Genomic DNA, 72,089 nt, shown 5'->3' on the forward strand with positions numbered 1-72,089 from the left:
CGCGAACTATTACTCTCATCAAACTCAACTGTTACTGTGATAGAAATTAAGTACCATGTTAATTTACTTCCGATACACATTTCTTCGCTTATTGTTGTTTGCAGTTTATAAACGCTTATACATTACCTGGAGAATTTCCACAACACCACGAGGTCGCTGCTACACAGTACACGAAGGGTGACAGTACGGCAGAACCAGCACATTCGATCAAAACCAGCGTGAATCTTGTCGCTCGTGTGGCCAACAGCAGAATTATACGTCTTCTTCAGTGAGTGCTACGAGATATGTAATTAATAGTTTTTATGTATTTTCTATAGTATTTGCGTGTATTAGCGCGAAATAGACTTGATAAATTGAAAGATTCACTTTTTATTTGCGTCTGAATAGGAAAAGCGAAGGACAGCTTCGCGTGTACGCAAACGTTTATTTACATTTTTAAATTACATTGTTAAATGCGCGGGATCATCAATTAAGTAGTGCAGAATACTCAGTATTTACGCTTATTACTGTCATTTAGACTCGATACATTGAAGATAGCAGTTTTTATACATTTCATTAGGTCATTTTTCGCGTGTATGTGAACGTTTTTTTACATTATAAATACGAGGGTTAATCAGTTTAAGTTAGTGTTGGATGCTCAGTATTCACGCTTATTAGTGTCATTTAGGCTCGTTACATTGAAGGTAGCAGTTTTTATACGTTTCATTAGGAAAAGTGATACTTACGGTGAACTCTAATGCCACTTGCATACGTTTGTCTAGCGCAACCTGCGAGCGTTAACAGTCAAGTAGACGTAAAATACGTGGTAAATTAGTGTTACACTAAAATGTCTGAGTAAATCAATGTTACAATAAAACTTCTGAGCCCTTCTTACATACGGTTTAGTTAGCAGAAAGCTAATACTCTCCTCGCCGTCTGCTTATTTTCCTTAACTTGTTGTGGGCATTAGTGATCGTGTACTGTGAGCCTATGGGTTCCTATAAAGTAGAGTTCGTATTTGTGCTTTTCATTCTGAACTCTTATTGTTAGCTAAAGGTTTTGTTTTGTGCCTGCATCTGTCAGTGTACAATACTCAGTATTTACGTTTATTTCTATCATTTCGACTCGATACATCGAAGGTAGTCGTTTTTATAGTTTTATTAGGTCATTTTCGCGTGTACGTAAACGTTTGTTTACACTGTAAATGCGAGGGATAACTAGTAGGTGTAGTTTACCGCTGGTTACTGTTTAACATTTATAAATAACATTCACTATATAATTCTACCATTAAATTCTTCTTGTTTTTCATTGTTGAGTCCCCTTTCTGCCACCTAGAGTATAGTTGTTAACCTTGTGTGGCAGTAGGTTTCCTTAAGTTTCTAGTAAATCACATATTAGCTAGATGGATGGGGACTGTGTCTGTTGTGTGCGGATGCAGGAGGAGTTAGCCACAGTCCAAATGCAGCTGGAAGCTTTGGTGGCCACAGTCAGCTGGCTCCAGAGTGCCACCTTGAGGTACAGTGGGGATGGGGTGCCTGGGGCAGCCTTTGCTGTACTAGATGTGTGGGGAGGGTGTGGGGGAGAGGTGTCACAGCTCTCTGTGACTGAGCTGACCTACACCAGTTACATAAAACTGTTTATTTGCTGCCATTAATCATCAATGAGAAAAAAGTCAACAAACCTAACTCAAAAACTTCATAAAAAGACTGAAAGCATTACAAAAACACACACATGGAAAAATATCCTAAATGTAAAACCATAATGAACTCCCAACACTGAAAAGATAGTCAACAAAAATGTAATAAAGGAGAAATTTGTAAAAAGAAAATCTGAAAGTAAATATAATGTGTCAATTCTTATTAATGTGCTCTATTTGTATGTATACAGTCAATTGAATAAACTTGAAAAAAGGTTCAAGTCATGGTTGTGATAAAAATTTTAATTAATTTCTTCAGCATCTATCATTATTAAATATAAAGCTGGGACTCATACACATCAAGGAAACTTCAAAACCATCAGTTCATGAAATGAAAGAAAATGATCTGTTTTATGCCCAATTGTGCAATAAAATTGGTTTCAGTGAGTTAAGTATTAAGTTTGTGTTGTGTTTATATTGTTGTGGTGTCATTTGCTGTTTGTCGAGTGGTAAGTCATTTAATTTAATTTTTGCCTTCTTTTGTTTGGTATGGATATGTCTTTTAAGTTTAATTGGGTTAAGGTTGAGTGAGGGGTGGGGGGGGGGCTGGTTTGTTTTGGATGTGTTTTTGTTTGTTTGTTTGGCAGAGGTGAGGGGATTGGGGTTGCTGACCTAGTATGTAGTGCTGGAACTTTTTTGTGGTAAGTAGCCATTTTTTGGATCTATTGTTTGCATGTTATGATGATTGGTCACTGTATGGTGGGGTATTTGTGTGTTGTTGGGTCAGTGTTATTTACGGCATGTGTTGGTGGTTGGTGTTTTGTTATCAGCACTTGTAGTTGATTTATGTATGTTAGGGGAAGTACTTTATTTCAATTTTTTTGGTATCATCAGTTGTATTTGAGTTATATAGGTCAAGGGAAGTGTCCGATTCCAATGACTCGTCATAGCTACGTGTTTTGGTATTGTGAGCTGCTGTTGACCTATATAGGTCAAGTGAAGTGTCCGATTCTCATTTTTGATGGTATGTGTAGTCACAGTGTTGCAATTTTTCTAGATGTTAATTTTTCTTTTGTGGTATCGGAAATTGTGGTTGAGCTATGTAGATGAAGGAAAGTAACAGATTCCTGTGAATATTGTGAATGTAGTGGAATTGGGGAAATTTTGAGTGGTTCTATGTTGTTGTCATCGTGTGTTTGTGTTTGTCCCCACCCAAAAACCCGCAATTTCCCGCGCTGGTCCCGGTAGTTTGATTATATTTATGGATTTTGTAATTGTGTTTACATAATGACCTCATAAGCACCATATTGGAGACGTTGTGAATGGTCGTGTACGCCATATTGGTGAAGTCATTGGTCAAAGCATATGGGTGGAATCGGACATTTCCGTAATCCCAAACATTTTTATTCTAATCTTGATGAACAGTAAGATGAAGTAAAATTGAATGCAGTGAAATAATATCGTAGTAGACACAGTACTACTACAAACTTAGTAGCCAGAACTGTGAGAAACTGCTAAAAATAGGGTCAAAGCTGTACTGTGCACTTAAATTCATGAACAGTACACAGCTGCCTGCGAAGTTGCACATTTATACTTGTCATTAGTGGTCAGAGGGCAGCAGGATGGCTTAAATTAACTCATCAATAGCGCTCAAGGAAAACCCACAAGCTGTGCTTAAACTCGTCAAAAGTACCTGGAGACCGGCAGAACATGAAGACAGTACTCAACAACAACAGTTAAAGGACTAAGGACAGATGAGACAGTGGTTGGCCGAGAAATTTATTTGGAGGGTAGGCCCTGAAATTGTCATTTTGTATATAGCTCAGTTGGTCAGATTCATACTGTGCCACTCCCAAAAACAAGTGCGTCCATTGTAGTGAATCATATTTAAAAAAAAACTGTGTTAATAAAAACCAAGTTAAGGAAAAACTGTAGTGTCCTACGATTTCGAACCGAGCATCACAAGAAGTGAACCAAGTATGGCTTATCCCTGGACAATAAGAATAACAATAAAGATGATGATGATGTAGTATTCCACATTAATATTAAAGGAAATAATTTTCAACATACAAAACGTCTTGCTGTGTTAACTGAAGCATGTGTCATTCAAAGGAATTAATTAATTCATTGTACATGTGCTATGCCAATCAACGATATCAATTCATTTTGAAATGTGAATTGACCACCTAGTATCTGTTGATGAGCAACTTTGGTGGCAACCACTGAACAATGCAACTAGCTGATAGTAATAATTTGAATGTAAGCTTGCTTGCTAAAGAGACTTGATTTTGTAACCACAAATACAGACTCACATAAGTGCCAAGAGTGGAAATTATCTACAAATATTGACTGCAATATTAGACAGTTCTGTGTTGCCTCGCTTTCACGTAGTGAAGAATTCTGCCTGGGCATAGAAGAAGGACATTACAATTTCGCTGATCTTGGAAGTGATAGTAGGTAGCAGTAGGAAGTTTGACAGCCAGAAACCACACTTTTGAGAGTAGTTGTTCGCTGATGAGACTTGTGTTCTGGAATAAGTTCATCACTCTGTTTCTGTTTGATCTTGCAATTTCTCATATTTTGTGTAGTGCTGATTGCCAGTTTTTGGCTGTCATTTTCACTGATATTTGTGTGTCTCAAGTACCACGGGCTCCCTTTGTTAAGTTTGTGGTTTTCGATAAATACGAGTGGAGTTTTGTGTGGATTTATTTTGGGCCTTGCCACTTTTCAACATTTTGGAGGGCTCTTGTATTCTTGGAAAGTCTGTCTTGTCTTTATGAAGGATCCTATGTTGTGAGTGTAAGCTTTACTTTTCATTGTAGTGCCGGGCAACTTGATTCCGTTGATGGTGTTGGTTTTCCGCTGCAGGGGATCCAGGGCCATTGCAAATAATGCCACTGAGAGTGGGCAGCCTTGTCTCACCAACCTCTGAACTTCCATCAGTTTTGTGTTACGGCTGTTTATTTATGGCCTGGAGGTGGTGCTCTTAAGTATATTCATTATTATTCAGATGGAAGAGTATCCAGGCATAGTTTTTCTAGAATCTTGTAAAGATAGCTGTGGCTCACTCTAGTGAAGGCCTTATCAAAGTCCATTGGCACAATCGCAGTGTCGAATTTGTTTACTGCTGTAATGCCTATGACTTCTCTATATTCGGCTAAAGCTTCATAGGTGGCCCTTCTGGGCATGGCACATGTCTTGTGAGGGTGTATCATTTTCTTCATAAGCACTTTTAATTTGTCTGCCATGCATTGTGCTGCTATATTGTAGTCAGTGTGATAGGTCTGTAATCCTCTATTTTTCACAATGCTGCTTTTTGCAGCATTAAGATAGTGTGTTACTTTTTGAAATCTTCTGGTATTTTCTGACCACCAATCACATCATTTATGACTGGTGAAAATCTCCCTGATGATATCCCAGTACATATGATAGAATTCAATGGGAATCCCATGTGTCCTGGCAATTTTCAAGCTGTGCTGGATTTAACGGTGGTGTGGACATCATCTTTTTCCATACTTCTTTCCAGGTTCAATTTGTCTTTGTCCGTCAGAAGGACATGCAAGATCTATAGGAGAACAGTTAGCTGAGGTATTTATGTATCTGCTCCAGGATTTCTGGTGTTGCTGTTGTGTTGTGTGCACCAGAAAGTACTTCTGTTGAAGAGTTTCAATCTAAGATAAAACTTGCTGTACCCTGTTTACATAGGAAACATCAACCCAGTCATATATGTTGTTTGATACCCATATCACCATACTTTTGATAATAAACATTGGTGCAGTATTAAGTCGAATTGTTTTTATAAATCAGGAAATATTCCATCTACCTTATTCCCTCAATCTTTGTTTTTGTGGATGGTATGTGGAGTAAAACAAATAAATAAATACAAAAAAAGTGTAGGGGGGTGTTGTGTGATGGAGGTTTTCAGAATTCGTGCTTGTTGGTTTGGAGGAGGTCATTCTGCTTGAAATAACTGTAAATATTTGTATAGGTGTTATACCTCAACAGCATCTGAGTGTTGGTCCATAGGTTCAAGCGATTGCCACAGTATATCTCTTTTTTATTTTTAAAACCCGTTTTAATACAATATTTGAGTTTCCTTTAATACCTGTAGTATTTTTAATTTTCTTATTTGCTACAAAGGCTACACTTGTATTTACTCCCACTCCTTTCATCTGTAATAAAACATACGGCCTGATTTTAATTCCATTTGGTCTGGATTTTTTCAACGATTCTGATAAACTTTTTACATATTATTTGGTCTTAATTAACTCCTCTTGCAACTCCACTAACCTAGATCGTGATCCCAGAGCTCTGCAGTTTATTGTCACTGTTTAAGAAGTTGTAGAAACATTTGTGTTTCTAAGGCCCAAGTGATCAAATGCAGAAGTAGCTGTATGTGTCCTGTGGTCTGAGGCTATAGCCCGAGTTTCCTCAGTACAATTTTATATATTCAGCATTACCCATTCTGTATGAGAGTATAACTCTTGACTCTTTAGATACTTTGGAAATTTGAGGCGAAATTGACGTAAGATAGCACTTATACCGTGCATGCTTTTCGTGATGACATAGCATCACGCTCAAATCTTAACGACTTTTTTTCCATTTATGGACTTCTTTTTTACTTTTTGCTCTGTTGTGGTTAATATACAATTAGTACCAGATCTAAAATTTTGACAGAGTTAAGTCTCTTCTTGGAAAGTTTTGTGTTGAAATTTCAAAGCAAGTGGGAAAAAGTTTATTTTCTACCAGTTATAAATTTTCTCTAGATTATTTATTAATGTACCTTAGACCTTGTTATAATGTTGTATTTTTTATCTTATCTTGTGTCCCATCTTATATTTGTAACTTATTTTACATATATACTCCTCTACTTCATTGTGTGCAGTAGTCTGTTACAATATCTTACATATTGATAGTAGTATTTCCTTTTGCCCTATTACTAATTGTTTCACCTCTCCATTCATTTGTTATTTCAAAATAACTTCTTTCTTTTATAATCCCATGTTAAGGGTTTCAGAGTCTTACATGCTTACAGATTTGTTTTGTTACATTACTGATTAGCAGAAAATTACTTCTGAAATGTTCACTTTCTATACAGAATGATTCATATTTTGTGTACATGGTTTGAGTTACACTAAAACAAACAGAGTAGTGTCAGAAATTTGACCCCATGTTACTTCTACAGTAATTGAAAACAAGGTAGATGAAATCTCATGTATAAAATTTACTCTGTGAGCTATTGATTGACACTGTTTTTGGAGATAGCAATATTATGTAGATCAAAATACGGAGTGACATATGTACCAGGCACATCAATGCTGCCCCTAATGCATTGTGTGCGTGCTGTGGTGCCAGTGATGAAAATGAAGTAGCGAGGCATGTCATTATTGACAAACAGCATCTCATATGAAATGTCAGTCAATTAGATACATTATCATGATGGTTTTTGAGTCTAGTAGGCAACCTGATAAGAAAACTGAATAATTATGCTGCAAAAATCAAAATGGTTATTATACAGGGTGTTACAAAAAGGTACGGCCAAACTTTCAGGAAATATTCCTCATACACAAAGGAAGAAAATATGTTATGTGGACATGTGTCTGGAAACACTTAATTACCATGTTAGAACTCTTTTTATTACTTATCTTCAAATCACATTAATCATGGAATGGAAACACACAGCAACAGAACGTACCAGCGTGACTTCAAACACTTTGTTACAGGAAATGTTCAAAATGTCCTCCATTAGCGAGGATACGTGCATCTACACTCCACTGCATGGAATTGCTGATGCAGCCCTGGAGAATGGCGTATTCTATCACAGCCATCCACAATACGAGCATGATGAGTCTCTGCATTTGGTACCGGGATTTCGTAGACAAGAGCTTTCAAATGCTCCCATAAATGAAAGTCAAGAGGGTTGAGGTCAGGAGAGCGTGGAGGCCATGGAATTGGTCCGCCTCTACCAATCCATCGGTCACCAAATCTTTTGTTGAGAAGCGTACGAACACTTCTACTGAAATGTGCAAGAGCTCCATCTTGCATGAACCACATGTTGTGTCGTACTTGTAAAGGCACATGTTCTGGCAGCACAGGTAGAGTATCCCATATGAAATCATGGCGGTGAATTGAGGACGTACAGTACATACTGACAAAACTAAAATGAGCTCTAACATGGAAATTAAGCGTTTCTGGACAGATGTCCACATAACATCTTTTCTTTATTTGTGTGTGAGGAATGTTTCCTGAAAGTTTGACCGTACCTTTTTGCAACACCCTGTATAACCTGCTCTCCTATTATAAGGCCTTAATGTCATGATTATGGTGACAATTTTCTGCTTCATACAAAAGGTGAAAAGGAAAGGATTAAAAGGAAAAAAAGATAAAAACGAGTCATTCCATGTCAGATAAACACAGAAGAGTACAATTTTCAACCTGACCTATTTCAATATTCATGAAATTTGGTGTGTTCACTGCTCATGACAAGAGAATGAAAAATAACAAATTACAGAATTTTAGCACTAGTAAGACAGGAGTAAGGGCCACTTGAAGCTCTAAAAATGTGCTGATAATTCGGTAAGTACTGCTGACAAAAACAGCTGAAATTTACATTCTAATAAAGACACAAGAGTGAACCAGGTTATTTTGGAAAGGTTTTGAAACAAGCTTTTTAATGATATGTGAGATTGCCATAGTTGAAGAATGTACACAATTATCATCACAGACCTTGACCTTTGACCTTGAATATTGAAAAACATGCCACCTATGAAACTGATGAAATAATATATTTTCTTCTCCATGCTACACTATACAAGAGTAAAAAGTCAAGTTGGGTTGATAATGGAATTATGAGGTATACATACGGGAATGTGTTCTACATGCAAAATAAATTGTGTTCAGAGTCTCACAATATGACACAAAGCACTGAAAAACATGTTTATTGTTAAAATGTTGGTGGTCTAACAATGCACTGAAAGGTAACAATGTAGGTGGGCCATTAACAACCTAACAAATATTGGATGGTAGCGTGCCTGCAACGTGTACACAGATAGTTGCGGCAATAGATCTTGTGTGTTGAAATTATACAAATCCACCTGGAGATGAAGTTTGAGATCATCATGTATTGCTGTAACCCGTCCAGGAAAGATGGACACAGCAGATGTAAGAAAAATCTATGTAAAGTGCAAATGCGGATGATTAGTGGCATAATGACAGATTACAAAATATGTGGTAAATGTAGAAAAAAATTAGCTCAGGGACAAGGGTGGGTGGCTGACCCAGCTACATTGAAACACGTGGAAACCATGAACCTGTATTGCTCCTCAGATGAGTCACATATCTGCAGCCCCAAAAGTTGCTTTAGATGCATTAAATGATAGTTTGTTATCTCTTGGCAAATCCCCAGTGATAAAGAACAGACTGTAAAAGAAAACATATGCGCAGAAAAACATTGAGCAAATTCTGAGTTATTGCAAAGTAAATACATACCTAGTGTGGAAAAAAATGCAGATTATGAAACAAATGTTGAATCTTAAATGGTAAAGCAATTCAAAGAGAAATTCAGTACCAGCACCGCAGACAGTGAGAAGATGCAGATGCTGACACCTTCTGAAAAGTTGGAGCTTTCAAAGGATTGAAAATGAATTTGGATCCTCTAACTATTTAGTGAGGAAAGCAAAACAAATGTGGTATCTTAGAGAATACCAAGCCAAGACCTACATGTGTCTTAAGTGAACAATTGTGAATGGTATCATATTCTGCAACAGAGACATAATAAGCCACTATTTGCCTGGGAAGAAGGATTTTGTTTCTGTTAATGAGCAGGGTTTCAGGGTTCATACACAAAAATGACTAGTGTTGGGAAACCTGCATTAACTGTATCAGGCATTCAAAGATGAAAACCCAGGACTGAAGATAGAACTATTGAAATTCTGCCAGTTGTGACCCAAGAACTGTGTTTTGGCTGATGCCGGCAGAGTACCATAGCTGATAGATGCGCAGACAATGGGGCAAGTGTGGGGAGATCAGTGGTTGTGGGGATCTGGGCAGGCACTGTAGGGTAAATACTGAGTGCAGGACGGCAAGTGCTATTCTAAACTGAAGCCTACACTCACATATTTTGTAAATATTAAGAAAGGCCCCTCATGCCCACATTTGCATGGTTCCTATTCAAAAAGATTTGTCACCTCTTCTGTGGTTAGTATCCAAAAAGAATTCCACAGAAAATACGACGATTAATTTTCTTCTTGTTTGTTAACCATTTGTAACTTTCAGAGAAGTGTCACGCATGGAGAATTTTGAGGAAAACCTACATATTTCTCTTGTTGCCATGTTAAAATGTGCTTCTTTTGCCAAAACTCATCAGAGTTTACACAGTCTAACCTCACTAACATGTTGTGCAGATGCAGTTGTGAGAGAATCCTTACACAGTGGTTCATTAAATTTATCAAGAGAGGAATTGGGGAAAACTAAGGTGAGCATTTTATGAAAAAGCACACCCACGGTATGAAATAAACATGTAATGAGTTTATTTATGTTGTTCCAAAGCCCATACCATTGCTTGCTTCACCAGCTGTAGATGGCTCTTAAAAATAACATTCCTTCACTAGAAGTGTATGTATTTTGTGGAACAATATGGTAGATAATGAAGAATTACATAATAACCGCATGGAAAAATACACTCCTGTTTGTGTGCTGTTATTTGTCAAACTCTCATTTTGATATCTCAAACCATTTATGAAGTATGAGGAATGTTTTGGATATATCACCTTAGCTTTATTGCTGGCACTGTGTGACCACAAATGAGTATGCTACGTCAGATCAATTTTCTCGAGATTGGTGACAATTACAGATCTCCACCAAGTTTTAAGAAAAATTCAATATGTTAGCTACATTTCAATACACAGCAACATATTATGTAACATGCACTGATCGCAAAGTCATAGCGACACCAATTTTTCATTGCAAACTTTTTCGAATTTCGTGCTGTGTCTTACTTCCACGTAAATATCACAACAATTGTGACCAGTAATGAAATGTTGGGCACCTCATGATGAACCTGACATATAAAGCTGCAAGTAAAGTAAAAATGATTTTTTGTAGCATATAGTTTCTGTAAAATCATTTAAAAAATTGCAGGGCATGTGCCTTGATTATGTCATCACCGACCGGCTGAAAGATTGATGTAGATTGAAAGTTCTTCCAGTAACTGACTGCTAAGAGCTTGACCTAAGGCTTGTATAAATACTGAAACAAATATATTTATCCCAAATGGTAATACCTTAAACTGAAATTTTATTCCATCATATAAAAATACTGAGTATGGTTTTGAATTGTCATTTAATCTCATCTGCCAATTGCCAAATCCATCAAACTAAAGTACCTTGCTTCCTCAAAATGTACTAATATTTCATTGATATACACTGATATATCTCCCTCAGTCTCTATATGTCTATGGAAAGTACATGCATGTAGCATGAGGTGAACCCTGTCTGTAACCTTTCGTGCTATCAGTAAAGGATTGTTGAAGGCACTTATGCTACATTCTATATCATTACCTGTCATCTTATTAATATCTTCTTGTGCTTAAGGTTTTAAACGTATCAGTACTGGTTAGGATTTGCAGAAAAATAGTCCTTTATTCTTAAATTTAAAATTACATGTATGATTGTTTATGACCCCTAGTTTGTTGGAAACATTTTCTCATTGGTACATAAAACATGGTACAATGCTTCCTTTTACATATTAGTTAATCAATCAGATTCGTATACAATTTTTATGAATGTAAGTGACGTCTATTGTAGCTGATTAACATTTTCTTTCTCCACTACTTTTGTACTATTTACTAAATGGATGTGACTTAGCCTCACATATTTAGTACAAAGGAAAGAAAAGAAAAATTTGGAATAGGTATTAAAATCCATGGAGAAGAAATAAAAACTCTGAGGTTTGCCGATGACATTGTAATTCTGTCAGAGACAGCAAAGGACTTGGAAGAGCAGTTGAATGGAATGGATAGTGTCTTGAAAGGAGGATATAAGATGAACATCAACAAAAGCAAAACGAGGATAATGGAATGTAGTCGAATTAAGTCGGGTGATGCTGAGGGAATTAGATTAGGAAATGAGACACTTAAGGTAGTACAGGAGTTTTGCTATTTTGGGAGCAAAATAACTGATGATGGTCGAAGTAGAGAGGATATAAAACGTAGACGCAATAGCAAGGAAAGCGTTTCTGAAGAAGAGAAATTTGTTAACATCGAGTATAGATTTAAGTGTCAGGAAGTCATTTCTGAAAGTATTTGTATGGAGTGTAGCCATATATGGAAGTGAAACATGGCAATAAATAGTTTGGACAAGAAGAAAACAGAAGCTTTCAAAATGTGGTGCTAGAGAAGAATGCTGAAGATTAGATGGGTAGATCACATAACTAATGAGGAAGTATTGAGTAGGATTGGGGAGAAGAGAAGTTTGTGGCACAACTTGACCAGAAGAAGGGATCGGTTGGTAGGACATGTTCTGAGGCATCAAAGGATCACCAATTTGGTATTGGAGCGCAGCGTGGAGGGTAAAAATCGTAGAGGGAGACCAAGAGATTAATGCACTAAGCAGATTCAGGAGGATGTAGGTTGCAGTAGGTACTGGGAGATGAAGAAGCTTGCACAGGATAGAGTAGCATGGAGAGCTGCATCAAACCAGTCTCAGGACTGAACACGGCAACAACAACAACAACAACAATTTAGTACTTGCTAAGGTGGTGATGTAAATTGTATTCTGTCATGGTGATTGTCCACATTGAACTTCATTGATGATGCACGGAAATCTAAAATCACTTTGTACTTCTTCAACCAATCTGCTCCATATAACACCGGAATATTTATATTAAGTCCACTAATAAAATTCATGGAAATGTAAATAGTCCAACTTTGATAGTTGCTCTTGTTTCCCTTTTAATTAATTTACTCTTTGTACCTTTCGCTCAGATAATATATACTCCAGTTAATGGTAGTATTGGGAAAAAAATCTTTCTGTACTTAAAGATATTAATTCTTGGGTCAGTCCATATCAAGTGGTCCAGTGTTGGTAGCTTGACCATCTCAGAAGAAACTGATATTCAGTTGGTGAATTCCCTCATGTTTGGTGGACTCTAATTTTTAAAAAAATTTGTTATCATGTAGAAAAAGCATTCTTTTTGTTTCGGGCTGCAACCATTCTTTTGCATTTAGAAGCATCATGTTGTTTTTTTTTTAATTTAATTTAATTTAATTGCCCCAGACCTTTCAAATAAGCATGTAATTCAACATACACTGGATTATAAATTAAAACCATGATCATCTAACTAAATGTATTTCTTAATATATTTTTAATGGGTCAGATTTATTGGTTGCAAATTAAAAAAAACTAAATTTTTGAACAGTATTTCTCCAAGGAAGAAGTAATTTGTTGGTCTTAATATTTTTGGTGCTATAGTACACAGTGTAGTTACTTTTTATGGAGAGTCAGTTGTGAGAAACTTACACTTAAAAAAGTTCAATATCTAAAATTAAAAAAAAATTATTTGTTCATTCTCCGGACAGCAGTATTTTTGTTGGGGGACCCTTTAAAAATCTGAAAATTACACACTTAATAGACCTTTATGATGTCGAACTTCAGTATAAATTTCAACTTTGGGACTCAATGGAAAGCTACTAAAAAAATTATCAGTATGAGTTGGAAAGACTTTTCTTATTGTTGGCAGTATCTGGATTAGTAGATAAAGTATATCAGTTACATAATTTAAGCATATCTATGATCACTTAAAAAAAATGAGCCAACTAATTACATTGATCTTGTTCTCACCTTATTTGTTTTTACTACGTTGTTCATTGAAAAACAGATAAGTTTCCTCACTCAGTTTGGGCATTAGGTTAAAAGTTCGGCCAGTTGCAGTTGTAAATTCCAGGGGAGACATGTTCTTCAGTACATTTTAAACAGGTGTCCAGACAAGATCCTTTTCAACTTTATTAAACAAGATCCTTTGTCCTGGCAGGTGTAAAATGAAACATGCACATATTGGTTTTTACAATCAGTAATAACAACTTCACCAATCCATCATTGTTCACCATAAAACTAAGCCACTATGTTCTTATTTTTAAGTGTCAGTGGTACATCTTTTCCACACTGGGGAAATTCACTATCAGGGAATGTTGATGTGATCTTACACTTCAGCAAGTTGTTTGACTGAAGTATGAGACAATGAGAAGATCAGGTGCCTTGAATCTTCTGACAAGTTTTGAATCTTTCCTCCAAGATATTGGTGTGGAGTTCTTGTATTTCCTCACATTTTAAAAACATTGGTAAATCTTTTACCTCTGCTTTACATAATTTAAAAATTTCTTGAGGTGTCAATATTTGGTTCTCTTAGATCTACTGAAGTCTAGATTTTGTGACAGCTTGTTTTGTTGCACCCCCCGACTCAATCACATGCATTTTTCCTGAAGCATAATGCAAAAATGTGCCGTTCTGCATCAAATCCATGTCATTCTCCTGCAAAGGAGATGTTAATAATTCTTTTGTTTTGTTTTTATATTGACTTGCAGCACCGCCAGAGAAGTAGATCAGTTTGTTTATGGAGGTGCTGTCCTGTTTTATCTAGTTTGTTAATTGCAGTTGAAAAGCATGCACTGCTGTAGCAATGTGCTCAGGGTAGTCACTTATGACACAAAACTGTGATTTTATTTTGATCCTTATAACAGAACATAAATGGATGAATTGTGGGTTCTTTGTTTATCCAGTTGTACTCTTGTACTTCACCTTGAACAATAAAGGAATTGTTTTCTGAAAAATCGGCAAGAACTAAGCACTCAACTGCCAAGGTTTGCTTTTTGTCTTTCAGAAATTTGTCCTGAATTTTTGGCAATAAAATGGTGTAATTCAGGTTTTCAAGGTTTGCTGGTTAACACTCCAAAAAACTCTTTGTGTGGTTTTGTAATTGTCACCATTTCCATTCTGTCTTTATCACCCACTGTTTGTATTGTATATTTTCAGGCATCAAATCATCTTCTGATGCTTCACACACGTCAAGGAAAGCTTGTTTTGCCTGGACAGTCTTGACATTTTCCCATGATCATACAATTGTAACAGTAAATATTGCAAACGAGAACTTCCAAAAAGCCTTTATAGTCAACTCTTTAAGATTAGCACCATCTATTACGAACTTTGCATTCTGATTATACAAACAAATTCAAACATTATGGGTATTAGGTATTGACTCTAATTAGTCCTCTGTGAGATTATAAAGTTGACCTTTTAATCAAATACACAATACACCATATTGCCAGGAACACACATTTTTAGAGACCATTCATTCAACATTGTACATAACTAAGATCAAGGAGAAAACATAAACTGCCATACATATAACACGTCAAAGAGTAAAATATCAATGTTCGCAACAATGGGTGCCAGATGCCCCTCCAACAATACATCATTTTGATCTCAACTCAATATTTTGACCTTCCAATTTTAATTTCAGGATGTTCTTTTTTGAGTTCAGTGAATAGTTAATTTAAATTACACAATATCAACCCTTTTTTATATCTGAACCTTAGTACCATTTTCTTTCACAGAAACAACCTTTTTTGCCATCCATCAAACAGTTGTTGTTGCTTCATTCATAAAATGTAATAGCGTTTTCAGTCGTGCATTTTTATTTTGTAATGCAGGTAAAATTTTGTGTGCTTTTATAAACTGCCATGTTAATTTAACCAACTGTTGAGTGACACATTAAATTCATTACTAACTTTTGCTCGGCTCCAAGAATTTTGTAGTGAACTGATAATCTTAACTTTATCCTCTTTGTCTGAAATACAATTCTTAGTTTGTAGTATTTCTGTCAAATCATCAGATCAGAGAATTCTTAGGACTTCAATCTGGTTTAGTGCAACTTTTCTTTTGAAATCAAACTCCCAAATTCTTTGTGACAGTAATTGCCACATTCTCAGTTTTTACATTCAAAATGAAAGGTCTTTTTTCTAATTTTACTAGCAAGCAATACATATAAGATTTCACAATCTCGATCCTTTTTTTATAGTCTCTGATAAGTAACAAAATTCTTTATCTAGACCATCACCATCCCTTTCTTTGTTAATAACAAATATCTTAGAATAACATGTTGGACATAATGACTTCCCTGGTATTATATTGATAAAACAGATTTTTTTTAAAAAATATTTATCAGATGTTATTTCTCTCAGACCTTTAGTTATGATTCTTAAAAGCAGGAGTGGTCAAAAAGGTGACTTATGTAAGTATTTAATTTTGTGGTACTTGCAGGTTGAGTTAACCTCTGACCCAATTCGTAAGTAAAGCTACACTTTTTCTTCATCACTATAATCTTTAATTAATGTAATGTCTTTAGGAAACAAACCATACACACCTTTATGCCAAGCTTCATTAATAAGAACACCAATATAACACTGAGACTCCACTGGTAAATGCCACACTTCAACAGCTCATTGTTAACTAAGTTGAGTAAACAGATGATGGTTGAAGGGGAAGACAATGCACAGACTTGTACAGGCTCATCTGTGAGCTTGTACAGACTTTCAGATGCTGTCACCTAGCCTGGTGAAACTGTCTGCAGAGGATTGGTGAAACTGTCTGCAGAGGATTGATTCAACAAGTAATCATTTATTTTAATTTTATGTGTTATTCTTGTTTGTAAATTATTTAATTGATCTATTTTATTCCATTAGTTCTAATATTGCAGATCTTAAGAAACATATTTTTGACTCTTCATGTTGAATTTTTTTCCCCATTCCGTAAGTTTCCATTCAATCTCAAAGTACTGAAGTTTGATATCATGAAGATCTATCAAGTGTGTAATTTACAGATTTTTATCTGGTCCCGTTACAAAGATATTGCTGAGCAAAGAAGGAAAAATTTCAAAATCCTTTTTTTAATAGTGTTTGTTTTATGTGTAAGCTTCTCACCATTGATAACCTATAAAAAGTAACAGTAATGTGTAATGTAATAGCAAAAAAATATTAAAGCTGAGAAATTCCTCCTTTAGAGGAATACTGTTAAAAAAATTGAGGTTTTTCTTTTGTGACCAGTAGTACATTATGCTAGGTGATCACAGTTTTAATTTATAGTCCAGTGTGTGCTCAATTAAATGCTTCTTGTTTGAAAGGTCTGGAGCAACTCATTACAAAATAATTTAAAAATCCTATAACACATTTTAATGCAAAAAGCCACTTACAGTATGAAACAAAAATGGCCACTGTTTCCAATTGATAAAAAATAAAAAGAAATTAAATTTTTTTTGAGCCGACTGAACATTAGGGAACTCACACAGTAAATATCAAATTTTTGAGATGGTCGAGCAACTATTAATTTTTTTCCTAGACCGCTTGGTATGGAATGACCCCGTAAGGTGCCATTCAGCAAACCTTTTTGTTCATGCCCCAAGAATTGTTGTATTGTTTTGGGTCTAATAATTTTAGTATCAGTTTCTCTTGAGAGCTTGGAGACGAGTAATTAGATTTAATACTCTACTGAAAATCATTCCACGATTTAGTCCTCTGAATGGGTGTTACCCCTTCTGCTGAATTTCCCACTAAGTAATCTAGTGTGAAGTCTACCTTTTTCAAGTCATCCCCTTAATAGGTAGTGAACATCAGAATACACCTAAGAAATACATTAGTTGAACAAACCCCCCTCCTCCAACCATCACCCCCAGCTTGCGGTTTAAATTTGGGAAATATGTTTTCACAAATTCATACTATTTCCTAGCTGTAAATCTTCAAGAAATTCTTTCAGTACTGCCAGACTTTCTAGAAATTTTCTAATTTCTAGAGCTCATTTAGTTTCCTCTAACACATCCCAAATCTTTTCAGATTCATTTTTGTGATCAGTACTGCTTTCCACAAAAATGGTTTTGCTCTAGTGGATTACACCCCACATTCAACGAACATTTGCAAGCTTTCCTCTAAGCCAGTTAAGGTAGACTGAGGACTCGACTGTTTCATGTTGCAAGACTCTACGTGCTCTTTCATATTTGAAATATCAGTTTGTACTGTATGAAAATGTGTATTTCCATCTGTGAAATAATGACAAAACTCATTACAAGCAATATTGTGTACTCATGATGGTAAGTTCTCCTCTAGTATGTTAACTTTATATTCTAAGTAATCATTCTGTTATTTTGTTTTGACAATTTAGACACAAAATTCCTCCTGTGATCTCAGTCACAGATGTGTAATCATGTGCAACACAACAAATAGGAGAAGTAATTGGTCACTTCTCACAGGAATAATGTGAGAAGTTATGTTGTGTGAGATGTGTTGGCCATTGCTAGCAACCACGGTGCCAATATCTGCTTGGTGGCTACGGGTGCAATGAATATTGTACTGGGCATGTTCGACATGTAGTCTCATAGTCGACGGATGTGCTGAGATGGTAGATGTTTTGTCCATCAGCAGTAAATAAGTCAGGCTGTCCTCTCTGTCACACTCACCAAATTTTCTTCTAAATCATAGTTGTGTTATATCTCTGTGGCATATCTGTAATGCATTGGTGGTGCTGCTGTTATTCGTGGTTGTCAGTTTTCTACCCTCTATTGAAGTATTTTGTTCACGAATGAAGTTATTGTGAACTTTTCAATAATAATTCCTCAGTATCCTTCATCAATTGTCAAAATATTTAGCCAGTGTAATGCGTCAAGTAATGTAACTTTGTTAATTCTCAGTTGCCACAGGCAACAAATGTTATCTTCTCAATATTTCTTGAAAATTGGTATACTTTCTTGCGAAACTTGGAATCTTTTCAGCATAACAGTTTCATCTCCCATCATGGTTACCAAGTAAAGTGTAAAATCTGAGAAATGGCTGTGGTAAAAGCTGTGGGTATGCATTACATAGCTTGAGTATTCCTTGAACACCATTTTAGATTGTTGTCTGTTACCTCATACATCTCTTCTTGATGAATTATTGTCTTGCTAATTTATTCTATCGGTCTGGATTCTTCAGGCCATGGCCATGCTCAAACATCCAATTCTTTTAGACTTTGTTCCATCTTGCAGGGAACACTAAGTGGAAGATAGCAATCTCTGCTCTGAACCACAAAATGACTTAAAATGAACTCTCATTTCAACTCTTCTATTGTTTAAAGTGCATTACTTCCTATTAAAAGCCACTCAAATAGCCGATGTGGTAACAGACATCACTCATTAGAACACTTCAGACTTAAAAAGGCTGTACAGACAATTAGAGGTACAGTAAAAACTAATTAATTTGGTATAATGATGAAACTTGTGTTTTCGGTAAGGCGTGTGATCCAGGTAGTCTGTGACAACTTCAACTGGAGGCATCATAACATGTGTGCCCAGCTGATAGGTGCTGTGTGTTCACTGCCAATGTCTGTGCCAAAACAGAGTAGCGCAGAGAGTCTGTAATTTCGCATTACACATTATTTGTGCCTATTTCATCTATTGTGATAATCTTTTGCACGGCTGATTTTTCATGGTCATCCAGGATACTTGCTAAAACATTCTGATACACTACAAATTGTAGCTGGGAATGTTAGTGTTAAACATAAAAATGTTCATGTACTTCAGACTTCATTTGCTGCTCATGTACCTGTCTATGCTTCTGTCTTGAAACTGAATGTCAGAGTGCCGTGGCACATTTACCTTCATCTACGAGTAGCATTTAATAGATTTGAACATCCCGTCTATCTAGATGTGGAATTGAATTTGCATGGGTTATTTATACATCTCTGAGAAATCTTATCTTTCATACTGGACCATCCATGTCCAGCTGATTTTTTTTTGGAATGATGTAGCAGACTAACACAGAGTTCAATGATTTGACGGTCCTTCAATACAACATGACATATTGACTTATATTGTAAGTGTTTTGAAAATGTGAACAACAACTCCTGCATCAATATATTTTTGAGTCCCACATACAATTTTTCCTCTTGACAACACCTCCCAGCGTACATTAGTAGGATTATGCTCAGCCACGTGTGACAAGGAATGCAGAAAACCTCTTTGAATAATGTCATATACACTGTGTACTTGACTGCACTTTCACATGACATGTTAACTGGAAAATGTGTCCTGGATATGTTTTGGTTAGCAACTTGTTTGTCATGCATACTTGACTGAACACTGTAAACTATTTGTAGACTCTCATAAAAACTGTATGGAGAGAGAGTCCCCATAATATGTCCAGTGTCTCCTTGACTGTGTTCTGCACCACTTGTACACTCCTGGAAATTGAAAAATGAACACCGTGAATTCATTGTCTCAGGAAGGAGAAACTTTATTGACACATTCCTGGGGTCAGATACATCACATGATCACACTGACAGAACCACAGGCACATAGTCACAGGCAACAGAGCATGCACAATTTCGGCACTAGTACAGTGTATATCCACCTTTCGCAGTCATGCAGGCTGCTATTCTCCCATGGAGACGATCATAGAGATGCTGGATGTAGTCCTGTGGAACGGCTTGCCATGCCATTTCCACCTGGCGCCTCAGTTGGATCAGCGTTCGTGCTGGACGTGCAGGCCGCGTGAGACGACACTTCATCCTGTCCCAAACATGCTCAATGGGGGACAGATCCGGAGATCTTGCTGGCCAGGGTAGTTGACTTACACCTTCTAGAGCACGTTGGGCGGCACGGGATACATGCGGATGTGCATTGTCCTGTTGGAACAGCAAGTTCCCTTGCCGGTCTAGGAATGGTAGAACGATGGGTTCGATGACGGTTTGGATGTACCGTGCACTATTCAGTGTCCCCTCGACGATCACCAGAGGTGTACGGCCAGTGTAGGAGATCGCTCCCCACACCATGATGCCGGGTGTTGGCCCTGTGTGCCTCGGTCGTATGCAGTCCTGATTGTGGCGCTCACCTGCACGGCGCCAAACACGCATACGACCATCATTGGCATCAAGGCAGAAGCGACTCTCATCGCTGAAGACGGCACGTCTCCATTCGTCCCTCCATTCACGCCTGTCGTGACACCACTGGAGGCGGACTGCACGATGTTGGGGCATGAGCGGAAGACGGCCTAACGGTGTGCGGGACCGTAGCCCAGCTTCATGGAGACGGTTGCGAATGGTCCTCGCCGATACCCGAGGAGCAACAGTGTCCCTAATTTGCTGGGAAGTGGCGGTGCGGTCCCCTACGGCACTGCGTAGGATCCTACGGTCTTGGCGTGCATCCGTGCGTCGCTGCGGTCCGGTCCCAGGTCGACAGGCACGTGCACCTTCCGCCGACCACTGGCGACAACATCGATGTACTGTGGAGACCTCACGCCCCACATGTTGAGCAATTCGGCGGTACGTCCACCCGGCCTCCCGCATGCCCACTATACGCCCTCGCTCAAAGTCCGTCAACTGCACATACGGTTCACGTCCACGCTGTCGCGGCATGCTACCAGTGTTAAAGACTGCGATGGAGCTCCGTATGCCACAGCAAACTGGCTGACACTGATGGCGGCGGTGCACAAATGCTGCGCAGCTAGCGCCATTCGACGACCAACACCGCGGTTCCTGGTGTGTCCGCTGTGCCATGCGTGTGATCATTGCTTGTACAGCCCTCTCGCAGTGTCCAGCGCAAGTATTGTGGGTCTGACACACCGGTGTCAATGTGTTCTTTTTTCCATTTCCAGGAATGTATTTTCTGATTTCATTGTGCAGGGTCTTTACAATCCTCAAAGCCAAAGATAATATTGAGTGCTGTAATTGTAATCATTTGTGTATAGTAGTGTACATAATTAGTGGTAGAAAATGCAAGCACATGTGAGTCTCTTGGGGGTGCAATGATTGCACATGATTTATGTGCAACAGTTCTTTAATTAAGTAGTGAATCTTAAGGTAACAAATCTTGTTTAGTACATTTTCTATGTATCCATAAAATTAGTTTATTAATCGTATCAGTTCTGAATTATCCCTATTTTTGTAGTAGATATTTCTTAAAACCTTTATTGAAATTTTCACTTTTTTGTGGTTTTTTATTTTGAGATAAATTCTGCTCTGATGTTCTGAGACTTGTGCACTGCAAGAGAATGCATGTTAACAAATTGAGTACTACTTTGATTCTGATTAATGATGATGATTGGTTTGTTGGGCGTTCAACTGCGCGGTCATCAGTGCCCGTACAAAGTCCCAATTTTCACACAGTCCAGTTTTTTACACAATCCATCGTAGCCACTGTCACAAATGATGATGATGATACCGATACCACAAACACCCAGTCGCTGGGAAGAGAAAAATCCCCAACCCCATTAGGAATCAAACCCGGGATCCTGTGTAAAACATTAATGAAAATGAGCCGGTAAAACGTGTAAGCTTCACTTTTGCTCAGGGCATTGTTTTGTGATAAATTATATTTTCAGCATTAGAAAGGAATGCTGGTATGTTATTTATTACAATTTATTTAATACTGGCTGTGTAATTGGAAGTAAATCTTGTATCACACAATGCACTGTATGCTTATTCATTCATTTCAGTACTTGCTCCTGATGAACAATTGCCACCTTGAAAAAGCCATAATGGTTTCCACTAAGGTTAGCCCACAAGGTACACACTACAATGCAATACTCAAGTCTTCTGTAGCATTTGCTTCCCCATCAACATCACTTTGTTCACAACAGTCTAAATGCAGTAGCTATAACTATGCTGCAAGTTTCTACAAAAGTGTTATAAGTAACGGTACTTTATACAATGACTCAAGAGGTCTGCATGGCTCTTCTGAATTACACAGTGGCTTGAGTATTTAAATACTGCCATTGAGGTAAGTGCTTTTGTATATAGCTTTATTTTGTGATTTAGAAAAAATAATTTATGTATTTCGGCATAGTGGCCAGACATTAATGTCACTAGCATTGCTCAGAAGAGAAGGTTGTTACATATTTTGCTACTACACCTTCTTTATTTGTGAATTATTTTCTATATTCTACAAGTACTGCTAGGACATTTATGCATGTGGTATTGAACAATGATGTAGTTGTTAATCCTTGTAAAGTTTGGCACTATTATTCGTCCTTGGTGCATAGTAAACTACATTGCAAGATCTGATTTGGGTGTGCAGCTTATAATTAAAAGGGTAACATGAAACTTTTTTCAAACAAGTGAAAACATTGGTCTGGACTAGGAGTTCATTCCAGGTACCTGTCTGGTATGGACAGATCTTCTCCAATTGTACCGTATAAGTAGGGCCTTAGGATTGATTCAAAATGTCAGCTTACTACAAAGACCTATCCATTCATTTCCAACAAATACCTGAATTAGAAATGCACTGTTTACAAAACGTGATTCTGGTTCAGGTCTGCACTCTTTAGTAACTTGTTGCAAATATTTGTATAAGTATACACTTAGCATCAAATGCTGTCTCTAGACTATCTGCTTAGGTCATTATCAAGTACTCTAACATTTTACTAGAGTTTAACATAAACTGTGTATGTTGGCCTCTTTGCTCATGGACCACTGAACCCAGTAAAAGAAAAATATAAAGATCTTCTTAATCCAAGATTTTTTATTTGCCTTGTGCATCGTATTGCAGGTTTATCATATTGTTAATGGGTGTGATGTAAAGTCATGCACCAATTTTATTTCATTTTGAGGTTGTATAAGTGCTATTATGTACTATAAAAAATACATGGAAGTCCCAGGTTGTGAGCTGACTACTTTCTGTAACTGTCCATTACAATTTATACATCATTCTTAATCAAGATTTGAATTAACATGTCATACATAGGTGTGGAGTCATCTATCTTATCCGTAAAACAATTTATATGACTGGATGCTAGCTTTTACAAGGATGGTCAGTAATCACTTACTTAGTAGTAAACACACTGTGAAATGTTCTACTGAAAAGTATGAACATTATAACTCAAGCCCTGCCCTAGGTACACAAAGATCTTAACAACTGGCCGGTTCTGAGCGCGAGTACTTGCGTCTGCTCAGGCGCATGCTCGCGAGCAGGTGCAAGGTCGTGGAGCAGGGAGGGAGGGGAAATGCGCGCGCATGTTTGAATAGGACCACAGCGTGTCTATTTAATTTGCGCCGACTGTGTAACATTTAAAGTACTACAATCAGCTCTAACAGTCATTTCGCTGGTTAAGAATCATGTCAAGTCGCCGTTGTGTATCCCCAACCATGCTTTCGCAGTTCAATCACTGTTGGGAGAGATTGTATCTGTTTACAGAAAAAGATGGTGTTGCAAAATGTTTGGTATGTCACAAAACGCTGAATTCTTTTAGAAAATTTAATTTGCAGCGACATTATATGTCGTATCACGCAAGACTACGGAAGTGGAAAATGTGATAGACCAGATTGCGCACAGCAAGTTATTAAATTTAGAGGAAGCTATCCGAAGAAGATCTGGACGACGAAGAAAAATCAACTGAGGCACCCCTCAGAGTGAGTTACAAAATTGCTTTGCTTTTAGCAAAATCCCTGTACCCCTTCACTGATGGCGATTTAATAAAAGAATGTTTGGAAGTTGCAGCGGAACATTTGCATCCATCTCAAGTTGAACAGTTTTGGATTGTGCCATTATCTAACATGACAATTATGTGTCGCATACAGGACATGGCAGACGACGTCCAGAGCCAGGTTGCAAATATCTGTAAAGATTTAATGGCGTATTCTCTAGCTCTGGACGAAAGTGTTGATATCACTGGAACAGCGCAGCTTGCCATGTTTATTAGAGGTGCTAATAGAGATCTTCAGGTGAGGGAGGGGCTCATCGATGTAGTAGCCATGAAGAACACTACAACCGGAGGTGATAGTTTAAGTAGTGTTGAAGAAAGTGTTGAAAATATAGGATTGTCATGGAATTTTTTAGTTTCAGAGTCTACAGATGGTGCACCAAACAATGACGGAAAAATCAAGTTTCGTTGCGCTGCTGAAGGAGAAAATACAAAAACTGACCGTGCCGAATGAAATAAGGGGCATTCACTGTGTGATCCACCAGGAAAACTTATGGGCAAAGAGTATCACTCTAAAAAATGTGATTAGTGTTGTTGTTCGTACAACCAATTATGTAAGGAGGCATGGGCTATAACACAAGCAATTTAAAAGCTTTCTTGAGGATGTAGAAAGTCAGTATGGTAGCCTGCCTTATTACAGCGAGGTTCACTGGCTTAGTCATGGCGAATTATTAAATCGATTTATTTTTTGCCTATTAGATGAGATAAATATGTTCATGGAAATAAATAACATGTGTGTTCCTGAATTGAAAGAGCCTTCATGGAAATGTGATCTCGTGTTCTTAGAAGATTTAACTGGCCATCTGAATGCTTCGAACATTTAACTACAAGGTAAAATTTGCTAATTACTCATTTCATAGATCGAATATGAGCTTTTAAAATGAAATTGGCTCTTTGGGTGAGTCATCTGGAAACAGGAAATCTATTCATTTTCCTAAATTATCATCCATGCAAGATGTTCACAAAGACTGTGGATGTTAATCACATAGTTTAGTTGCACTTAAGGAAAAATTTGATCAATGCTTTCCAGATCTGACAGTGATTTGGATCTGTTCTCCTCTCCATAGTCAGCGAATATTGAAGAGATTTGTCCTGAGCTGCAACTAGAAATTATTGACCTGCAGTGTGACAGAGAATACAGAGACAAATTTCAGAACAAGAAAAACGTTTTGGAATTCTACAGACACTTCTCTCAGGATAAATTTCCTCGTTTGCACAAACTGGCGGCTACAATAATATCAATGCTCGGTTCCACTTATGTTTGTGAACAACTGTTCTCTGCAATGAAGTGTAACAAGACGCGCCTGAGAAACGCATTGTCTGATCGAAATTTAAACTGCATGCTGCACCTTCAATGCACAAGAACAATTACTCCGAACATAGACACAATTGTAAACGGCAAAAAGTACAAGATAACCGAGAATCTCACACTTCAGTAACACCTTTTATTGTGTAACATTTCACAAATTAATACGTATGTAGAGGCATACACTATGCTAATAAAATTATGTGGCATGTGTACATTCTCCTTTATTTGTTTCATTTGTCGCAGTAATAATTCGTGAGTGATATCCCCGCAGGTGGCCGCGGATTTACATTGACTGGCGGTAGCTGTTTTGTGCCCCACATGACTCTCCCCACTCTCCGCTCTGGTCCGGTAGTGGGGGTAGCATGCTCGCGCTGCTCCGTGCTCGCTCCTTGCTGCTCCCAGCTTGCTACGCGAGCACGTATGTTGTGAAGCCCTGACCTAGGGGATAAAACATGGTGGTACTGGCAAGCACAAAGAGTTCTTCTCGTGTGTAATCATAAAATTTTTCATTTTGTTGTACTTTGAAGCAAAATATTTGTGAAATGTAATGAATAATAAAAAAACAAAAATACAAAATATGTGTAGTGGTTCCTCATCCTTGTTGCATGCCTTTTCAGAGCGAAATTTAAGATTCAACAATAACATTATTTAACTAGAAAAAACTCATTGCAAATTATCTTAAAATAAAGTACTTATTAAACATTCCAAAATTTTCAAAATCAGTTGCCAGAGACTGCAGAGAGAAAGAGAAAGAGAGAGAGAGACAGAGAGGAAGAGTGTGTGTGTGTGTGTGTGTGTGTGTGTGTGTGTGTGTGTGTGTGTGTGTGTGTGTGTAAAGGCCATGTTGGCCGAAAGCTTATTTGTGACAGTCTGTCTGTTGTGCCTATCCACGGCACCATATGGCGAGTAGGAACATTCCTTTTCATGATATTGTTACATTCCATCCTGAATTTTCCATTGTTTGATAAATGTTTGAAAAATTATGTATTGATAGAGACAGGAAAATTGCGTGTCAACAATGAAACAAAAACATAACATGAAATCTTTGATTTTTTAGTAACATAATGCAAAATGACTCAACTAACATAAGTATAAAAAGACAAATGGGAAACCTAATGCTTCTGTGACCTAATGAACAAATAATAAATCATTTACAATAAACAACAAAGGGTGATCCCCATGATTGTATGACGACAACAGCAAGGTCGCCCTAACCGCCGTGTGCTTCACGTCTGCTGTGCAGCGAGCTACCTTAATTTAAGTATTATCTGTATTTTTCTTACTTGTCACTTCTTCTGTGTGTTTTTGCTTTTAGGAAGCTTTAATAGTCGAGTGCTATTAAGTGTTCCATAGATCTCGTGTTTGTTTTGAATACAGTCAGAGAGAGTCCCTTTAGTCAGCCATAGTGCCAGTAGTGTCAGTGTTGCCCTAACAGCCGTGTGCTTCACGTCTGCTGTGCAGCGAGATACCTTAATTTAAGTATTATCTGTATTTTTCTTACTTGTCACTTCTTCTTCTCAGTGTTTTTGCTTTTAGGAAGCTTTAATAGTCGAGTGCTATTAAGTGTTCCATAGATCTCGTGTTTGTTTTGAATACAGTCAGAGAGAGTCCCTTTAGTCAGCCATAGTGCTAGTAGTGCTAGTGTTTGTTTTGAATACAGTCCAGAGACAGGTAGTGCTATTTTCCTTGTTTTCTACAAGAAGTGGTTAGCAATCACAGTTTAGTCAATAATCAACCGCCTTTAGTGAATTAGCAGTCTAGTTAAAAGTTGATTAACACTCTATAGTAAATTGATTTCTTAGGATGGATAGGATGTGTGGCTGCTGTGTACGGATGCAGGAGGAGCTGGCCACTCTTCGCAAGACGGTCAGCCGTCTTCAGGCTGCTGCCTCAGAGTGTAGCAGCAGTGGGGAGTCTGGTGCGTCGCATGGTGCACCCCAGGTGTTAGATGCTTCACCCACTGTCCCTGCTGTCGAGACATCTTCGCGGGTACCGGGCGCGGTTGTCCACCCTCTCCCCAAGGGTAGTGGCGGGTTCAGCGGCGTTCGCGGCGCACGAGGCGGAGGGTCAATGTGGAGGCTGGCCGTGTGGCATCACCCGCTCTGCCTGTGAGTGGACATGTGGCCGCTCCTTCAGCAAGGTCCGAGCAGGCACACGGGGGGAGGGGTTTATTAGTTATTGGGAGCTCCAACGTTAGGCGGGTGATGGAGCCCCTTAGGGAAATAGCGGAAAGGTCGGGGAAGAAGGCCAGTGTTCACTCTGTCTGCTTGCCGGGGGGTCTCATCCGAGATGTGGAGGAGGCCCTACCGGCGGCGATAGAGAGCACTGGGTGCACCCGACTGCAAATTGTTGCTCATGTCGGCACCAATGACTCCTGCCGTCTGGGTTCAGAGGTCATCCTCAGTTCGTACAGGCGGTTGGCGGAGTTGGTGAAGGCGGAAAGCCTCGCTCGTGGGGTGGAATCAGAGCTAACTATTTGTAGTATCGTTCCCAGAACCGATCGCGGTCCTCTGGTTTGGAGCCGAGTGGAAGGCTTAAAGCAGAGGCTCAGACGATTCTACGGAGAGCTGGGGTGCAAATTTCTCGACCTCCGCTATCGGGTGGAGAAATGTAGGTTCCCCCTGAATAGGTCAGGCGTGCACTACACGCCGGAAGCGGCTACGAGGGTAGCGGAGTACGTGTGGAGTGCACATGGGGTTTTTTTAGGTTAGAGAATTCCCTCCCTAGGCCCGACAAGACGCCTCCTGAGACGCGGCAAGGCAGGAGTAGGCAAAATGCAACAAGGAATAACAATATTAATGTGCTAATAGTAAACTGCAGGAGCGTCTATAGAAAGGTCCCAGAACTGCTCTCATTAATAAACGGTCACAACGCCCATATAGTACTAGGAACAGAAAGTTGGCTGAAACCAGACGTAAACAGTAATGAAATACTAAACTCTGATTGGAATGTATACCGCAGAGATAGGCTGGACAGTGGAGGGGGAGTCGTGTTTATAGTGATAAGAAGTGCAATAGTATCGAAGGAAATTGACGGAGATTCGAATTGTGAAATGATTTGGGTGAAGGTCACGGTTAAAGCAGGCTTAGACATGGTAATTGGATGTCTCTATAGGCCCCCGGGCTCAGCAGCTGTTGTGGCTCAGCACCTGAAGAATAATTTGGAAAATATTTCGAGTAGATTTCCCCACCATGTTATAGTTCTGGGTGGAGATTTTAATTTGCCGGATATAGACTGGGAGACTCAGACGTTCATAACGGGTGGCAGGGACAAAGAATCTAGTGAAATATTTTTAAGTGCTTTATCTGAAAACTACCTTGAGCAGTTAAACAGAAAACCGACTCGTGGCGATAACATATTAGACCTTCTGGTGACAAACAGACCCGAACTATTTGAATCAGTTAATGCAGAACAGGGAATCAGCGATCATAAAGCGGTTACTGCATCGATGATTTCAGCCGTAAATAGAAATATTAAAAAAGGTAGGAAGATTTTTCTGTTTAGCAAAAGTGACAAAAAGCAGATGACAGAGTACCTGACGGCTCAACACACAAGTTTTGTCTCAAGTGCAGATAGTGTTGAGGATCAGTGGACAAAGTTCAAAACCATGGTACAATATGCGTTAGATGAGTATGTGCCAAGCAAGATCATAAGAGATGGGAAAGAGCCACCGTGGTACAACAACCGAGTTAGAAAACTGCTGCGGAAGCAAAGGGAACTTCACAGCAAACATAAACATAGGCAAAGCCTTGCAGACAAACAAAAATTACGCGAAGCGAAATGTAGTGTGAGGAGGGCTATGCGAGAGGCTTTCAATGAATTCGAAAGTAAAGTTCTATGTACTGACTTGGCAGAAAATCCTAAGAAATTTTGGTCCTATGTCAAAGCGGTAGGTGGATCAAAACAAAATGTCCAGACACTCTGTGACCAAAATGGTACTGAAACAGAGGATGACAGACTAAAGGCCGAAATACTAAATGTCTTCTTCCAAAGCTGTTTCACAGAGGAAGACTGCACTGTGCTTCCTTCTCTAGATTGTTGCACAGTTGACAAAATGGTAGATATCGAAGTAGACGACAGAGGGATAGAGAAACAATTAAAATCGCTCAAAAGAGGAAAGGCCGCTGGTCCTGATGGGATACCAGTTCGATTTTACACAGAGTACGCGAAGGAACTTGCCCCCCTTCTTGCAGCGGTGTACCGTAGATCTCTAGAAGAGCGAAGCGTTCCAAAGGATTGGAAAAGAGCACAGGTCATCCCCGTATTCAAGAAGGGACGTCAAACAGATGTGCAGATTTATAGACCTATATCTCTAACGTCGATCAGTTGTAGAATTTTGGAACACGTATTATGTTCGAGTATAATGTCTTTTCTGGAGACTAGAAATCTACTCCGTAGGAATCAGCATGGGTTTCGAAAAAGACGGTTGTGTGAAACCCAGCTCGCGCTATTCGTCCACGAGACTCAGAGGGCCTTAGACACGGGTTCACAGGTAGATGCCGTGTTTCTTGACTTCTGCAAGGCGTTTGACACAGTTCCCCACAGTCGTTTAATGAACAAAGTAGGAGCATACGGACTATCAGATCAATTGTGTGATTGGATTGAGGAGTTCCTAGATAACAGAACGCAGCATGTCATTCTCAATGGAGAGAAGTCTTCCGAAGTAAGAGTGATTTCCGGTGTGCCGCAGGGGAGTGTCATAGGACCGTTGCTATTCACAATATACATAAATGACCTGGTGGATGACATCGGAAGTTCACTGAGGCTTTTTGCTGATGATGCTGTGGTGTATCGAGAGGTTGCAACAATGGAAAATTGTACTGAAATGCAGGAGGATCTGCAGCAAATTGACGCATGGTGCACGGAATGGCAATTGAATCTCAATGTAGCGAAGTGTAATGTGATGCGAATACATAGAAAGATAGGTCCCTTATCATTTAGCTACAAAATAGCAGGTCAGCAACTGGAAGCAGTTAATTCCATAAATTATCTGGGAGTACGCATTAGGAGTGATTTAAAATGGAATGATCATATAAAGTAAAGCAGATGCCAGACTGAGATTCATTGGAAGAATCCTAAGGAAATGCAATCTGACAACAAAGGAAGTAGGTTACAGTACGCTTGTTCGCCCAATGCTTGAATACTGCTCAGCAGTGTGGGATCCGCACCAGGTAGGGTTGATAGAAGAGATAGAGAAGATCCAACGGAGAGCAGCGCGCTTCGTTACAGGATCATTTAGTAATTGCGAAAGCATTACGGAGATGATAGATAAACTCCAGTGGAAGACTCTGCAGGAGAGACGCTCAGTAGCTCGGTACGGGCTTTTGTTAAAGTTTCGAGAACATACCTTCACCGAAGAGTCAAGCAGTATATTGCTCCCTCCTACGTATATCTCGCGAAGAGACCATGTGGATAAAATCAGAGAGATTAGAGCCCACACAGAAGCATATCGACAATCCTTTCCACGTACAATACGAGACTGGAATAGAAGGGAGAACCGATAGAGGTACTCAGGGTACCCTCCGCCACACACCGTCAGGTGGCTTGCGGAGTACGGATGTAGATGTAGATGTAATCAAATTCAGTTAAATTTAATGAACAAATTGTAAAAATAGCTTAAAACAATATCAAATGAACAAATAAGCACAGTAATAAGAGACTGTTGTTTGAAACAGTAACACAAGTAAACAGTTTACAAGACAGATACCAAATAATAATACAGGGTGTACATAAAGTCTGGGAACACTTTCAATTATGAAAGTTTTCTTTTTACAAACATTTGACCCGGCAGAAGTCAATATGGTAATCAAATTCTTGCCATACCTGTCCCAGCATGACATCATCGACTGTGGGAGTCGCTTCTCGTATTCTCTCCCGGTGCTTTGCTACTTCACATGGTAAAGGCGGTACATAAACCAGATGTGTCCCCACAGGAAAATGTCACACGGAGCAAGATCTGGTGATTGGGGAGGCCATTTCATAAAATAGCTGTCCCCTTCTGTAGCACAGCCGATCCATTGATGCGGCAGCTCCGTGCTCAGGTACCCACGAACTTCACGATGAAACTGGAATGGAATTTATTGTGCCAGTGGTAAATAGCCATCCTTGTTGGTAGCTTCTTACTGTACGTGGTTCTAAAGATCTTTGAACAGTGGTAGCCCACCTGTTTTCATCAAACTCTGACAGACAGAAAGGTCGCTCTGTACCTGAACTGGCCATGTTTGCGACTAGCACTGACTATCAGCAAACTTACCAAACTATGCTGTGGCCGTATACATTAAAAAAAAAAAAAAAAAAAAAAAAAGAAAAAAGAAGTCGGGGTTTCTCTTCAAAGTAACATGTGTATGATATCTGTACAATGTTTGGTTCTAACGCTACAAATAATTGAAAGAGTTCGCAGACTTTATGTACACCATGTAGTTTAATTAAAGAAAACAATCCTAGGTGAAATTACAAGATGGCTGGTTAAGCGGTTCTAGGCACTATAGTCTGGAACCGCGTGACCGCTATGGTCGAGGTTCGAATCCTGCCTCGGGCTTGGATGTTTGTGATGTCCTTACGTTAGTTAGGTTTAAGTAGTTCTAAACTCTAGAGGACTGATGACCTCAGAAGTTAAATCCCATAGTGCTCAGAGCAATTTCAAAATTACAAGATGACAATTTGTGGCAGCAGAAAAATAAATCTTATTAACTTTGAGGTATTGTTTATCCACCTATTGAATTGATCAGTAATGGTAAATATTATTGTTTTTATGGTCGCCTATGATGTGAAGTAATTGTGATTAGGACCTGCTGATCAGATCGAAATAAATGTGCTTCTGTCCATCTTAGTGGACTTCATTTCCTTTGCAGTGTCTTAAGTGCTGGAAGGTGAGAGAGAGATGGAATCTGTGACCAAGAAAATTAAAGCTTCTTTATACATTGAAGATAGCTCCCCTAAGGTATGTTTAACACAATCATATTACAATTGTTTGAGTTATAGATGTCTTGTCTCATTAGACTGCACAACAAAAATACATTTTGACAAAGCAAAATGTAAGATTCAGAAATAATATCAGAATGACAGTTTAAACACACATTTGTTTTTGCTCATATATTGTCTCTATGGTTATTGTGAGCACCATTCTGTAATGGTCGCAACACATCTCATAGTTTGACTTCTAAGAACTAATGGCCCACACCAGGTGGAGACACTGGACTTGTCATCCCATCTTGCAGATATGCTGCCCCCATATACCCCGTATTACCTGCAAATATTAATAAACTATTTCTCCCACAATTTGCTGTCTGAAACTTAAGTATTTATTTTTTAATGAAACATCTCAATCATATTTCATATATTAGAACAGACAGTGTAACTCATCATTTTCCCTAAAATGATGTGTTATATCTCAACTTTTCCACTCCACGTCACACAGTGTGTTGGATATTGCCATGAAACATGATAAGTTGATGTGGCTGTGTGTGTTTTGCTACATAACTTTGGGTGTGAAACAGCAGTATAGAGTCATGCTGAGTATCACAATAGCAAGCAGTGTGGAAGTCACTACTGGGCCTGTTATGTTAAATAAACGATTTGGCTGGTGGATTCTATAATACATGTGGCAGCTCTGTCTAATGACTTGTTGCTGCTCCTGTGTCATCAACTATTTTAAGGACTAGAACAGTTCATTGTTGCTAGTATCTGGAAAAAGTGATGAGACAGGATGTGTACTGAAAGATAAGCTAATTTTTGGAATGGCTGACAGGAATCGTTCGATAGCGACATTTCAAATTTCTTTCATTTGTGCTGAGAACAGAAATTCATGTCCCAGAGTATTTCAACAGGATGCTTTGAAAAGAAGTCTACTACTATTCAGTGTTACTTGGTACTTGCAGAAAGTGAAATTCCGATTAGAAAACACAAGTGAAACCAGAACGACATAGGGGTTGGCATATATCTAGTTGATACTTACGAAGTGGAACCAACATTTGGTTAATTCAGCTATCAATCTGGGGCAATTCAAGTTTGTTGTGTAAGAGACAAACTGTATTCAGTATGTTCCAAGAAGAAATGGAATCTACATAAGGTGCTGAATTGTGTTACCCAAGTACAAGTAAAGATACTACACTGTATCATCAATGTCTACTTGGAGGCCAGGTATGTGGAGCAGTGCTGGATTGTGCTTCTTGGGCGGTGGCTTAACAATAGGTGTTTTGGTTCATGGAGAGTGGGATCTTATTTCTGCAGACCTTTCCTAACAACACGTTAGTCTTATCCATGATACTGGCTTTCACAATCTGCACTTGTGTGGTAATGCAGATTTTCAAATTTCATAAATTTTAATGTAACTTCGCCACACCAGACAACCTAGACAATTATGTAGGGACAATGCCTCTATGTAGTGAAATAATGCAAACATGTGACAAAACAATTTAGTTGTAGATGCAGGTAGTGGAATATAGAGGAGTAAATAAGATTGAAACAGGGCTGAAGAGGCCACGAGGCGAAAACACAGAGCAGAATCATCAGTTAATCTCCCACGTAAGATAAAAATTGTTTTTAATCCCTAGACTGTAAATTGATGGGGTAACAGAATGTAAATTATACCAAAATCTGTTCTAAACATTTTTGAGATTTGCTGGATCCACTACAGTAGATGCTATATATCTTTATACTTGGTCAAGCGGTCAAACTGAGCTATAATCTTCTGATCTGTAATTCAACATTGACAGGCAATGTGAAATACAGTATCTGTAATGGTCTAGTGCAGGATCATGTAAATTTCTTAGTTCTGGCCAATTTCATGGCAGTTTGTCATAACATCCCATGATCTCCTAATGGGTATATCAGCATCCTAGCATCCTTTCAACTATGGAGCTGTCCCCATGTTCAGCTGCACTGTTCTGCTGAATTCTCTTCGAAATAAATGTTGATCTTTTAGACAGGTACTTCACTTTGCTGGAATTCATTTCAGGTGACAGCTTATAAGTCTTGAAACCTGAATGGATTTTTTGGTGATAAACAACCTCAAAGGGAATCGACACTGTGGTTTCATGTATTCTGATGTTGTATGACGAAATCACGTATGGTAATAGACAATCCCAGTCTGAGGGGAAGCTAATCATGTTATAAGATAAGATTCTAGGTACTGTTTTATGAATGTGTTCAACCTCGCCATTACTCTTAGAATGAAATGACGTACCTCTTAACTTCTTTATTTTAAACAGTCAAGATAACTGTATGATAAGATTGGCCGTAACGTTTGTCCCTCAGTGTGCTATAATGGCCTCTGGACTTCTAGATTGTAGTGCAAAATAAGTTACCAGTGCTCTCACAACCATCTCAGCGGCCATGTCTGCAGTGGGTCTCACAATAAGATGATGAGAGAAACAGTCAGTGACAGATAAAATGAATGTTACTTTTTACTGTTAAGGCAAATGGTCCTGCAATATAGAGTGCTAAGACTTTGAAAGTTCCAGCTACCTCAGATATAGTTTGAAGAGGTACATTTGGTTTTTTTTTTTTCTTGCACTCTGTGCAAAAAGACAATTTTGAACATAATATCCTAATTTATTTATTTATTTATTTATTTATTTTATTTTGACCACCAATAATGGCCTGTCCTGTGTGCCTGCATGGCACTTTCCCCATTACGATGTCCCTGTATACACTCATGACTTTGTCGCAGTATATACTTGCCAGTAGTCTCGGGATTCTTGTGCCTTCTTTAATTCCTCAGTAAGCACATCATCTACTTGCAGGATCTTAATTTTTGTACTCAAGGCACATGGATTCTGATTTAACTTTCCAGGCTTAAGTCTGGTTATGTAGCCATACTCACAGAGTTTTAAGGCCAATCTAACAAGTCCACTGCTGGGATCCTTTAAACTCAAAAGGCACTGCAAAGCAGCACGATCGGAAATTACTGTGAACTGTCATGCCCATAGGTAACATTGACAGTAATGGGTGCCAAAAACAAGAATCAGAAGTTCATTTTGTGTGGTGGTGTAATTTTGCAGAGCTGCTACATCTGACGTGAAGCATAACCAATTGGTTTTTCTTCACCATTTTGTATCTGACTCAAAATACAACCAGCTGAGACATTGCTAGCATCACACAAAAAGATTAAAGGTAGAGCAAAATGTCGATAACCCCAGACAGGTGCACTTTTTAAGGATGTCGTTTAGTTTTAACATGGCTCTCCTGCTACCCATTGTCCAGGCAGGAGCAACTCCCTTCATTAGTAATTTTGCAAGCCATTTTGTGGTGACAGGATAGTTCTCCACAAAACGGTGATAGTAATTTATTAACCTAAGAAATCAGTTGCAATTCTTTAATGTTCCTCGATGCTGGAAAATCATTCACTGCAATTTTTAATTGTGGTTCCAGTCTTAACCATCTGCTAAAATTATATGGCCTGGATAGTGCAATCATGATAGTGCAAAATCACAGTTTTTAATTTCAAATTTAGATTAGCATCACTAAAATGGGTTAGTACGTCTTTTAGTTACTTTGCATGTTCTCTCACTTAATTTGAAAAGACAACTGTGTTATCCAGGTATACTAGTCACATGGTTGGCTTTAAACCTAAAAGTAAATCAGCAAAATGTTAAAATGTTGTGGATGCGGAGAGGCGGGTGTTTGGTGGGGAGGGGGGGGGGGGGGTGAAGGGCTTTCTTTGATATTCACAATGCCCACAGGGTACAACAAAAGCTGTCTTTTTCTCTATCTTTAATAGCTACACAAATCTGATAGTAGTTGGAGCATGGTGAAGAATTTGCATTTGACAAGGTGATTGAAAATATGATCAATCCTTGTAAAAAATGCTGCAAGCTTTTCCTCTGTAACAGGTTTTGTTGGGGACTACCACTGTAACAAGCGTACATAAACAAGGTGTATACGACCCGGGACAGCCGGGAGATCCAGTTAAGACCCGGGAAGTTTTTTCATCTGGGAGAAAACCGGGAAAACCCATTTTTTTAGAATTCCAGGTATTTTTCATTGTTTACAGTTAATTTTTTGTAATTTTGACTGGTAAGAACCGATACTCTAACAAAGGATATTACAGCACCCCACTACTGCAGAATAATACTTCAACAATAAAAGATAAATGAGAGAAAAAAAAAATAACTTAAATTGCAGAGGAAATGCGCCATATACAATGACGACACACAGTGCTTGTGCAAGTGTCTGCCAAATGCAAAATGTGTCAAAGGCTTTAGGAAGACTATGCAATGTTTCATAACAACAAAAATTGCCTCCAATGAGCGTGAAGTCACAACTATTTACATTAGATTCGTTTTAGCAGCTACGAGTAGGCTCATGCACATGTGCAGTTGAGTTGCTTTTGAGTAGTAGATTCTCCTGATTCTGGCTACAGGAATGTGGATGTTAGTTGTGCAAGCAGTCTCATCAAGCAGCTAGACGCTACCGGGAAAAGGGGGTGCCAAATTCATATTCTTGAGGAAAAAAAAACTTGAATCACAAAGTGCGTAGCATTCATTGCATGTTTGTCTATTGATAATTCATATGATTTTGAAACGCATCCCTATTGGATTTTGAACATTTTTGAACACATTTTTAGTTGATTTCTGACTGAATCATAAGTTGATTTTTGAATGCATGCATAGTGTATGTGATGTCTCATCGCATCTAGAAATAAACTTCCCGTAGACGGGACAGGGCTATACGAGCTGAGCGGACTAAAGCCAAACAGATGAATGCCAATTGCTGTCTGATTATGTGGTTGATTGGGTTTGTGAATGATCAGTGTTGTTATAATTACTAGAGAAATCCATAGATTCAGACTACCAGAGTGGAAATAAACAACTGTCAGGAATAACAGGTGAGAAAGATTATGTATTGTCTTCTCTGTGTATCCAAGGAAATGAAATTTTGACAGAAATTTTTTGTCCATATCGCTACACTAGTAAGGACCAGTAGTACAGTTCTCGTCTAGCAGCCACTTAAGTTCTATTCTGGAAGTAACATGGAAAACGTGTTGCACAAAAACGTAAAACGCCTAACCAGAAAATAATTGCGGGTAATCTAACCTGTGATTCTGGCAGCGTTAGTGAAGTTAATCAGCGAACAAATTTTGACAATGGCAGGAATAGCTACAGAATTGGTGGTGATAAGTTTGTTTGTGGAACGAGGAAGGAGAAGAAACGGGTGACAAATTATGGGAGAATAAGACGACCCCAAATTTATATAAAAATTTTGTAATACTACTTTTCGGTCTCATGCTTGAGAAACTGGTGCATATGAATCAAAGTGAAACTATTTCCAAACATTAAGTTTTTTGTTTGTAGTAGGCATAACAGCCATTTGATATTATTTCTTCGTGAATTATATTGCTGACATATTAGAAAGGCCTATTTTGTTTTATCTAGCAGACAGCGACAAAATAGATGTAATCAGATCGAGAAACCACACCAGTGTTCGGTATTATTTGTGTTAACAGCGTTTTCAGTATTAGATAATGACATTTTGATTTGTTATGTAGCAAAATGTTTCACGAACTTTTATGAGGTAATACCGTAGATCCTTTCCCAGAAAGGAAAGCACACCATGTAAGCTGTAGTGAGATTAGAGAGAAACAAATGCTAGGAGCTAATGGAGAAATTCATAATTTCTTGATTATCTCTTGCCTTTATTGGTTTTATGTATCCTATATTTAATTTTATGTCACACAAAACAGCAAGTTATTAGCCAATAGGTAATAAAGAGTTCAGATATTCTGAAGAGTGCTTGTTCTCTTGGTTACAAAAAATCCCATCCGCTATTAATTGTGAGATTTTGTTTTTTGAAAAGGGGCAGGCTGTCAAACTGGTTGACTGGGAACAGGTGAGGCCCCACAGGACATTTCAATTTCCACTGACATGAAAATATTTTGATGGCATCCATTACAAAATATACACGTTTCAATTCCACAGAGCGAAATACAGTGATATGCGTCAGAAGAATGATTTATCAAGAGGCGTGGCACTGCACTTTGGCGTACTTAAGACCAAATAATATGTCTTACATTTCCTCCAACACACATGTTTTATGTTTCAGACTTTTCAGAAAGATATGCGCTACAAGATGAACATAATTTGGAAAATTCGATTTTTTTAGTATTGATCCGGTCCGCAGATATCGTAGATCTGGGGCTGATGCACAGAGCAGTCAGAGTAGAGTGGTGGTGGGTAGTCTCCACGTGATCCGTGTCTACATTTAGTGATTTTGCTGTTTCCCACTCGTTTACTCTCACGTCGAATCAAAACAAAACGGATGTCTGTGGCTGGGAGCTATCAAGTGAATTAAAATACATTCACATAATTATGGAAGGCTGAAATATGGCATTAGTTTCAGATTTTATTTTATTTCTGCCTTTCTGATAGCCAAGCATTAATCGCCTTGTGGAACAATGAAGTTATTTTTGTCTGTTTGCTAAAGAAATTTGGCTTTTATTAACCTTTTCTGCAGTGGCAGTCAATGTATTTGAAACGAAATGTTTAATTCCACACTGCTGGCTAGTTTCAACTGTTGCCTGCATTTCACGTCCTTTTTTTCCCCCTAGCACATATGGCATTATGCCATAATTAAGAACCGTATATGATATAATACAATACTGGCGCTCCAAGAAAATTTACATCATGAAAACCACAGTGAAAAGCTTAATATCAAGTTGAGGTCTACTTCATTGGGAATCTGGACATACGAGTGTGCACTTTAAATGTGCACATTTTAATATGGTTCACGAAATTCCAATGCTCATGGAGTACCTACTAATGTTAATGTCTTGTTTCTTTTATGGCATAATGTATGATCTTTCAGTGTATAACACGTACGCACATACGGGCTTCCTATGTTATGATAGCTGTGTCGCCTGTTATTTTCTCTGTCTGGCAACTGCTGAAACAAACCTATTTCTGACAGGTCACGGGAAAATATTGCAACTAGTGGTTTGAAAAGCATTACTTTCAAACTAAATATCCTTCTACGTAAGTTGAACTATGTGCAAGAATGTGCCATGAATTTATTAAATTAAGTAGCGTTTGACTCACTTAAAAATCAACTCTTTGATGATGAGTCATTTAAAGGAATTTTGAACCCTGAAGATCAGACATTTATCTCATTATTGAAAATTTTACTGGCACATTTGTGTGATGTACCTCAAAATGCAACACACACAAAAAAGATCAACATTATATGCGAAAGCTTACCTTCTCTTGCAGCATATTAACCTTAGAGACCAATATTATATGTGACAGCTTTGCTTTTCTTGTAGCAACACCATATATATTAATGTAAACTATTAACTTTCCTTGTTTGTGTGTTCGAGCTACTTAACAGTGACGTTGCTGCTGGCTGACTACATCACGTGTCCTATGCTCTGAATATCTGCTGTCATCGGCTGGCGAGGTCACGTGACATGAGCTATGACTGGCTTACAAAAGCGCATCGCAAACTTGATTTCAATGATTTGGAAAGTAACATGTGATGTTTGGTGGAATTCCAATGCATACTTTTGTAATACGAAAATACGCAGCATGCATGTTGCTGCACATGAAAGATATTTCCAAATCTTGTCTTTTTCCCTGAGTTTCGTTTTATATAGTGCCAGCAAATTCAATCCCCATGTATAAAACCATAACCATTCAAAGGATTGATAAGGGAAAATATACTGTCACTTAACATGGAGAAAGCTTCTTTTCACCTGGGAGAAAGTGTATTTTTATCCTTGAAAAATCCGGGAACTTTTTTTTTTTCTTGTGCACCTATACACCCTGATAAAAGTCCAGAAACACTTTGTTATTTATTGCACAAGAACAAAACATTTTACAGATATCATACGTATGTCATTTTGAAGAGAAACCCTGAAAGTTCTTTCTTCATGTGTACCGTGCAACGATTCTTTCAGGTTCTCGTCAATACGGTACCAGAATGTTTAAGTTCTACCACTGTAAAGATGGAAGATCCGCGATTCGGAATGTCAGAACTGTGTGGTAAGTAGTGACAGGCACACTCCAAACCATCGACTCTCGGAGAGTGCTTTTAACCGTGTTCAACCTAATGGTAAGTTATCAATCTATTTTTCTCTGAATTATACAGTTTGTGGGAAAAGCAGTGAGAATAATTACTTTTGGAAACCTTTTATCAGAGAAAGCCTGTTATAACAATAAACTGTTTCGCTTAATAAAACGGCCACCAGCCCTAATCGGGCACAGTGTCCTCACAAAAAGATGAAGTCAATTTTCGACACTGAATAAATAACTACTTTCACTTACTATGTAACTGAAACACAACCACTTAATTTCCATTTACTTGGGTCACTTGGCAGTAAGTACTATGAATCCCACTTTCTGTTACTTATGCAATTTAGCACTATACTTCAGTAATTATTTAAAGAAGACACACACATGTTTCAACATGGATACAAAAAATATTAAACTTATAGCTATTATTCATATGACCAAAACTATTATTTAACACAACTAGATTACATTTCTTTAGGACTTTTATTTGTTAACCTTTAACTAACACCAATATTTGTCTGGCTTTCTTTGACATGGAGAAGCAACACGAACAAATATTGTTAAGATTGTTGCAGTTAAACAATTATGTTACCTTTATTTCAAAAATGCTATTGAAAACTTATCCTCATGGTCACGCAAAGCGGTGGTTCTTAAGCAGATATGTGCAAACTTTAGTATTTAATAATGATTTTCAGAATTTACTACCAAAACAATACTATTGCCAGTAATTTACTATTATTCAAACTTCAATAAACGTCAGAATACTCGGAATAAATTCGTTTAGGTAAGGACCCTACTGAGGTAAATGAAATTGGAAAATTATGGTTAAACTCATAGGTACATTTAACACTTATATTCCACTGATTGAAGAAGGATGGTTCATACTGTGATACACTTCTAAATAAAGTACTTTGCCTGTTACTGATGTCGAACGTTGCACGAGGCGGTGCTGCGTAGTAACACTGCACAGGTACGGCTCTTGATGTACAGCAAAAAAAGTGGGTCACCCCTGAATTCCAACGTGTAGGCTGCACCTGAATGTATGCAACCAACATAACATATCTGTGTTGCACATAGTCGCAACCCTCTACAGTACAGTCGTTGTAAGACACACAATGGGTACCGCTAGAGACTACTAGAGAACACCAGTCTTTATGACAGTCCGTCCAGATGTAAAGTAAAACCATGATAGTACAGAAGAGATCAGACAGTCCTGAACGTTTGTAAACTAAACTTAATTACAATAAGTGACATTTCAAATGTTATGGGACAACTAGGTTTGTCACATAAATCGTTCAGTAATCCTTAGGCACAATTAAATATTTGAGACAGTATATGGATTTATAAAGTTGTACGGCAATTGGAAACAAGTTCTTTGCTGTCTAAAAGGTTTCCCCAAGACATGCTAAACGTCGTTCAATGTTCAATGGGGAGTGGTTTCGCATTAACTTTATGTAATACTAAGCAGTTAAAAGAAAACGTGATTAACGGCGGCAACCACTCTACGGAAATCCCAACATTAACAGCGAATCACAAAGCTACTTGTACACGAACTTGTACTTTAAATGGCATGACCAACGTCTTCATTCTGGATCCGGATGCCATCCCAGAATGTAAAGCCATTGTTAGCCAAGCAAAGCTTTGTGCCTTATCGAGACTCGATCACTAGGCAGAAAAAGACGTCTAATATTGACGTTTGCACCAGTATCAGTTATCAATTCTCAACTTAAACGTAAATGACGATAATGTTTGTACGAAAGCAGGAACCCTGACATGACTATTACCTTCTTGACAATTAACTTCGAAAGACGTTGTATACTGTTGCATTGTCAAGGAATAAAGGGTGCACATGTTTAAAATTGAAATGCCATCATGTAATGCTGGCGACAAGGATGCAAACCCAGCACCTAATCGGATTGTTGAATAAGTACATAAAATCAGAATGTAGATATCACAGCTTGTCACCAGTAGTGGGGTTGGAACCTTAAATAACGACTGAAGTTGCATTGCCTGACCGGGATTCGAACTCGGTGCCTACCGCCGTCGTTGTCTAACCAGGAACAGACGAGAAATGTCCAATGTTGGTTCACCATCAGCGAGATGTCCACACGTTTAACTAGAAATAAGGTGACGAAAATGTCTATGCTGACTGAGAGTCGAACGCCGCACACATGGTTATGAAGACACGTTAATGATCAACTTCATATTCAGTAGTAGCTTGGAGTAGCATGTTTAGCTGCAAACCTTAAGGCCTTACTCATCCCTAGTAACGTGTTGCGTAATATCTGATATATTATGTTGTTAATTTAGAAGCTCATTGACTGCCGTAAAGAGCAATGGTGTCTAGTAGCCGTGTATCATTGAGATGTAAATGAAGTGAAGTGCCTCAGCAGAAAGTAATTTCCGTCGTGCAGTACGTATTGTTTCAGAGACACTGAGAACATGTTATAAGTGCACAAAACGTGTATTATGTACTAGGTATATACTATTATTTGGAGAAGCTACCGCCAAACCCGTTTACTTTTACATTCCGCTCAGTTGTCGTAGCTGAATACAGGTTTTCTTAAGGCTACATCTAATGCACAGCGCTTACAAGATAGTATAGTTTCCTGCGTCATGCTATTGGTAGCTAGGTGAAATATTTTGTGGTAGCTATGTTTAAAATGAATGTATTTTTGAAAGTATTATTCGTCAAATATTTGAATAAATCGTCAACTGTAGGTGTGCCTGCACATGTTATAGCATAATAGCTGTAGCTGCGTTAGTTTGTACTACAGACTTGGGTAGATTACATGTAACTTTTGATCCTTCAAGGGGTGATCGTGGCCCTGCGGCCTGGGTCTGTACTAGCTGCGGCTCGCAAGCTACGGGCCAGCCAGGCTGGCTGAGGCGAGACGCAAGTGAGCGAGCTGGCGGTGGCATTGGTGGGCCAACAGCCCGGTACGAGCCAGCACAGCTGCACCACATGCCTCTGCCTCTCCGTTTGACGTAGATATGTTTACCTCCTCTCAGTATAAGAGCGGCAAGCAGAAATACACATCTGGCTGTCTGCCGTAATGACTCACTGGGAGTGGTCTATTCGACGTAGAGTCAAAAAATGGTTCAAATGGCTCTGAGCACTATGGGACTTATCATCTGAGGTCATCAGTCCCTAGAACTTAGAACTACTTAAACCTAACTAACCTAAGGACATCACACACATCCATGCACGAGGCAGGATTTGAGTCTGCGACCGTAGCGGTCGCGAGGTTCCAGACTGAAGCCCCTAGAACAGCTCGGCCACTTCGGCCGGCCGAGGTAGAGTCGTCGCTCTCATTGAGGAAGGAGGATGTTCCATCAGAGAAGCTGTCAGGCGGTATGGCGTACCACATACCACTGCAACGAGATGGTGGAGGATCTGCCTCGAAAGAGGCACCACCAACAGGGCTCCTGGCTCAGGCAGGAAGAGAGCGATCTCACAGCAGGACGACAAGGATCTAGTGTCTAGGAGCAGAGAAAATCCCTTTCTGAACGCGAAGCAGTTGCGGCGGCATACCAACTTCCCCGGCTCCAGTGAGACAATTCGCCGAAGGCTGAGGGACGCTGGCCTGCATGCACGACGATCCACCATGAATCAAGAGCTAGCTGGCTAGCATTTTCGGAGCTCCATCTGAGGGCGTCGTGGGCAACGTCATTTTCACTGATGAGAAGGTGTTTTCCACCAATAACGACGGTCACCAAATCGTTTACAGGCCGCATGGGACTCGCCATCGACGCGAATATGTAACCACGACGATAAGAAGTGGCCAGCTATCTGTTACCTGCTGGGATTGGAGTTCTGCGAGAGAGGCGGGAATTCTTCACAGGATAGAAGGTACTTTGGAGAACGTGCAGTATGTCCACATATTGGAAAATCTGATGATTCCGTCAGTGAAAATGCTGTACGCAGAAGGGGACGTCACATTGGAAGAGGACCATTCTCCCATTCACAAGTCTGCCTTTGTTCAGGAGCGGCTCTCCACGATTGGCGTCAACGTCATGGACTGGCCGCCACGGGCGACTGATGTGAACCCCGCGGAAAACATGTGGGCTGAGGTCACCAGAACATTAACAGAGAACTGGCCACGAAACCAACCAACTACTGCAGACGCTCTTTGGGACTGCGTCCTGGAAGCCTGGAAGGAAGTTGTTTCTTCAGGCTGTTACGTCCTGAGGCTTATACATTCTATGCCAAGACGCGTGATAGAAGTACAAAATAATGAAGTATTCTGGATAAAATATTAGAGTTCTTAAAATGTTTTGTTATGTCTTCTTTTTCGTCATTTTTCCTCATTGGAAGCTTGTGGAAGATCGCGTGGCAACAGAAAAGATACAATATGGGTTAGCTTTCCTTTGAGTTGTCCTTTTAATTCAAGTGGGTTTCTTTTGAATATACAGTTTGTTAAACATTCTATTTTGATTTCATTAATACCATGTCTACATACTTACAAACTAATCAGCGTAGATGGACTCTGTCACAGTAGTTTTTGTTATTTCAAATACGTCTCTCTCTTCCCCTCCATCCATGAATACACCCATCGCCCTCCACACAATACGCCAACGATTTCATATTATGTTTACTCGCTGCGCGGGATTAGCCGAGCGGTCTAGGGCGCTGCAGTCATGGACTGTGAGGCTGGTCCCGGCGGAGGCTCGAGACCTCCCTCGGGCATGGGTGTGTTTGACCTTAGGATAATTTAGGTTAAGTAGTGTGTAAGATTAGGGACTGATGTCCTTAGCAGTTAAGTCCCATAAGATTTCACACACATATGAACATTTATGTTTAACCGTTGTTGTTCTCTCTCTCTCTCTCTCTCTCTGACACTATCGCCTCAAGTGCCGTTCTATTACACTCCCCCAAAACTTTGTAAACAAATCTAGTGGTTTCCAACTAAGCTACATTTTCTCTTTTAATTGCTGCTGTCTTTACTCTCTATCATTCCTCTCACCACCTATGAAACCGTATTTGTTGATATCCCCTTCCCTATAACCCATTATTCGTTCTGAGAACAGTCCTTCCTTATCTCTCGGTCCTAAGATAAAACGAACTGTGGCACACGTCTAAGTAAGCAATATTTTGCTAGCATTTCACGTTATATTTTGCACTTCTGCACTTCTATCCACTCCCAGATACCGCCCTCCTTCCTGTTACGCGTCCCTTGACATCTGCATCTACATCTAAATGAATACTCTGCAATTCATAATTATTTGCTTGGCAGGGGGTTCTGTGGTCTGGTGGATTAATCTTGTGTTGATGTGTAAAACGTGTAGGTTCACACCTCACATCAGGTGTAGATTTTTAACACACAGAAGTAGCTCTCCCTCACCCCTAGTAAGGCCAAGTGCAGAACACCAGTAAGCTCCATAGTTCAATATCCGCAGTAAAGATAACATCCCTTCGCTGCCAACAGGGCATTCGTTTGAGCTGTGACAGATGGAGAAACCCTGTAAGGCAGAGACTCTGTCACCAGCAACCGTCGTAAACTAGAACACTTATTTCATTTAATGAACCAATGGCCATGTAACTTCACAAGGGTCTTACTTTATTTGAGCTGAGACGTTGAAAATTATGGTGCTGGACTGGGATTAGAATTCGATTTCACTATGTTCCCGAAGATTGCAAACTCTTCTAGGCGTCCTCGAAAGGCACCTATCTGGTTTCGAATCCTGATCAGCACAAAATATTCATTATTTCATTTCAAGCCCTAGCATGTGCACTCCGAACTACTGGTGAAAAATAATTGCATTTTCAACGTCTCTTAGTGCGTTGTCAGCTGTAACGTGATCGTTTCAACTCACAGCCACATGATGAGCGTTTTATCACAACATTACTAGATCAAAAGTTTCCTTACATCTTTTCAAGTTCAAACATTCCTCTCCATCCTACTGGTGAAAACGGATTTGTGTTTGGCGTTGTGATCGTTGTAATCACCAATGACAACATGTTGTGGATTCAAGTTCTAGCCATCACATCATTGAAAGTACAAACATGCCATTCCTAGCTAATATTGGAAAAGAATTTAATAGTTAAAGTTTCTTCATGACCACGTGTGCAGGGTTTGAATTCCATTCAGCACAGAACTTTTCGTCGCCTGATGTCTAGCTAAACATGCGCTCATCTCGCTACTGGTGAACCAGCAATAGCTATTTATCGTCTGTTCCTGGATAGAAAACGAAGGTGCTCGATGCTGGGTGCGAATCCCAGTCAGGCAAAAACAATTCTATCGTCAATTAAGGTTCCAGCATTTCGCTATTGCTGAAAACATTTGATATTTGACTTCTGATTTTATGTACAGTCGCGCTCAAATGTATCCGAACGGCCTGAATTGCATTTCACCTGATTCCCATGCGACCTACATAACGCAGCTGTCTAGCAGGTCCTCTAATCGCTCCTTGGTACAGTCGTTTGACTATTGAAAATGGTTCCAACAAGTCGCCGCTAGAAAACACTGCTCTGTATCGCAATAACTCAGGATGTAAAGTAATACCACGATACTAAAAATATCAGGGAACACCTCATCACGGATAAGACTGTCCTTAAGGCTTGTAAGCTCTCATTTATTGCAATAACTGACATACCTGAAATGTTAGCACTCTCATTATTACGTCAGATAGGTAATGCACGTAGTACGTTCGTCGTATTCATGATTTCCTCTTCAAAGTACCATACCATACTTATTATTTAATACAAAATGTCATTAAAAATTTACGTTATGCACTAGCAGATAGTTGAGAATATGTATGAACTTCAAATGACACGACGAACCGACTCGTTCTGCATATGGATTCACACCCAGGTCATGCAGGCTAGGCTGCGGTGGCCGTGTAGTTCTTGGCACTTAAGTCCGGAACCGTGTGAGTGCTACGGTCGCATGTTCGAATCTTGCCTCGGGCATGGATGTGTGTGATGTCCTTAGGTTAGTTAGGTTTAAGTAGTTCTAGGTTCAAGGGGACTGATGACCTTAGATGTTGAGTCCCATAGTCCTCAGAGCCATTTGAACTAATCATGCAGGCTAAGATTTCGTGGCTGACGGAAATTAACAGTCATTCCTGACTAGGCATAAAGAGAGTGATATACCTCATTTTTGGACAGTATCAGTTAGCAAATATCAAATTTAAATTACATAATGTAACATTTTTAACGGACGCGAATTCCTACCCAGCATCTAATTTCCCTGTTAACGAACTACGAGAGATGTTAAATACTGCTGCTTCACAAGTAACTTGCTTGCAATGCAGTGAGGCAAAGCTTTGTTTTGGACAGGGATTCGAACCCAGAATGTAAACGGATTGTTATTGAAGTTCAATCAACTTTGACATATCGGATTTTCTCGGCAGAAGCTAGATGTATTAAATGAAATGACGATGACTAGACATTAGTTTTTCCTTTCCAGGTCTCCAACCCTGCACATATCGCTGTTAAGTATGGGATTGTTACACCAGCAGTGACATGTGAGCATGTTTGAACTAGAAATAATATGATGAAGTGTTCAGTGCTGACTGGGAATCGAACCCCAAACATATCGTTGTTGACTTCACACAAAGAGACGACACTTAACGAATTTTTCTCCACCAGCAGCTTGGAATGACATCCTTGAATTTACAGTGATCTCGCAAATAGTTCTGTGTCGCACTGGGAGTAAGATATCGTTAGTGTTGACAACGAATGAAAATGCTTGAGAATACATAGTGAAAAGTTTAGTGCTGGGCCAAGCTTCCAACCCACTCATGCGCAATATGTGGAGATGTAGAGGAATCTGCAGTTTTGAACAAACAACAATTTGTAGTCGAGCTGTGTTGTCATGAAGGGATCAAATTCTGCGTTAAGGGCGGTCTGAGTTGCATTGCCAGTTCAGAACCAATTTTATCGACATACAGAAGCTCAAATCAAAGACATAATAATTGTCCAGTGACTATACACAGGGTTTGTTTCGTCACTAGTAATAAATAACTAGTACAGGAAAAGTTACTGGTGATAGAGTTTCAACATGTCGCCACTACTTACTTTATTGTGGTTCCACCTAACGTCTACTTGGTAGAGAAGGAATATCATGTTTAATGTGATTTTCAGACCACAGTGCCGTTATACCTTCTTCACTTGGCGTAGCCAGAAAAGAATAGAATCTGCCTCTCCCTATAAAAAAAACATCGGCAGAAGTTGGAATCGAACCGAGACCAACAGCGTTTGAAACTATTGTCAGACCAACAGACCACCACACCCACTTCTGTACTACTCATTTCCCTATCATAACACCGTAGCGACACACAAGATGAGAATTCTGACACACAGGCTCCCTGTAGTGGTTTGCAGGGTGTTCGGTACATTCATTTACTTGGTTGACCGAATTGCCATGAACTAGCTGCCTTGGCTACCCAGTGCATACATTCGACTCTATTTTGTAATCACCGAAATAAAATAACGTAACTGGCACCACACAGAACTGCCAACAGTGTAGGATGCAGAAATTTAAATAGGAAGTGTTCCTTTCCATTTGAGCTACTCTATTGCGCTATCTGTTTGTTGAAACCATCGTGCAGTGCAAAAGAAATGCTGTAACTGTCTGTCTCTCAGAAGTCTATATCCGGCCATATGCATTATCTCACTGCACTGTGGAATGTCGAAGTTCTGGAGGAACTTTTATTCTCTTCCAGAGGTGCTGTAGCTAGGTCACAGCTAGTAGCATAACGGTAAGCGTAGTGCGCTGTCGATGGGATGTCGCACGTTCTATTACATTTGCTACTACATTTTTTTTAAACGCAATTCTGCTGTCTGCTAAAGTTATCAATTTAATGGAACTTTGAACATAATTCCCTTCACTTCTCAACCCAAAATAGTCGCATGTGGAAAAAGGTTAACTTCTGCATCGTTTTGTTCTTTTCAGGTTTAACAGACAGCCAGGCAGCAGATGCGCTCGAAGCTTTTGTATAATCATCCTGCGGTGAGGGTGAATCCACCACATCATGTACACTAGAAGGTGCCTGGTTAGCAGAGCCCATGGACAGAACAAGTGACACCTGAGGTGTCCCATACAACACGCCAGATTCTCCACTACCACTGTACCCTGAGACAGCAGTCTGAAGGTGACCCATTGCAGCCAGAAGCGCCTCAAGCTGTTCGCGGACCACAGCCAACTTCTCGTGCATCCACATACAGGATTCACACACCCTAATCATCCTAGTAAGACTAACTGAGAAGCAAACTATACAGCAGATAGAATCCCAGATATACAACTTGTTACCCTCCTGATGTGTCACAAATGGGTATTGATGCATTAATTAGCTAGCTGTTCAGCGAGCAATTCTGTGCTACAGGCTAAAGGATTTTTTTTCCTACAAAAATGTGAAATTAAACCTTTTAAATAGAGCAGCATATGCTAAATTTAGTAAATGTACTACAAGGAAAAGAAGGAAATTTATGAAGACTTAACTTATTGCTCTTTAAGATGACTGGTATGTTGTATTTATAATAAATGAAAAAGGAAATGACATGACAACTGGCTTTTATTCATCTTATATTTAAATTAAGATTTTAATTGTTAAAAATCAGATAGTGTTGAAACTAGTGAGGGCAAAAATAAGAATGAAACCTTCACTTTCAAGGAAATGTCAGTGTTCTGCCACAGCAACAGTTGTGACCTTCATAGCACCCAACAGACCTGGTGGGCAGAGATTGGTATGCAACCAGTCCAAAAATTATTGGCGTCAGTAGCTTCCAGTGCATTAAAATGCCCTGGGAAAAATAAAACTTCAAATCAGTTACTAAATCAGTTTGTGAATTCCACATCATGTCACACATAAATACATCCATCCTGAGGAATATTTTTATTGCCGTGATGCTTGTAGATGACTATTTTCATTCTTTGTTTTATGGTAGAAGAAAATGAACCTTTCTGTTAAGCCACTGATTTTAATTGAAATTAGTCTTATGTTAACTCCTAATTCAGGTCAGTTGGTATCTCACTTTTTGTTTGCTATAGGTTACAGTATGGACCCGTGTGAATTGGTAGTACATTGGCAGCACTGTGTCTTCTTACCTTTTATGCTGTGTGACAGGCTTTACAGTGCATCATAACGAAAAGGCAAGATACTGACCATGCCCAACCCATTTACAACTGCTGCCTGCTCCACTCATACCATCATACCAACATGCATCTCACACTGTTATTGTATTATTATTTATTTCTATTCCTGTCTTCATTTTAATCTCATCCAGTTTTCTTATTGGTCTTATTTACATCTTGATGTCTTACTACTGTGCTTCATGTAGCTTTATCCTTCCTTTGCTATACTTAATCTGGTTTTGTCTTTTTCCAGTTTTCAGAATATTCCCATATGTTTTAATGCTCTGTTACTATTTTTTATTTCTTGACAATCCATTTTTGTTTCTTCCATCTGTGTAAATACAGAAAAGTTTCCCTACCCCTATACCGAACCCACTCCCACATAACTGTTTCTGTGTTGCTGCTTAGTTTGTGGAATTGCTCCCAAATAGCTTTCCACAGTGATTCTATGTTATAATTCATTCCACAGCCCTCACCAACTCAGCCCTACACAATATGTAACTGAGTCCTAAACATTTTCTCACTACCTCATCACTGCCTGTAAAATATTTCCACTCTGATGTACCAATTACCGCATCACAATGCCAAATTTGAAACACACGTACTGCAGGAACAAGAGCAGCATGCACAGTGCCACCTTAAAAACTGTAAAGTCTATTCACTTTGTACACTTATATTGGACTACCACAATCCAGCACCACTACAAAAACCTCTGTCAAACCTCCTTTACATCAGTTAATAGATGCCTGATCCCATCTTGCACAACTACATATGCTACAATCTCACAAGCTCCCGCCCACCATCCTACCGAACCCAGCACCTAAACAGTCCTGTAACATAGTAGTGAACCTCTCCTCCAAAAGCCTCATTTCAAAGGGCCTTATCTTTTGCCACATTCACAAATTCAGTCATTCTGAGCTTCTTAAAGACCTACTCTCCTCCCTAAAGTGGAAACACTTTTTTGGTACCAACTCAAAACTAGTACTGAACCCAGCCTTACTTGGTATACTCTTCCATCTACCTGTGATCCTACAATACATCTCTCCCCTCCACCTTCACTCCCCCCATCCCATTTCCTGGATCATCCTGTAACCTCAATTTTTGTCTCATCATCATTCCTCCGAACTCCCATACACAGAGAGAAGCACCGTCTGGTGCTTAAAAACTGATTTCCACCTTAAAATCACTTCTAACAGAATATATTTCTGAATAAATAAAGAATATTGTTTGTGACTGCAGCGCACTTTCTGCTCCACCTGTATAGTCTTTGTTAGGGTGTGGAGTACATGGACAATTTAAAAATTGGCTCATTCCATTTCAAGTGTAATGGAAGTCTCTGCTTTACCATTTGTGAATGTAATGAAATTTTATCGGAAGGTTCCACAATGTCTTCAATGGATATGTACTAATATTCAGCTCCATATCTCCTTTGGTTCATTTCTACAGCCTCTCATGAATAGGGTTCCCGAGTTTGCACCACATACACACGTGCCAAAGTGTGAACTTTGGATAACTTTTGTGAAAGGTACTTTCAGTTTACAAGCCCTTGCTTTTGTACACTTAAACAACTTTTTGTGCTGAATTAGAAGACATTATCTTTGACATTTTTAAATGCAAACTGCAAGAGCCGTAAGACTACAAAAATGACTGAAAATTCATTGTGTGATTTTGAGAGCCCATCTTTAACCAGTCACAATTCACAATTTAATCAACAGATTTGGCCGACAACTGTGTTGTCTTCTTGTGCTTTTTGTTTGGTAGCCTTGGGCCTTTTCTGTCAAATTATATGCTCCTACCAATTTGGTGTAAATGTTTTGGGTGCCAAATTTGTGTAGTTTTTGGAGTCTGTATCTCAACTGTATGTTCTTTAATCTTTATAATCTTTCTGTATCTAAAAAGAGAAGCCTTTCAACTTCAGAGGCACTTAGCCTAATTTTTGACTCTTTCCTGCCTATGACTGGAAAAAAATTGCTCACAGTTATTACTTTTCATACATATTTTTATGCTCATACGTGATATTAATGAATAAACAAAAAGAAAAATCAGTGAAACCTTTTTTCTGTCCATAAAACTAGAAGTGTAGTTATGTATGAATCAACTTTAAGCAATAAGCAGCAATAAAACAAATGAAAATTCAGAATATTAGAATTCTAAACACAGGTGGAATAATTCTTTTTCACATCAGAATGAATAAATTGCTATTACTGTCTTGTTCATATTCTGAGTAAATGTATTGGATTCCTAATGTTTTGGTGTTTTTATGACTTTTAGACATGTTTTGGAATTGGTCTTCTCAAAATTTTGTGAACTCAAGCCAAAGTAGTGCAGCTGGTACCAGACTTGTTGTAATTAATCTTACCCTAAAAAATTGCGTTTTTAAACCCTTTGTAAAAAAATCAATAAAACCCAACTATATCTAATATGAAAATTCAATTGACATACAAAATGTTACATAGTTAGCCTTATATGAACTAAAGAGAGCCATAATATTTACTGAAGGCAAATCTGTAGTGTCACAAGAATTTATTTTATTAATATTGTGTTTTAACTTTTCTTGCAATTTAAGAAATGCAACTAAAATAACAATTACACTCCCAGCAAAAAGAAACTAACTTGAGGTAGAATTGTCATGAGAGTAAAGTACAATTAACTACTTTTTGGAAGCTTGCAGAAATTTGTAGATCTTCACTAATTTCTCAGTTCTTTTGTCTTCTAAATGTTTTATTAATTTTGCCCAAATGAACTGGCAGATGGACAAGATTCTTTCAGGTGCATTGCTGGCAGGGCATGAAAAGAGGCACTAATAAAGTAGTTGTAAGAATGGATTATTGTTATGAATATAGTACAGTAATATGAATTTATAATGAATTGTTTCATCATCAATCTGAAAAGAAAGCAATAAAATCCAAAATCAGCTACTTTTCTTTCATTTTTTAAACTCGTTTTTATTTTCTCCCTAATCCTGGCTGGTACACTCATTTCATGTATGCGTAATACATCAAAATGGCCAACTGGTGTTGGCTGCAGCAGCTATCAAGGATGGTAACTATGAGGAATTAATCAAGAAAACTGTGTGCCATTTGGAATCAAAGAATGTATGCTGCAATATTGTGAACCATGTCCTGGATAACCTGACCTAGAATCTTATTCAGTACGTGTTTTTAAAAGCATATGACCCAGAAGAAATTATACAGTACAAACAGGGGTTTATACTAATAAGAATGTTGTAGAGATGCATCAATTAACTGTAGAAGAGTTCATAGAGAATAAAAAAAGTCATCGTCTTACAAGCCACCATTCTCCCTTCCTCCCACCCCCCCCCCCTCTCTCTCTCTCTCTCTCTCTCTCTCTCTCTCTCTCTCTCTCTCTCTCTCTCCCTCTACCTCTACCTCTCCCCAAATTGACATCTGGGTATACCGTGTATGCTTCATATCACTGACTTCATTTTTGCCGAGTGCTGGAAACTCTACAGCAGGCTGCTTCTGTGCAGTCTGCTAAATGAGAGAAATTTTTTCTTTTGTAAATGACAAATATTGTAATGATTTTTACACACAAGAAAGACTTCAAAGAATTCTGTCTGCTTGATACGCACATTTTGACAACATTTGCAATGAACAGGGCTACAGATTAGAACATACCCTATTCTCATGTTTCTTTTGTTCTGTGACCTTTTTAAGCACTGTCAAGAATGTCTTCTTCCAAGGAGCCCGTCACAACTCTAAGGTGGGAATCTGTGGCACAAGGAAAACATCAAGTACAGCAAGTGGCCTAATGATCTCCATACTAATTAGTAATCTATTTGAGACCAGTAAATGCTACTCAAGCTACTGTTTGTATGAAATCTGAAGATACTTGCAATATCTGTAGGGTATATAAGAATCCCAGAATGTGACAGCAGTTGTTCGTCTAGCCTAGTACTTCATTTTTATGTAATATTCTTCTTTACAGTGTTGATATTGTACAGGCCTCCTTTTCCGTTCAAGAGGGTCTTGATTATTATTGGTGCAATCTCTTCCTTGCATAGTTTGTTAATCTGTCCCCAAATATTCTGGGTGCCACTTTTCTTGTCACCTGGTATTTTTAAATAACAGATAAATAAATATCTACATCTACATCTACATTTATACTCTGCAAGCCACCCAACGGTGTGGGGCAGAGGGCACTTTACATGCCACTGTCATCACCTCCCTTTCCTTTTCTAGACGCGTATGGTTCGCGGGAAGAATGACTGTCTGAAAGCCTCCGTGCGCGCTCTAATCTCTCTAATTTAACATTCATGATCTCTTTGGGAGGTATAAGTAGAGGGAAGCAATATAATCGATACCTCATCCAGAAACGCACCCTCTCGAAACCTGGCGAACCAGTTACACCATGATGCAGAGTGCCTCTCTTGCAGAGTCTGCCACTTGAGTTTGTTAAACATCTCCGTAATGCTATCACAGTTACCAAATAACCATGTGACGAAATTCGCTGCTCTTCTTTGGATCTTCTTTATCTCCTCCGTCAACCCGATCTGGTACGGATCCCACACTGATTAGCAATACTCAAGTATAAGTTGAACGAGTGTTTCGTAAGCCACCTCCTTTGTTGATGGACTACATTTTTTAAGGAGTCTCCCAATGAATCACAACCTGGTACCTGCCTTACCAACAAATAATTTTATATGATCATTCCACTTCAGATCATTCCGCACACATACTCCTAGATATTTTAGAGAAGTAACTGCTACCAGTGTTTGTTCCACTATCATATAATCATACAATAAAGGATCCTTCTTTCTATGTATTCGTAATACACTACATTTGTCTATGTTAAGGGTCAGTAGCCACTCCCTGCACCAAGTGCCTATCTGCTGCAGATCTTCCTGAATTTTGCTACAATTTTCTAATGCTGCAACTTCTCTGTATACCACAGCAACATCCGCAAAAAGCCGCATGGAACTTCCGACACTATCTACTAGGTCATTTATATATATTGTGAAAAGCAATGGTCCCGTAACACTTCCCTGTGGCACGCCCGAGGTTACTCCAGACCTCTCTCCATTGATAACAACATGCTGTGTTCCGTTTGCTAAAAACTCTTCAATCCAGCCACACAGCTGGTCTGATATTTCGTAGACTCTTACTTTGTTTATCAGGCGACAGTGCGGAACTGTATCGAACACCTTCCAGAAGTCAAGAAAAATAGCATCTACCTGGGAGCCTGTATCTAATATTTTATGGGTCTCATGAACAAATAAAGCGAGTTGGGTCTCACACGACTGCTGTTTCCAGAATCCATGTTGATTCCTACAGAGTAGATTCTGGGTTTCCAAAATTGACATGATACTTGAGCAAAAAACATGTTCTAAAATTCTACAACAGATTGATGTCAGAGATATAGGTCTATAGTTTTGTGCATCTGCTTGATGACCCTTCTTGAAGACTGGGACTACCTGTGCTCTTTTCCAATCATTTGGAATCTTCCATTCCTCTAGAGACTTGCGGTACACAGCTGTTAGAAGGGGGGCAAGTTCTTTCTCGTACTCTGTGTAGAATCAAATTGGTATTTTGTCAGGTCCAATGGACTTTCCTCTGTTGAGTGATTCCAGTTGCTTTTCTATTCCTTGGACACTTATTTTGATGTCAGCCATTATTTCGTTTGTGCGAGGATTTAGAGAAGGAACTGCAGTGTGGTCTTCCTCTGTGAAACAGCTTTGGAAAAAAGTGTTTAGTATTTCAGCTTTATGCGTGTCATCCTCTGTTTCAATGCCATCATCATCCTGGAGTGTGTTGATATGCTGTTTTGAGCCACTTAAAGATTTAACGTAAGACCAGAACTTCCTAGGATTTTCTGTCAAGTTGATACATAGAATTTTACTTTCATAATAAATAGTGTGGCTATAATTAATACCAGTGTAAATAAAATCCTTGTATACTTTTATTAACTAAATAATACTACACCAGGCCATGTGAGAGACATTATGTCAGTAGTGTTTTATGATGCCCTCCAGATGAAATACTAGCACCACCTCCTAGGTTGAGAGTGTAAATCTTCTCCATCTAAATTTAACTCTTCCAATAGTTCTGGTGAAAGGCGATTGCTTTCATATAATTTCCATTTACTTAATTTATCTCTGGTTTTAATTAAGTCCATCCCAGAGCTTACCTAGTTCCTCTTCTGTTTTTCCTAAATCAACTGTGAACCATAGTGTACTGACTGATAAATCTGTTGTTTCTTGCACCTTTTGAGTAATTAATTCACTTACTCATGCCTCCAAAGTTCTGAAAGTGGAGCCTGGTAAAGCTGTTATGTCCAAATTTTTACCCTGCTCTAACACATGTAACCCCATTTGTGTGTCTTAAGAATTGTTCATTTACTTTTGTAATCATTTGTTTAGTTAAATCTTTCACATATGTTCTACATTCTGACCTACCTCCTTTAATTGTTCAAAACCAGCATTTCTTGCAAGATCACATAGTTTGTTTATCTTAGTACTTAACTACCCTTGTAAAGTGGGTAAAATGTTAGTTATTTTTGTATTTATCTTCTTTTTTTCCTCTTTGTGAGATTCCTGAATATGCTGTTGGAGGCTACCATTTGTGATATCTACTTTTGCACTTAAATCCTCAGTCGGTCTTCCACCATTTGTTGCCTAAAATTTATTAATGTAAAAATGCTAATGAGTTGTCTGTTAACTCAGTATTCTAAGCCCAATAACACACAACTTTTTGGCCAGCCACTGACTTCAAATTTCTCACAACACATCGTACCACTTAAAGGCATGGTATTTTGATTCAGATGCAGCTCACTCATGACTTTCAGTGGCACTGGGCACGGCGAACCGCCAGTGCAAAGTGGAACCGTCATATTGGGAAGGCTACAATGGAAATTGCTGCAGCAGTGGCCAACTCTGGTGTTTGATATGCCGCCAATGTAACTGCAGTTAACTGCTGTGTGATGACAAGGAACTGGAGACTACAAAACAGCCACCGGCTCAAATTCTCAATCTTCTGGATTGCAGACGTGTATTTTATTCTGTGTTGTAATTATTGTTGAGTAACTTAATATTTTTGTATTGACAACTAAATTCCTTCTGTTCTTTCTGTATTACTGAGAAGTCTATAAAGTTTTCTCCTCAACAGCTCAATTCTTCATAAACTTTTCTTGAATAAAGTATTATTAATGATTGCTGCATTGAGTAACCTTCACAGTTGACCACATATTCATGGACAGTGTCCTTTTCTACTGGAACTCTTTATGACAAAAATACTAATATCTTTCAAGTATCTTAACAAATCTTCGCAGATTCACCATTCTGTGAGGCATTCACCACAAATGGAATTTTTCCTGGGTACCTACATGATAATTTTCTCTGATGAGGGCAGTACATTAGTTACTATTGTCAAAACACCTTTTGCTCATTACCTGCATAAACTCCTCTCCCCCCATCTCATCCCACCATCTCCAAATCAGTGTCCAGCTGTACCTTCTATGCCTTGTATTACTGACTGTGTCTCCGTTTTGGCATGCCGCTGAGTGCTGAAGACTCAACAACAGATTACTACTGTGCGCACTACTACATGAGAGAATTTTCTTCTTCTGTAACCACATATATTATTATAGCTTTTTACACACAGGAAAGATATCAAGCTGTTCTGTTTGCTTGGCTAGTATATTTCAACATCATTTGCAACAAACCAACTTACAGTCCACAGCATTTCTTGGTTCTGTGTATGTTTGAAGCATTGTCACATGTGTGTTCATCCCAGGAGCCTGGCACATTTCTGAAGCAGGGATCTGCTGCACAGAGAAAACATCAAGAGCAGCAAGTGTGGCCAATTGGAAGCCACTTCCAGTGTTGCTCTGTCCAGTAGAAACATAGTCTACCTCACCATTCAGTCAATATACACATGCAGAAAAACCCAGTGGTCAACGTGAATGTCCCACTATCCAAACTACTTTAAATAAATGTCCTCCAGTAGTTGATGGTCATCATTCATCAGTCCTAAATACCCTGGGCAATACATTACTTCAACAAAGTGATAGATTACACTGTAGTCTTGATCTATTTAAATTCAAGGACAACATTTCAAGCATCATCTTGTCTTACGTTACAGAGAAAGAAATTAAAGAAATTGAATTTAATCAAGAAAGGTTTGCTGAAGTCCACAGAGTTGCTAGCATAAGAGAAAATCAACAGTTAAAGCCCATTGTTGTAAACAATATTAGGGGAAACAGAGGTTAGAATGATTTTGTAGTATTCAAAGTCAAAGCATTTAAAGTCGGTGAAGAAATTCCAGCACTTATCCATTTTTTGCATCCCAGTGCCCACATCCACTCCTTCCATTGTCCATCTACCTAGGGTAATTAATGAATTCCAGATCATCACATATTTTAAATCAAAAGCACCATCAATAACATCAGGAAGGCAATATACTTGTTCAGAATCTAAATAAGACGGCATTTGCAATTTATTTAGTCTGAAGTGCAAATACATTATTCCAGTCATACAATGAGTTTAAAGTTCTGCCTCTGTGGATTTTCATTTGTTTTATTGCTGCTTATTGCTTGAAGTTGATTGTACATAACTACACTTGTATTTTTGTGGCTTAAAAGCTATTTACTCTTTAATGCTGCATTTGAGCATATTCTCTTTATGAAAACCTACAACTTTGAACAAGGTTTTACAGCTCTAAGCAGACAAGGGTCAGCTGCTGAAGCTGAAAGATTGCTGAACAGGTCCAGAAAAACAGGGACACTTCATTGAAAATATATTTATTGAAATATAAGTTTCAAAACTGGGAGAATTAAAGCTGAAAGTACATATTTTATATTGTAATTAGCCCTTTACAAAACATTCATTGTAGAGCACACAAATTTGACCATCTGTCATTTCCTTTTCTCTGCTGAACAAAACACTAGAACAGTGTATTATTGCAATCCCGTTTGTAGTCCAGTGGTCCTTTCTTGAGAGCACAAGACAGATTCTTAAAAATCAAGTGAAAAAGAAGTATATTTGTGCATTAGAAGTTCATTTGATATGAGTATTGTTTCAAAATTAATTAATTTTAATTTAAATATGAATTGTCCCACTCCACTTTATCAATATGACTCAAGATATCACTAGTATTACCTGTAGGGGCAGGTACGAGCAATTCTCTAACTTTCTGAGGCAACTTAGTTTCTAAACCCACTAGCTAGCTCTTTGTCCAAATATTTCAGTTTTTTTTTTTTAAATCCAAAGCTGACAGAATCCTTTCATAGTACCCTTCCTAGAGGCAAATCTCTCTCCTCCACAAAATTCACTCAAAATTCTCTGCTGCTTCTCTTTGGACCAATATTCATCTAGAATTGGTTTTTCAAAGCTGTGCCATGAAGGCAGGACCTGCATCGCTTCATTGGCTCAGATGTTATTGAATTTAGCTGTTAAAATTCAGGAGTATCTACATCTACATCTACATCTACATCCGTACTCCGCAAGCCACCTGACGGTGTGTGGCGGAGGGTACCCTGAGTACCTCTATCGGTTCTCCCTTCTATTCCAGTCTCGTATTGTACGTGGAAAGAAGGATTGTCGGTATGCTTCTGTGTGGGCTCTAATCTCTCTGATTTTATCCTCATGGTCTCTTCGCGAGATATACGTAGGAGGGAGCAATATACTGCTTGACTCTTCGGTGAAGGTATGTTCTCGAAACTTCAACAAAAGCCCGTACCGAGCTACTGAGCGTCTCTCCTGCAGAGTCTTCCACTGGAGTTTATCTATCATCTCCGTAACGCTTTCGCAATTACTAAATGATCCTGTAACGAAGCGCGCTGCTCTCCGTTGGATCTTCTCTATCTCTTCTATCAACCCTACCTGGTGCGGATCCCACACTGCTGAGCAGTATTCAAGCATTGGGCGAACAAGCGTACTGTAACCTACTTCCTTTGTTGTCGGATTGCATTTCCTTAGGATTCTTCCAATGAATCTCAGTCTGGCATCTGCTTTACCGACGATCAACTTTATATGATCATTCCATTTTAAATCACTCCTAATGCGTACTCCCAGATAATTTATGGAATTAACTGCTTCCAGTTGCTGACCTGCTATTTTGTAGCTAAATGGTAAGGGACCTATCTTTCTATGTATTCGCATCACATTACACTTCGCTACATTGAGATTCAATTGCCATTCCGTGCACCATGCGTCAATTCGCTGCAGATCCTCCTGCATTTCAGTACAATTTTCCATTGTTGCAACCTCTCGACACACCACAGCATCATCTGCAAAAAGCCTCAGTGAACTTCCGATGTCATCCACCAGGTCATTTATGTATATTGTGAATAGCAACGGTCCTATGACACTCCCCTGCGGCACACCTGAAATCACTCTTACTTCGGAAGACTTCTCTCCATTGAGAATGACGTGCTGCGTTCTGTTATCTAGGAACTCCTCAATCCAATCACACAATTGATCTGATAGTCCGTATGCTCTTACTTTGTTCATTAAACGACTATGAGTAAGTAAGAAACCCATAATTTTTTGTTTTCTCCAAAAAAAATTCCTGCCCCGAGATACAGGCCTCCGAAGAAGAGACTGCGAACACCATTTTGAAGATGTGAATTTAGGAAAAATTTTTGAAACGCTTTATCTCTGTAACTGTTCTAGTTATTTTAAGTGTTTTTTTTAATTTAAAGGACAATTGCTTTATGATTACAATGATATCCTCCATTTTGACATACCTGTCAAAGTTCTTTTACTGTCGCCTTTTGAATTTTATTTTTTAATAATTTTCGTTTTTTTTTTCAAAAATGCTAATCCAGAAAAGTTAGATTTTTTTGGTTGATTAGTACTATGTAGTACTCTCTGTAAAGGATAGCTTCCACTTTTAAGTTGGACAGGTTTTATTTTAAAAAATCATTTTTTTGACTTTCATGGGTAATGTATGACTCAACTGAAGTTTTTTTTTTACTAATTCCTTTGTTACAATGTTTATTTCTATTGCCTTTGTTGCAGTTATTTGTTATCACTTTCTTTTTTGCATTTACTCCTTTTCACTTTCATTGTTGAAGGTATTTCTTACATTTGGTGGTAGTTTCTTGTTAGTTTCTTTGTTGTAGGTGTTCATTGCAGGTTTCTGTATTGTAGTTGTTCAGTGCTAATTTGTTTACTGAAGACGCTTCCATGAAATCTGAGACCATCCAGTGCATTCCGTGTTTTCATGAGGAATTTGCCAGTCGACACAGTTGCAGTGTATTTTTTGAAATTGACTGTTTGAAATGTCTTCTGACTGGGGCCACAGGAGAGTGAAGTGTGCTGACTATTTGGATATTCATAAAAGTGTGAAATATAAGACAAACAGAAAAAAAACAGACTTTTTTCAGGTTGGGAATAAGTGTTCTTATTTGAAGACTCTGTTTCTAAGTAAAGATGTTTCCAGTGATGACTTTTTGTGTTCTAAATGTTTTGACACAATAAGAAGAATGATACTATCTGAACAATCTGAAGCCTCCCATGGTGCAGATGATGTAAATTTTGCATCAGTAAAGGAGAAATTAAATATCCTGAATCAGTCAAGTACAGAGGTAGATGTTTGTCCTGTTAAGAAACAGTGGTCAGTGAAGTCGAATCAGCAGCTCTATGCATCAAGAAACTGCAGAAAAAGTACTAAAGCTACGGATGAATACACTACAGCAAAACTGACCATACTCTCGAAAGTAGAAATTCAGAAGAAAACAAATCAAAGCCCTCTTGCAGCTCTAGCCAGGAATTTTTCACAAATATCAATTCAGCTGTTGTATACTGTACATCCTACAGTGAAAAGGCGCAAGTTTTAACTGTTATTCCAGAGACATTTTTAAAGAAAACAATTTTGAACCACTTTCCATCAGTATCAAAGTACATGGTAGACAAATCAAGAATTGTGAAGTCTGTAAAAGGAATCTTTGGAAGACCAGATCCCTATTATTGTCATCCTGTAGAATCAGCTCAGGTTCTTATAGTGCAGTCATTTTATCTGGAAGATAAATTTGACTCTTCTTATCAGAGTGCCAACAAAAAAGACACCATAACACTAACAGGTGAAGGTCAAAAAGTTGTGAAAGTGTAGAGGTACATGACTTACAGTATTAATGAAACTTTTGCAATTTATAAGAGCAACAATACAACTTCACATATCGGAAGATCAAAATTTTATGCACTACGACTTAAGTGGGTAGTTCCAACCCACCCAGAGATGTCTATTTATGTGTGTATGGCATGAATTTTGAACTTTTTGTGGTAACTTTGAAGAACTTACTGGAGCACATAACATATGACGCCTCTGTTAGGCGTGTGAACTCATTAGTAGTCTGTAACATAAAAAAGGGTATCATTGGTGTAATGACCAGGTTTCAGTTTTTACAGGATTGACATTTTCAAGAGAAGACCACAAGTTTTACAGTTATAAGTGATGACACAGGACACAACTCAGCACATGCTTTGCTAGCAGTGCACAAAATTCTTCAACTGCAAACAGAGCAGATTGTTATTATTTCTGATGGTGCTCCTAATCATTTTAAAAATCATTACCAGCTGTTTGAATTGAGTTAGTCACTTGTGCCAACTGATTGAGTACACAGTGCCACTGGTCTTGGGGAGGGGTCTTGTGATGTAGGAGGCCTGACGAAGCACCATGCTACGAAACATAATCTTTCCATTCCAAATATAGCTGCAATACAGAATGCTAAGGATTTTATGAGAGTTGTGAAATCTTACACATCCGCAGCCCTCATCCTTTTGTCCAAAGAGGAAATTGAGGAATTCCGTGAGCAGAAAAAAGAAGAATGTTCCAAAAAATTTACTCCTGTGAAATAAATTCAGAAGATACATTTTTGGACTCACATTAAAGAGCATGAAAGAAGACATTTCATTCATTCAGCGAACACCTCAGAAACAGTAGGATAATATTCAGGTTCACAACCTGAGAAGGGGGATGTTTGTGGCATGTGTGTGTGACTGGGACTGCAGAGATTTATAGACACTAGTTATGAGTTAAACGAAATTGTAGTGAAATTTATGCTACCACATGGACCAGTTGCTGGATGTAAGTTTCCAGCTGAAGGACAGCAACAATGCCATCAGTGCTCACCTTCTGTTCACAATGTTTATAATTAGTACAGAATTTATATTTGTTTGTAAGTCAGCAATAGAATCTAAGCCGCCAAACAATTACTGATTTCATCCTATAACAAAAGATATTAACAATAAATTGTCAAAATAAATTAGAAAATCAATTACAGACATAAAAAGGAGCACAAATTTAGATATGGTGCTATATTCTTTAAAACTGAGGGCCAACCTTTCTCTTTTATGAAATTGCAGATTATACTTACATATTTTGATGGTAATTTGTCAAAAATTAAAAAAAAAATGAATTTAAGGAGGCAGTTAACAAAACAAGAGGAAGTAAGAAGATCCCAGCTTGCTTTGTCATAAGCTTATATTTTGACAGTGTTAGAAGACTACTGTATCTCACAGGATAATTAAATAAATTTCAAACATTGTAATACCTTAAAGCTGTTTGTATACTTTTCATTTGCTACACAGCAATTAATGTTCCTTTGAATACTCCTCATTGAAGCATTGAGCCTAGATTGAATTGCTTATTTCTTACATGTGTATATGCTGAATCTTATGTATGATTTACATCCTCAACAGATAGTTTGTTCAAATATTTACACTATGTGATCAAATCACATGTTGAAAATTGCATTCTTCCCTTAGGTGAGAATGGTCTCTTCTACGTTTCACCATGATCTTGGCACTTCCTTAAGCAGGAAAGTGTATGAAATTGGTCCATAATTTGAAGAGTTACCCTTATGGTGGCTTTGAAGGTACTGAAGGTTCATTGGATAAACAAGTCAGTCACCTTTGTTGTAATAGCTTACAATACTTCCTGAAGTCTTGCTCAGTGCACACAAAATAACCTAGACCAAAGCTGCTGTGCAGATGGCTTGGTACAGGATGGGACAACAGTAGTCATGTATACTTTGTTGTGGACAACCACAGCATGTTGGGGGAGGTGCAGATCAACAGCTGAAGCATCTGCACAAATGTATTTCTTCCATAGCTTGTCAGTTACAACTACTGAGCCTGGGAATGATAATATCAACTGGTTATGCAAGTATGACCAATGGTTTGACAAATGTAGATGTTAAGATTAAGTACTGTCTCACTAGAATACTGAAGAAGAACAAACCACATAAACTGAGGATCATTCAAAGTGAAACCAGGTGGACTGTGTGCCACCAGAAGGAAATCTCCTAAAACAAAAAATATGTCATAATGGCCAACACCACTTAATATGATACTGTCAGTGTAAAATAAAGAAAATGTCACACATGGGGATTGTGTGTCATCCCCCTGATAACCACTTCAGCAGGCATTACCTAAAAATATAACGTTCATTTTCTTCTTCTTCTGGTTTTTCCGAAGTAGTGAAGCCTGAGGAAGTACTTTCAGTTATTATACGAGCATGGTGTCTATTGTTTTGGACATTTCTGGAAGAACACACACCACGTTGACTCCGCAGCTATGACAGCAATTGTAGTTGGAGGGAGAGGAAGGCAGAGAAAGGGGAGGGACTAATGATATTAGCTGCATCGAGACTTTACACAGAGTCAGCAGCGATGAGTGAAAATGTGTGCTGTAGAGGGACTCAAACCCATGATCTTCTGGTTACTAGGCAGCCACATTAACCGCAATGCCACCTAGACACAGTGTTTATTGCAAAAACGCAGACTATCTCGTCGTGGTCCCCAGCAGATTCTCACTGCCACCCAGTGGCACCTATCAGCAGTCCCTGCCCATATCATACTTTCTCACTGTTTTTATATTCACACTGGAGGTTGAATGTAGGTGTACATCCACACTGAAGGTAGGGAATTAATTACCTATTGAGGTGAATCAATAGTATGAATGCATGGTAAAACTTGCTCACAGTTAACTCACCATGTAAAAAGAAATTGGTCAAATCTAGAACATAGAACTATTCACACATATTTTATTCAGCATAACTAAAACAAACTTTTTTTCATATCATTTTCAGCTCTCTCCCAGGACAAGAACTTTTTTTCTTTCCTTCATTATGGGATACTTAACCAACCACGGTTTGTATTTCAAGATGACTTTCATACTGAGGTAGTTTTCAGTCAGCAGTTGGTTCCCACTCCTTGTTGCACATAACCTGCAGATGTGTGCTGTTTCACTTAGTTTCAACACAATAGACAGCTAAATTTTTACACAGTGAACTGAGTTGTGTAACAGTCCATCCCACAGAAATCAGCTGAAGACAGCAACATTTTCTGTTGCCAAAATAACTGGTGATCTGAGGCATCTCAACACCTTGGAAGATTACTAACATTATCAGACATATTGGGTTTTTAAAATGTTGTCTACATCTTGCTTATGTCTTTCATTCTTACAGTCTGTAAATATAATACTGAATACTTTTTCTGTAATACTGTATTGTATAAGTTGGGAAAGCCCAGATAAACCTATTGTTTACATTTGACTGCACAAAAATTAGTTGTCCTCTAAGAATTCTAAGTCTGGCCGCCTGCACAGTCTAGCAACACTATAGTATGTGTATGTGTCTGGAGAAAATGTTGTCTTCCACTCGAGCTGTTACAGTGTTGTATCTGGTAGTAAATGTCACACAATGTAGATGCATAGTTGAGTTTAAGTCCTCTCATTCTTTTATTTTTTAACCACATTTCGGCTGTGTACTTAATGTATCAGTCTGATGGAAACTCAGGGATAATTTGCTTCACTTTCTAATCTTCTGTGCAAGAGCTTATGGCTGCATCAAGATCGGAATAGATTATAGTCGAGACTTTTCTTTCCATAGAGCAGCAATCAGCCATCTGCCACTGGTCTCTTGATGCCAGCCACCATCTGACCAGTTGAGCTCATTGCGACGTATTTTTGGCACCTTGCTGCTCTCGCATTTTAATTGTTTCTTTGTGTAGTTTGATTCTCCGCATGAAATAACTTTGATAAATGGGGTGTACACCATGCAGTTACACATGTGTAGGTTATTGTGAGTATATTTATCAGTTGCCATTTTCTTATTTGAATTTCCAATATTTGATGTGTAGTTATGAACTGAATTGTGTGTAGTTGAATCTTATGAATATTGTTTAAGTGTTATGAAATAGATGCAAGAGCAAAGGGTTTAATGCTTCAGACATATTTTTCATTTTGGGGTTAACTGACAGGTGAAGGAGCTTCCATATTTGCCATGTCTTTACTAACAGCATCTTCTCAGCGTTGATAGCTATGGCATAGGGAAGCTCTATGAGTGAACTGATGACACTGAAACCAAAATGCGGTAATAGACAACAGTTTGATTTTTCTTGCTGTTAATTGTAGCATGTCGTACTTCTGCTGTTGACTTCTTAACTTTGGCAGTTGAATGCAAATGTTGCGCGAAAGTTAAATGGTAACAGTTCATCACATATGTCAATTATTGAAACTTCATGAATGGGGAAATTCATTCATGCCAGAATGAAAGAAACAAGAAAATCCTTTTCTGATGTGGTTTTCCTAATATCACTCGTTCCACACTTCACACAAATGCTTCAAGGTGCATTAACCTCTCTGTTAAACCCACAGCAAACAGTATGTCTTCCTCATGTTACTTAATTTATAATGCATTAATAATGTTAAAAAGATCAAATTATGAAAAATCCAATTCATAACTGCAAGTAAAATACAAGAATTTTAAATTAGAAAATGACAATTGATAAATACACTCATACCTTTTATGTAGCTCCATGTTCACTTGGTTTACTAAAGTTATTTACTGCAGAAAATCCAACTATGGTAATAAATAATTTCATGCTTATCAGTGTCAGAGCATAAATGTACTCAAGATGCAGATGCACCACATTCATCTGTTCGGACTACAACCAATGTCAGATGGCTTGTGGTGAGTAGCTGGGTTGCCAGTGGTTGCTGTAGGGTGAGGAAACTCTTGAGCATAAACTGTTGTGATCTTGATGCAACCAAAGGCTCTTTTGTTATTACTGTGTGGTTAGAAAGTGAAGCAGATTACCTTTGAGGTTTCATCAGGTTCACACTTTTAGCAGGCAGTCAAACTGCAGTTAAAAAATAAAGGAATGAATAGACTGGAGCATACAACTTTGCATCTACATTGCATGACATTTACCACTAGAACACAAGTGGTACAACACTCTAACAACTCAAGCGAAAGACAATGTCTACATCTTACAGTGTCTGCATCCTGTGTTGTCAAATCATGCATATGACAAGGCTTAGAATTCTGAGGGGTGGCGAACTTTTTGTGCTGTCAAGTGTATGTGTTCAGTTGTTTCATTTAATGTGGTCTGGTAGTTGCTTCACATACTCATTTGATATAACTTTTTGTTAGTGGTAAAATCATTACCTGAGAGCTTGTATAGTTACAAATATTATTGATTGATCAATGGAAAGTCCAGGAAGTAAGAACAATAATATACAGGATAGATTTCTACTCGTAACGTAGAAGAGTCATAGAGTTGTGGGCCAGCACAATGAGGAGGACACTGGAAGTATGCACAATCTCCGACAAAGTCCTTCCTCAGAAGTTGAACTCTCTCTCTCTCTCTCTCTCTCTCTCTCTCTCTCTCTCTCTCTCTCTCAACTTTTTTATTTTCAAAATCTTTTGGTGTGGCCATTGATGAGAGGTTAAACTGGAAGCAACACATTGATGGTCTGCTGAAACGTCTGAGTTCATCTATGTATGCTATTAGGGTTATTGCAAATTTTGGTGATAAGAATCTCAGTAAATTAGCTTACTGTGCCTACTTTCATTCACTGCTTTCGTACGGCATCATATTCTGGGGTAATTCATCACTGAGTAGAAAAGTATTCATTGCTCAAAAACGTGTAATCAGAATAATTGCTGGAGCCCACCCATGGTCATCCTGTAGACATCTATTTAAGGATCTAGGGATCCTCACAGTATATATATATTCCCTTATGAAATTTGTTGATAATAATCCAACCCAATTCAAAAGTAATAGCAGTGTGCATACCTATAACACCAGGAGAAAGGATGATCTTCACTATGCAAGGTTAAATCTGACTTTGGCACAGAAAGGGGTAAATTATGCTGCCACAAAAGTCTTTGGTCACCTACCAAACAGCATCAAAAGCTTGACAGATAGTCAACCAACATTTAAAAATAAATTAAAAGAATTTCTAGATGACAACTCCTTCTACTCACTGGCTGAATTTTTAGATATAAATTAAGGGAGGAGAAGGAAAAAAAAAACTAGCTTAAACATTAGTGTCATGCAATATTTTGTGTAACGTAATATCTTGTACAGACATCTTTTATTAACCTGACACGTTCTACATCGTTACGAAGTGTCATATTCATGATCTATGGAATAAGTATTAATCTAATCTAATCTCTCTCTCTCTCTCTCTCTCTCTCTCTCTCTCTCTCTCTCTCTCTCTCTCTCTCTCTCTCTCTTTCACACACACACACACACACACACACACACACACACACACACACACACACACACACACACACGGCAACTGTCTGTGGCTAGTAAGGCCCGACTGTGACTGTGTTTGACATGAGCAACAACTTCTGAAGTGTGACAGGTAAAAGGAGGCGGCACAGGTTGAGGAGTGTCAGAGATAGTAGGGTAGAGGTTGGTGAAGAAGTGAACCAACTGTGAGCTACTACCCGTATTCTGTAATGGTCTAACTTCTGTATTAATATTTTGTGATCAACACAACTGAACACCTTAGTTGATTAAAAAAAGATGGCTAGTGCTCGAAACCATTTGTTTAATCCATCCAGTACCTCACAGAGAAAAGAGAATATAGCATTTTCAGTTGTTAAACCACTTCTAAAACTGATCTGGACATTTGATAGCAAATTATGTGAAATAAAATGATCAATTATCCTTACATGCACAGCCTTTTCAATAACTTAAGCAAACACAACTGGCATAGAAATAAGCCTAAAATTGGTCACATTATCTCTTTCTCCCCCTTTACAAAGTAGCTTTTTCATGCAAACAGATAGCTTGTTAGTGGCCATGCCCACATAGAATGTGCCACAGATGTTACAGCTTATTTGGTAGATTGTATGGCTGTTTTCACAGGTGGCTCTCTCTTTGATCAAATAGGAGATGCTAGTGATAGAACTAAAGTAGATATGGCTTCTGGGTCTGTTGCAGAGATATAAGCCTTGAGGCAAGGGGCTAAGAGCAAGAGAGGAGTAGTGATGGATAAGAGTATTGTCTAGGACTGGTGGACAACAAGATATCATTATGGGAGGGTTGGGGAAGACAGTAGTGAGGATATTTCAGGACAGGTCGGGAGACAGTCAAAACTGAAATGACAAGTATCCTCCCCATCTCTCCCACAGTGATATTCCACCACCCACCCAACATATGAAATATACTTGTCCATCCCTAGTCCGCCCCAGTTCCCAACTGCTTGGTACATGCCTCATATCTATGCAATAGATTCAGATACAAAACCTGTCCCACACATCCTTCTGTTACCACCTACTACAATCATATCACTGGCCTCTCTTACCCCATCCAAGGCAGGACTACTTGTGTAAGCAGCTGTGAGATCTAGAAACTTAATTACAACCACTGTGCCGCATTCTACATGGGCATGATGGGCATGACTACTAACAGGCTAACAAGCAGGGAAATCTTCCTACAGTATATCCATTGTTCCTGAATGCCCCCTCGCCTCAACCTTTCATTCTTCCACCTGCCTACCCCCTTCCCAGCTCCCACTGCAATACCTATCTTGCCAATGCACCTAGAAGTTCTTTCCCTCTTCTGTACCCTCCCTTTCCTCCTCCCCATTTCCACACTCTTCCAGCACAGTCTCCTGATGCTGCTCCTAGCAACCCACTTGGATAGTCTCACAGGCAGCACCAGCATCATCCCCCACCCGTAACCTGATACTTCACCCTCTCCCTTCCACAACCTACATCTTCATACACTGCCCCATCCAAGCAGATTGCTGTTTCATGAGACCAGATGCAGTCGAATTCGCATTTGAACTCTAGTGCTCTGAGGCAGTGGTCATGTGTGTGCTATGCTAGGTGTGTGTGTGTGTGTGTGTGTGTTTAATATTTTAGTAGGCTTCTCATTTTGCCTCTCTGTGGCTCAACACAGCCTCTATGTGATGAATAGCAATATATTCTTCCCATATTAATGTTATTCATTGTTTGTAAAAAATGTAACTCAATGCTGCCTCTATATGATGACTAGCAATATAGCCTTCCCATGTTATTCATTGTAGATATAAAATGTAACTAAGTCTGACACATTATCCTGAAGCATTTGGAAGTTACATCTTAGGCCAGAGATGTTATTTTCTTCCTGTTTATCAAGCAGTTTCCTGCCTCTTGCTGTCTTGTTTCCAAAACAGGACAGCTGCTAGGACAGTAATTTTGTTGCTTTATGTGGCTACTCATACGTCAATGTGTGTGCCACTGTGATTGATTTAGACTAAGTTTGCTTAAAAGGCAAACAATTTGCTATAGAAGAGACTTACTTATTTTGCAACTTAATTGTAGCTATGTTGTGGGTTTTTTTCCCACATTCCCCACAGTTGTAGCAGAAAGCCTTCGTGCTTATACTATCACCTGTTCAGCAGTTTAGTAACTGGTTGGAACTTGGAAGAACACCTTCTGTTTTTTATGAAGCTCTCAGTCCTATGCAGGTTACAGTAAATATCCGAGGGATGTCATAGTTAAAAACAGAGTTCTGTTAATAGCATGTTTATGTAGCCGCTCTGAGTGTACAAGATAAAAGTAAAGGAGTGTGTTAGTAAATAGACAATTTTTTGTTTGAATGTTTTAAGAAGAAGAAGACATAACACATATTTTTTTCAATTTGTTGTATTCCAGTAAGAAAATTCATTTAGACAAAATATTGTGTGCTAGTAAAAAAGTGTGTGTGTGTTTGTGTGTGGTGGGGGGATAGTGAAAAAGTGTGTGTATGGGGTGGTGGCGTGGGGGGGGGGGGGGGGCACTGCACTGAAAACATTGTAAAATAATGCTCCAGTATTGTTTATTCATATGTGTTATCTCCAGTGCTATTTCAAAAACATTTTCCCACACAAGTGGCATAACATTTAGCACCCCCCCCCCCCCCCCCCCCTCCTCACCTTGTATCACCCTCTTCCTTTCACTCCTTGCCTCACACATTACTTACCATAGCTTGGTAAGACCTTTAAAAATAAATTTAAATCTAGTGAGCATAGAAACTGATTATTTTTGCTACTTATTATGAGACACCTTGTTTACAAATTTTGCATGACCAGCACGAACAGCATTGATAATGGTCACTTGAGTCACTTTGGCCTTAAACCAACTCTGTTTATCTCAGTACAATTATTCCATCAATTTACTGCAGCAAAGGAAAGAGACTTGGTTGTGCAACTAGCACGAGTAAGAAATGATCAGTGTGTAAATATAACTTAGATCAATGATATACTTTATGCAGTAATTAAGACTTATCTTTCCTCTATTTCCAGAAAGTGATGACCTTTGAAAGATGGTGGCGTGTTTTAACATATGAACTTGATCTCTGC

The 72,089-nt window shown here is 38.7% G+C and overlaps 1 long non-coding RNA gene across 1 annotated transcript; it reads left to right on the top strand.

The window, feature by feature from the left end:
- The first annotated feature begins 40,328 nt into the window (after positions 1-40,328).
- LOC126295094 (uncharacterized) lies at positions 40,329-49,930 on the top strand. The gene is made up of 2 exons (XR_007552381.1): positions 40,329-40,388; positions 49,319-49,930. It is a non-coding gene; the product is annotated as an uncharacterized LOC126295094 (long non-coding RNA).
- Positions 49,931-72,089: the final 22,159 nt, after the last annotated feature.

The sequence above is a fragment of the Schistocerca gregaria genome, chromosome 11 (assembly GCF_023897955.1).
Source record: "Schistocerca gregaria isolate iqSchGreg1 chromosome 11, iqSchGreg1.2, whole genome shotgun sequence".
Lineage (NCBI taxonomy): Eukaryota > Metazoa > Arthropoda > Insecta > Orthoptera > Acrididae > Schistocerca > Schistocerca gregaria.